A 72089-nucleotide genomic window follows, 5' to 3' on the forward strand; every position below is an offset into this window, starting at 1 on the left:
TCAAGCCAGTCAGGGCAAAGCTGAGCGAGTTATGGCAATTCTACTGAAAGGATATATGTCAAAGTTTCAGGCCAATCAGAGCAAAATTGAGGGAATTACAGCAACTTTTCCGAGAAGATTTGACAGTTTTGTTGTTTTCCAACCGATTTTCATGGTTTTTGCATATTTAGAAAGGCTGACGCTTCCACAATTACCTGCCGAAATTTCAGGCCAATCAGGGCAAAGCTGAACGAGTGATGACAATTCTACTGAAGGGATATATGTCAAAGTTTCAGGCCAATCAGAGCAAAATTGAGGGAGTTACAGAAACTTTTCCGAGGAGATTTGACAGTTTTGTTGTTTTCCAACCGATTTTCATGGTTTTTGCATATTTAGAAACGCTGACGCTTCCACAATTACCTGCCGGAATTTCAGGCCAATCAGGGCAAAGCTGAACGAGTGATGACAATTCTACTGAAGGGATATATGTCAAAGTTTCAGGCCAATCAGAGCAAAATTGAGGGAGTTACAGCAACTTTTCCGAGGAGATTTGACAGTTTTGTTGTTTTCCAACCGATTTTAATGGTTTTTGCATATTTAGAAAGGCTGACGCTTCCACAATTACCTGCCGAAATTTCAGGCCAATCAGGGCAAAGCTGAGCGAGTTATGACAATTCTACTGAAAGGATATATGTCAAAGTTTCAGGCCAATCAGAGCAAAATTGAGGGAGTTACAGCAACTTTTCCGAGGAGATTTGACAGTTTTGTTGTTTTCCAACCGATTTTAATGGTTTTTGCATATTTAGAAAGGCTGACGCTTCCACAATTACCTGCCGAAATTTCAGGCCAATCAGGGCAAAGCTGAACGAGTTATGACAATTCTACTGAAGGGATATATGTCAAAGTTTCAGGCCAATCAGAGCAAAATTGAGGGAGTTACAGCAACTTTTCCGAGGAGATTTGACAGTTTTGTTGTTTTCCAACCGATTTTAATGGTTTTTGCATATTTAGAAAGGCTGACGCTTCCACAATTACCTGCCGAAATTTCAGGCCAATCAGGGCAAAGCTGAACGAGTTATGACAATTCTACTGAAGGGATATATGTCAAAGTTTCAGGCCAATCAGAGCAAAATTGAGGGAGTTACAGCAACTTTTCCGAGGAGATTTGACAGTTTTGTTGTTTTCCAACCGATTTTCATGGTTATTGCATATTTAGAAACGCTGACGCTTCCACAATTACCTCCCGAAATTTCAAGCCAGTCAGGGCAAAGCTGAACGAGTTATGACAATTCTACTGAAGGGATATATGTCAAAGTTTCAGGCCAATCAGAGCAAAATTGAGGGAGTTACAGCAACTTTTCCGAGAAGATTTGACAGTTTTGTTGTTTTCCAACCGATTTTCAGGCAAAGCTGAACGAGTTATGACAATTCTACTGAAGGGATATATGTCAAAGTTTCAGGCCAATCAGAGCAAAATTGAGGGAGTTACAGCAACTTTTCCGAGGAGATTTGACAGTTTTGTTGTTTTCCAACCGATTTTCATGGTTATTGCATATTTAGAAACGCTGACGCTTCCACAATTACCTCCCGAAATTTCAAGCCAGTCAGGGCAAAGCTGAACGAGTTATGACAATTCTACTGAAGGGATATATGTCAAAGTTTCAGGCCAATCAGAGCAAAATTGAGGGAGTTACAGCAACTTTTCCGAGAAGATTTGACAGTTTTGTTGTTTTCCAACCGATTTTCATGGTTTTTGCATATTTAGAAAGGCTGACGCTTCCACAATTACCTGCCGAAATTTCAGGCCAATCAGGGGAAAGCTGAGCGAGTTATGACAATTCTACTGAAAGGATATATGTCAAAGTTTCAGGCCAATCAGAGCAAAATTGAGGGAGTTACAGCAACTTTTCCGAGAAGATTTGACAGTTTTGTTGTTTTCCAACCGATTTTCATGGTTTTTGCATATTTAGAAACGCTGACGATTCCACAATTACCTGCCGAAATTTCAGGCCAATCAGGGCAAAGCTGAACGAGTTATGACAATTCTACTGAAGGGATATATGTCAAAGTTTCAGGCCAATCAGAGCAAAATTGAGGGAGTTACAGCAACTTTTCCGAGGAGATTTGACAGTTTTGTTGTTTTCCAACCGATTTTCATGGTTTTTGCATATTTAGAAAGGCTGACGCTTCCACAATTACCTGCCGAAATTTCAAGCCAGTCAGCGCAAAGCTGAGCGATTTATGGCAATTCTACTGAAGGGATATATGTCAAAGTTTCAGGCCAATCAGAGCAAAATTGAGGGAGTTACAGCAACTTTTCCGAGGAGATTTGACAGTTTTGTTGTTTTCCAACCGATTTTCATGATTTTTGCATATTTGGAAACGCTGACGCTTCCACAATTACCTGCCGAAATTTCAAGCCAGTCAGCGCAAAGCTGAGCGATTTATGGCAATTCTACTGAACGGATATATGTCAAAGTTTCAGGCCAATCAGAGCAAAATTGAGGGAGTTACAGCAACTTTTCCGAGGAGATTTGACAGTTTTGTTGTTTTCCAACCGATTTTCATGATTTTTGCATATTTAGAAACGCTGACGCTTCCACAATTACCTGCCGAAATTTCAAGCCAGTCAGCGCAAAGCTGAGCGATTTATGGCAATTCTACTGAACGGATATATGTCAAAGTTTCAGGCCAATCAGAGCAAAATTGAGGGAGTTACAGCAACTTTTCCGAGGAGATTTGACAGTTTTGTTGTTTTCCAACCGATTTTCATGGTTTTTGCATATTTAGAAACGCTGACGCTTCCACAATTACCTGCCGAAATTTCAGGTCAATCAGGGCAAACCTGAACGAGTTATGACAATTCTACTGAAAGGATATATGTCAAAGTTTCAGGCCAATCAGAGCGAAATTGAGGGAGTTACAGCAACTTTTCCGAGAAGATTTGACAGTTTTGTTGTTTTCCAACCGATTTTCATGGTTTTTGCATATTTAGAAACGCTGACGCTTCCACAATTACCTGCCGAAATTTCAAGCCAGTCAAGGCAAAGCTGAGCGAGTTATGACAATTCTACTGAAAGGATATATGTCAAAGTTTCAGGCCAATCAGAGCAAAATTGAGGGAGTTACAGCAACTTTTCCGAGGAGATTTGACAGTTTTGTTGTTTTCCAACCGATTTTCATGATTTTTGCATATTTAGAAAGGCTGACGCTTCCACAATTACCTGCCGAAATTTCAAGCCAGTCAGGGCAAAGCTGAACGAGTTATGACAATTCTGCTGAAGGGATATATGTCAAAGTTTCAGGCCAATCAGAGCAAAATTGAGGCAGTTACAGCAACTTTTCCGAGAAGATTTGACAGTTTTGTTGTTTTCCAACCGATTTTCATGGTTTTTGCATATTTAGAAACGCTGACGCTTCCACAATTACCTGCCGAAATTTCAAGCCAGTCAGGGCAAAGCTGAGCGAGTTATGACAATTCTACAGAAAGGATATATGTCAAAGTTTCAGGCCAATCAGAGCAAAATTGAGGGAGTTACAGCAACTTTTCCGAGGAGATTTGACAGTTTTGTTGTTTTCCAACCGATTTTCATGATTTTTGCATATTTAGAAAGGCTGACGCTTCCACAATTACCTGCCGAAATTTCAAGCCAGTCAGGGCAAAGCTGAACGAGTTATGACAATTCTGCTGAAGGGATATATGTCAAAGTTTCAGGCCAATCAGAGCAAAATTGAGGGAGTTACAGCAACTTTTCCGAGAAGATTTGACAGTTTTGTTGTTTTCCAACCGATTTTAATGGTTTTTGCATATTTAGAAAGGCTGACGCTTCCACAATTACCTGCCGAAATTTCAGGCCAATCAGGGCAAAGCTGAACGAGTTATGACAATTCTACTGAAAGGATATATGTCAAAGTTTCAGGCCAATCAGAGCGAAATTGAGGGAGTTACAGCAACTTTTCCGAGAAGATTTGACAGTTTTGTTGTTTTCCAACCGATTTTCATGGTTTTTGCATATTTAGAAACGCTGACGCTTCCACAATTACCTGCCGAAATTTCAAGCCAGTCAGGGCAAAGCTGAGCGAGTTATGACAATTCTACTGAAAGGATATATGTCAAAGTTTCAGGCCAATCAGAGCAAAATTGAGGGAGTTACAGCAACTTTTCCGAGGAGATTTGACAGTTTTGTTGTTTTCCAACCGATTTTAATGGTTTTTGCATATTTAGAAAGGCTGACGCTTCCACAATTACCTGCCGAAATTTCAGGCCAATCAGGGCAAAGCTGAACGAGTTATGACAATTCTACTGAAAGGATATATGTCAAAGTTTCAGGCCAATCAGAGCGAAATTGAGGGAGTTACAGCAACTTTTCCGAGAAGATTTGACAGTTTTGTTGTTTTCCAACCGATTTTCATGGTTTTTGCATATTTAGAAACGCTGACGCTTCCACAATTACCTGCCGAAATTTCAAGCCAGTCAGGGCAAAGCTGAGCGAGTTATGACAATTCTACTGAAAGGATATATGTCAAAGTTTCAGGCCAATCAGAGCAAAATTGAGGGAGTTACAGCAACTTTTCCGAGGAGATTTGACAGTTTTGTTGTTTTCCAACCGATTTTCATGGTTTTTGCATATTTAGAAAGGCTGACGCTTCCACAATTACCTGCCGAAATTTCAAGCCAGTCAGGGCAAAGCTGAACGAGTTATGACAATTCTGCTGAAGGGATATATGTCAAAGTTTCAGGCCAATCAGAGCAAAATTGAGGGAGTTACAGCAACTTTTCCGAGAAGATTTGACAGTTTTGTTGTTTTCCAACCGATTTTCATGGTTTTTGCATATTTAGAAACGCTGACGCTTCCACAATTACCTGCCGAAATTTCAGGTCAATCAGGGCAAAGCTGAACGAGTTATGGCAATTCTACTGAACGGATATATGTCAAAGTTTCAGGCCAATCAGAGCAAAATTGAGGGAGTTACAGCAACTTTTCCGAGGAGATTTGACAGTTTTGTTGTTTTCCAACCGATTTTCATGGTTTTTGCATATTTAGAAACGCTGACGCTTCCACAATTACCTGCCGAAATTTCAGGTCAATCAGGGCAAAGCTGAACGAGTTATGACAATTCTACTGAAAGGATATATGTCAAAGTTTCAGGCCAATCAGAGCGAAATTGAGGGAGTTACAGCAACTTTTCCGAGAAGATTTGACAGTTTTGTTGTTTTCCAACCGATTTTCATGGTTTTTGCATATTTAGAAACGCTGACGCTTCCACAATTACCTGCCGAAATTTCAAGCCAGTCAGGGCAAAGCTGAGCGAGTTATGACAATTCTACTGAAAGGATATATGTCAAAGTTTCAGGCCAATCAGAGCAAAATTGAGGGAGTTACAGCAACTTTTCCGAGGAGATTTGACAGTTTTGTTGTTTTCCAACCGATTTTCATGATTTTTGCATATTTAGAAAGGCTGACGCTTCCACAATTACCTGCCGAAATTTCAAGCCAGTCAGGGCAAAGCTGAACGAGTTATGACAATTCTGCTGAAGGGATATATGTCAAAGTTTCAGGCCAATCAGAGCAAAATTGAGGGAGTTACAGCAACTTTTCCGAGGAGATTTGACAGTTTTGTTGTTTTCCAACCGATTTTCATGATTTTTGCATATTTAGAAACGCTGACGCTTCCACAATTACCTGCCGAAATTTCAGGTCAATCAGGGCAAAGCTGAACGAGTTATGACAATTCTACTGAAAGGATATATGTCAAAGTTTCAGGCCAATCAGAGCGAAATTGAGGGAGTTACAGCAACTTTTCCGAGAAGATTTGACAGTTTTGTTGTTTTCCAACCGATTTTCATGGTTTTTGCATATTTAGAAACGCTGACGCTTCCACAATTACCTGCCGAAATTTCAAGCCAGTCAGGGCAAAGCTGAGCGAGTTATGACAATTCTACTGAAAGGATATATGTCAAAGTTTCAGGCCAATCAGAGCAAAATTGAGGGAGTTACAGCAACTTTTCCGAGGAGATTTGACAGTTTTGTTGTTTTCCAACCGATTTTCATGATTTTTGCATATTTAGAAAGGCTGACGCTTCCACAATTACCTGCCGAAATTTCAGGCCAATCAGGGCAAAGCTGAACGAGTTATGACAATTCTGCTGAAGGGATATATGTCAAAGTTTCAGGCCAATCAGAGCAAAATTGAGGGAGTTACAGCAACTTTTCCGAGGAGATTTGACAGTTTTGTTGTTTTCCAACCGATTTTCATGGTTTTTGCATATTTAGAAAGGCTGACGCTTCCACAATTACCTGCCGAAATTTCAAGCCAGTCAGGGCAAAGCTGAGCGAGTTATGACAATTCTACTGAAAGGATATATGTCAAAGTTTCAGGCCAATCAGAGCGAAATTGAGGGAGTTACAGCAACTTTTCCGAGAAGATTTGACAGTTTTGTTGTTTTCCAACCGATTTTCATGGTTTTTGCATATTTAGAAACGCTGACGCTTCCACAATTACCTGCCGAAATTTCAAGCCAGTCAGGGCAAAGCTGAGCGAGTTATGACAATTCTACTGAAAGGATATATGTCAAAGTTTCAGGCCAATCAGAGCAAAATTGAGGGAGTTACAGCAACTTTTCCGAGGAGATTTGACAGTTTTGTTGTTTTCCAACCGATTTTCATGATTTTTGCATATTTAGAAACGCTGACGCTTCCACAATTACCTGCCGAAATTTCAGGTCAATCAGGGCAAAGCTGAACGAGTTATGACAATTCTACTGAAAGGATATATGTCAAAGTTTCAGGCCAATCAGAGCGAAATTGAGGGAGTTACAGCAACTTTTCCGAGAAGATTTGACAGTTTTGTTGTTTTCCAACCGATTTTCATGGTTTTTGCATATTTAGAAACGCTGACGCTTCCACAATTACCTGCCGAAATTTCAAGCCAGTCAGGGCAAAGCTGAGCGAGTTATGACAATTCTACTGAAAGGATATATGTCAAAGTTTCAGGCCAATCAGAGCAAAATTGAGGGAGTTACAGCAACTTTTCCGAGGAGATTTGACAGTTTTGTTGTTTTCCAACCGATTTTCATGATTTTTGCATATTTAGAAAGGCTGACGCTTCCACAATTACCTGCCGAAATTTCAGGCCAATCAGGGCAAAGCTGAACGAGTTATGACAATTCTGCTGAAGGGATATATGTCAAAGTTTCAGGCCAATCAGAGCAAAATTGAGGGAGTTACAGCAACTTTTCCGAGGAGATTTGACAGTTTTGTTGTTTTCCAACCGATTTTCATGGTTTTTGCATATTTAGAAACGCTGACGCTTCCACAATTACCTGCCGAAATTTCAAGCCAGTCAGGGCAAAGCTGAGCGAGTTATGACAATTCTACTGAAAGGATATATGTCAAAGTTTCAGGCCAATCAGAGCAAAATTGAGGGAGTTACAGCAACTTTTCCGAGAAGATTTGACAGTTTTGTTGTTTTCCAACCGATTTTCATGGTTTTTGCATATTTAGAAAGGCTGACGCTTCCACAATTACCTGCCGAAATTTCAGGCCAATCAGGGCAAAGCTGAACGAGTTATGACAATTCTGCTGAAGGGATATATGTCAAAGTTTCAGGCCAATCAGAGCAAAATTGAGGGAGTTACAGCAACTTTTCCGAGGAGATTTGACAGTTTTGTTGTTTTCCAACCGATTTTCATGATTTTTGCATATTTAGAAACGCTGACGCTTCCACAATTACCTGCCGAAATTTCAGGTCAATCAGGGCAAAGCTGAACGAGTTATGACAATTCTACTGAAAGGATATATGTCAAAGTTTCAGGCCAATCAGAGCGAAATTGAGGGAGTTACAGCAACTTTTCCGAGGAGATTTGACAGTTTTGTTGTTTTCCAACCGATTTTCATGGTTTTTGCATATTTAGAAACGCTGACGCTTCCACAATTACCTGCCGAAATTTCAAGCCAGTCAGGGCAAAGCTGAGCGAGTTATGACAATTCTACTGAAAGGATATATGTCAAAGTTTCAGGCCAATCAGAGCAAAATTGAGGGAGTTACAGCAACTTTTCCGAGGAGATTTGACAGTTTTGTTGTTTTCCAACCGATTTTCATGGTTTTTGCATATTTAGAAAGGCTGACGCTTCCACAATTACCTGCCGAAATTTCAGGTCAATCAGGGCAAAGCTGAACGAGTTATGACAATTCTACTGAAGGGATATATGTCAAAGTTTCAGGCCAATCAGAGCAAAATTGAGGGAGTTACAGCAACTTTTCCGAGGAGATTTGACAGTTTTGTTGTTTTCCAACCGATTTTCATGGTTTTTGCATATTTAGAAACGCTGACGCTTCCACAATTACCTGCCGAAATTTCAGGCCAATCAGGGCAAAGCTGAACGAGTTATGACAATTCTACTGAAGGGATATATGTCAAAGTTTCAGGCCAATCAGAGCAAAAGTGGGTTGATACCCTCAACCCAAAATTAAAAATAAAGTAGGAATCAATCTTCTTTCAAAAAATAAATAAAACATAAATAAATTTATTCTACCAAAAGTTAAAACTAAACATAATAATAAAATTAATACATTAATTAAAAAAAAGTTTTCATAGTTACTATATTTATTAATAGATTCACTAGAAGTAATTATAAGAGTACAAATTCAAAAACTTAATAGAATTAATCCATATGAAATAATATCAAACCCCAAAAAATAAGAAATATTTACAAAATAATTTATACAATAATTCATTAAAATAAAAACAAAACTTACCAAAAATAGTAAATTTTGAACCGTTCAAAATGAATTTATAATAAAACAAAAAGGTATAATAAAAATTATTATAAAAATTAAGTTTAACATTGCAATACATTAAATGACTGAAAATAATCATTTCCATGAGTTCGAATTATAGACACTAAAATTGAAAGACCCAAAGCCCCTTCACAAACACTAAAAGTTAAAAATATTATACTAAAATATCTTCTAAAATCTATTAAATTTAAATAAATAAATAATAAAAAAAATAAACTTAAAACAATATACTCTAATCTTAAAAGCATAGACAATAAATGTTTACGATTAAAAACGAAGACAAATACTCCTATTAAAATTAAAAAACAAGGTAATCCCCAATATAATAATATTAACATTAGTTTTAATAGTTTAACAAAAACATTGGTCTTGTAAATCAAAAATAAGAATTAATCTTTTAAAACTTCAAGAGAAAAGAAATAACTTTATCATTAATCCCCAAAATTAATATTTTAAATAAACTACCTCCTGATATTATACAATTAACTTTATATTCAACAACATTGATTTCTAGTCTTATTTTTATTCAAATAAATCATCCATTAGCAATTTGATTAATATTATTAATTCAAACATTACAAATTTGTCTCCTAACTGGATTAATGGCTAAAAGATTCTGATTCTCATATGTATTATTTTTAATTTTCCTAGGAGGAGTATTAGTATTATTCATTTACGCTACATCCCTAGCATCAAATGAAATATTTACACTTTCAATGAAAACAGCTTATTCATTTCTATTAATTTTCATTTTATTTATAAGTACTAGATGATTTATAGATAAATTATATATTTCATCCTTCATTCAAAATAATGAAATACAAACTATAATTAATTTAAATATATTCACAGAAGAAAATTCTCTAAATCTTCATAAATTATACAATTACCCAACAAATTTAATTACTATTTTATTAATAAACTACTTATTAATTACATTGATTGCAGTAGTAAAAATTACTAAATTATTCTACGGACCCCTTCGATTAATAAATTAAACTAATGAACAAACCTTTACGAACCCAACACCCATTATTCAAAATTGCAAATAATGCTCTAGTAGATCTTCCAGCTCCAATTAATATTTCAGCCTGATGAAACTTCGGATCACTATTAGGATTATGTTTAATTATCCAAATTCTAACAGGACTTTTCTTAGCTATACATTACACAGCAGATATTAATTTAGCTTTCAACAGTGTTAATCATATTTGTCGAGATGTAAATTATGGTTGATTATTACGAACTTTACATGCTAATGGTGCATCATTTTTCTTCATTTGTATTTATCTACATATTGGTCGAGGAATCTATTACGGTTCATATTTATTTACACCTACATGACTAGTAGGAGTCCTAATTCTATTTTTAGTTATAGCAACAGCATTCATAGGTTATGTTTTACCCTGAGGACAAATATCCTTCTGAGGAGCCACAGTTATTACAAATCTATTATCTGCAATTCCTTACTTAGGAATTGATTTAGTTCAATGAGTTTGAGGAGGATTCGCAGTAGATAATGCCACTCTTACGCGATTCTTTACATTTCATTTTATTTTACCATTTATTGTATTAGCAATAACATTAATTCATCTATTATTTTTACATCAAACAGGATCTAATAACCCAATTGGATTAAATTCTAATATTGATAAAATTCCATTCCATCCATATTTTACATACAAAGATATTGTAGGATTTATTATTATAATTATAGCACTTCTATTATTAACTTTAATTAACCCTTATTTATTAGAAGATCCCGATAATTTCATTCCTGCTAATCCTCTAGTAACACCAGTACACATTCAACCTGAATGATATTTTCTATTTGCATATGCAATTTTACGTTCTATTCCTAATAAATTAGGAGGAGTTATTGCATTAGTTTTATCAATTGCAATCCTAGCAATTTTACCATGTTATCATTTAAGAAACTTCCGAGGAATCCAATTTTATCCTGTAAATAAAATTCTATTTTGAATTATAGTAGTTACTGTAATTCTATTAACATGAATTGGAGCACGACCTGTAGAAGACCCTTATGTACTAGTTGGACAAATTTTAACAGTAGTTTACTTCTTATATTACATTATTAATCCACTAATTAATAAATGATGAGATAATTTAATTAACTAGTTAATGAGCTTGAACAAGCATATGTTTTGAAAACATAATATAGGAACAAAAATTTCCTATTAACTTTACTAAAATCAATTAACAATATATAATATATTAAAAATAATTTAACTCCAATAAAAAATAATAAATAATTTAAAGAAAAAGGTAAAAAACACTTTCAAGCTAAATATATTAATTTATCATAACGAAACCGAGGTAAAGTTCCACGAACTCAAATGAAAACAAATGAAATAAAAACCAATTTCAAATAAAACACTAAATTAAACAAATCACAACCAAAAAAAATTACACAAAATAATATACTTATAAATAAAATTCTAGCATATTCAGCCATAAAAATTAAAGCAAATCCACCACTTCTATATTCAATATTAAACCCTGAAACTAATTCAGACTCACCTTCAGCAAAATCAAAAGGTGTTCGATTAGTTTCAGCTAGACAAATACAAAATCAAACAAGTCTAACTGGAAATATAATAACAACAAATCAAATATAATTTTGATAATAAAAAAAATCTAAAATATTATAACTTCCAATTAAAAAAACAAAAGATAATAAAACTAAAGCCATTCTAATTTCATAAGAAATAGTTTGAGCAACAGCTCGCAACCCACCTAATAGAGCATAATTAGAATTAGATGATCAACCAGCTACTATAACAGCATAAACTCCTAATCTAGTACAACACAAAAAAAATAAAATACCTAAATTAAAAGAAAATAATTTTACAAATAAAGGAATACATAATCAAACAATTAAAGAAATAAATAAAGAAAAAATAGGAGAAAAATAATAAGAAATATAATTTGATAAAAGAGGATAGGTTTGTTCCTTAGTAAATAACTTAATTGCATCACAAAAAGGTTGAGGAATCCCTATTAAACCAACCTTATTAGGACCCTTACGAATCTGAATATACCCTAATACTTTACGTTCCAAAAGAGTTAAAAAAGCTACTCTTACTAAAACACAAATCACCAAAATTAATCTACCAACAAAAGACAAAATCATTTCCATAAAAATCAAGTACTATTTGTAATATAAACTACATAAATAAATTCTAAATTTATTGCACTAATCTGCCAAAATAGTTTATTTATATTAATAATATTCTATTATTTAAAATATAATTATTTTAATATTTGGTCCTTTCGTACTAAAATATTACAATTTATTAAAGATAGAAACCAACCTGGCTTACGCCGGTCTGAACTCAGATCATGTAAGGATTTAAAAGTCGAACAGACTTAATTTTTGAACGGCTACACCCAAAATTATACCTTAATCCAACATCGAGGTCGCAAACTTTTTTGTCGATATGAACTCTCAAAAAAAATTACGCTGTTATCCCTAAAGTAACTTAATCTTATAATCAATATTAATGGATCAATAATTCATAAATTAATGATTTTAAAAAATTAAAAGTTCATTAAATTTTAATATCACCCCAACAAAATAATTAATATAAAAAAAATAAAATAAATCAAAAAAATTTAGTTTATATTAAATATAAAGATTTATAGGGTCTTCTCGTCTTTTAATAAAATTTTAGCTTTTTAACTAAAATATAAAATTCTATTATAAATTTATATGAAACAGCTTATACTTCGTCCAACCGTTCATACCAGCCTCCAATTAAAAGACTAATGATTATGCTACCTTTGCACAGTCAAAATACTGCGGCCATTTAAAATTATTCAGTGGGCAGGTCAGACTTTAAAATCAATTCAAAAAGACATGTTTTTGTTAAACAGGCGAGTATAAATAAAATTTGCCGAGTTCTTTATATAAACTTTTCAGTATAAAATATTTTAACAATATAATTAAATATACTAATTTGATCATTATTACTTTTTATTTTAAAATTAATAAAAAAATTTTTATAAATTCAATGAAAACAAAATTAAATAATATAAATTATAAAATAATTTATAACAAACTTATAAATGATTGCTAAATTCTATGCATACATTTTAAATAAATTATTCAATGATTTTTAATATTTTATTTTAAAGCTTATCCCTTAAAATATTCAAATTAATAAATTTTTAAATTAAAAAAATAAATTAAAAATTAAAAATTTGTAAATTAAATTTATTTCTAAAAAAACTAGATACCTTTATAAACGAATAACATTTCATTTCTAATAATTTATTTAAAATAATTTTGATACATTAACTTTAATAAATTATTAACTCTTATAAAATCGAGATTAATAAATAATTATTAATTATTAAATCAACCCTGATACACAAGGTACAATAAACTAAATTTTCTTTTTAATTAAAAATTTTTCAATTTATTTCAATATTCTTTCACAATACATAATAAACTATTATTAAAATTATTTTTTCACTAAAACTTACTAAAACATTATTTTTTATAATTATTTTTAATAAATTATATTAATAATAAAAAAAATTAATAAATAAATATTAAAATTCAATTTATATTGATTTGCACAAAAATCTTTTCAATGTAAATGAAATACTTTACTTAATAAGCTTTAAATTGTCATTCTAGAGGCACCTTCCGGTACATCTACTATGTTACGACTTATCTTATCTTAATAGTAAGAGCGACGGGCGATATGTACATATTTTAGAGCTAAAATCAAATCTTTAATCTTTAAAATTTTACTATCAAATCCACTTTCAAAAAAAAATTTCAAATTTAAATCCATTTAAATAAATTTATTGTAACCCATCTCTACTTAAACATAAGCTACACCTTGATCTGATATAAATTTTAATAAAAATTATTGAAAATTATTACTCTAATAAGATATTCTAATAACGACGGTATATAAACTGAAAAACAAATTTAAGTTAGGTACATCGTGGATTATCAATTACAGGACAGGTTCCTCTGAATAGACTAAAATACCGCCAAATTTTTTAAGTTTCAAGAACATAACTATTACTACCTTAGTATTTATTAATTACATTTTAAATAATAGGGTATCTAATCCTAGTTTATTTATAAAATTTACAAGCTTCAATTAAAATTTAATAAAAATAAATAATTTTAAAATTTCACCTAATAAAATTATACATATTTTATTTATATAAAATTTAACTTTTACCAAAAATATTTTATTTGTATTATTTGTATAACCGCGGCTGCTGGCACAAATTTAGCCAATACTATATAAAATTACTAATTCCAAATTTCTTTGATTTATAAAATTAATTACTGAGAATAAAAAATAAATTAATTATTATTAAAATAAATAAAATTTCACACAAAAATTTACATATAAAATAAATCAATAACAAAAACATAAGCCAAAATAAAACTTTAATAATTAAATAAATTAAAAAACATTAAAAAAAATTTAGTTTAATCTATTTATTTAATAACATAAATTAGTTATTTATTTTAATAAATATTAAATAAATTTAACTAAAATATTTATTTAATAAATTCTTAATTATTAACAAAAATAAGTAAAAAAAAAATAAAATTAGTTTTGTTATAAAATAAATCTAAATTAGTAATTCCTCCTTGATAGTAAAAAGACCCCTAATCAAATTTACCGTTTCTCATTAAAAAAAATTCAATGAAAACAGCTTATTTCATTTCAAATGTTTTCATTGAATTTAACTACTTATATAAAATCAACACAATAAATATAAATTATTAATTAATTAACTTAATAATAACTAAAATTAATTAAAAAATTTAGTTTAATCTATTTATTTAATAAATTCTTAATTACAACTATTTGTATATAAAATATTTAAACTAAATTTACAATTTAATAAAACATTTTAGTATTTCCTCCTTAAAAGTAAAAGACCCCTAATCAAATTTACTATTTTTCATTAAAAAAATTCAATGAAAACAGCTTATTTCATTTCAAATAAGTTCATTGAATTTAATAAATTAATAAAACTTAAATAATACAAATAAATTAATAGAACTAATGAGTATAAAATAATTATATTTAATTTAGATTATTTAGCATAAAAAATTTAGTTTAAATAACAAAATAAAATTAAATTTATAATTAAGAATTTATTAAATAAATAGATTAAACTAAATTTTTTTTTTTTTTTTCGTTTTCATATTTATTAAATTTTAATATTTATTGATAAATAATCCTCTTATTTTTTAATTTTAAAAAATTTTTTTTTCTAAATAATGTATTTTATAATAATAAGACATATACTAAGTTAGATCAATAAATATCTATATGTATGTAAATATTTAATTAATTAATAGATGCCTATTAATTTTGTTAAAAAACCCCTTTAAATTAGAAAATGCAGAATTGTATATTACATTTATAGGCACATACTTTGATCTAACGTTAGGCATTTGTATAAATTAATAATAAAAATTAAATTTTTTGTATTCATCTATATATTTATATATGAGTTGTGATTTTAACTCTCGGAGATGTCTATATTGGAATTTTTAATTATCTAGATAAATAAAATATTATAATAATTAATTTACTATATTTAATTATTATAATAAAATAAGTAAATTTAATTAAATTTATCCCGTTTTTAATAAATCAACTATTAAAAAAAAAAAAAAAAAAAAAAAATTCAATGAAAACAGCTTATTTCATTTCAAATAAGTTATTTTCCTTTAATGAATTGCCTGACAAAAAGGGTTACCTTGATAGGGTAAATTATGTAATAACTTTTACATTCATTATATTTAATAGAATTAAACTATTTCTAAAAGTATCAAAAACTTTTGTGCATCATACACCAAAATATAAAACAATTATTAATAAAAATAATAATAAAATAAATCACAAATAGTTTAATCTATTTATTTAATAAAAAGATAAGCTAATTAAGCTACTGGGTTCATACCCCATTTATAAAGGTTTTAATCCTTTTCTTTTTAATTTTCAATAATTCTGCCAAAATTATATTTTTTTTTATTTTAATAGTAGGAACATTAATTACAGTATCATCTAATTCTTGATTAAGAGCTTGAATAGGTTTAGAAATTAATTTATTATCTTTTATCCCCCTAATAAGAGATAACAACTTAATATCAACAGAAGCCTCTCTTAAGTATTTTTTAACTCAAGCAATAGCATCTGCTGTTTTATTATTTGCTATTATCATAATATACCTTAATAATTTCCCTATACTACATTCAAATTCAATATATAATGATATAATTATCTATTCTTCTCTTTTATTAAAAAGTGGAGCACCCCCTTTCCATTTTTGATTCCCTAACGTTATAGAGGGATTATCATGAATAAACGCTTTAGTATTAATAACATGACAAAAAATTGCCCCAATTATATTAATTTCATATATCACAATTCAACAAAATAATTTTATTTTTTCAATTATTGTTCTATCAACAATTATTGGATCAATAGGAGGATTAAATCAAACATCTTTACGAAAATTAATAGCATTTTCATCAATTAATCATCTAGGATGAATATTAGCTGCAATACAAATTAGTGAATCAATATGAATAATTTATTTTTGTTTTTATACATTTTTATCCTTTAGTTTAACATTTATCTTCAATAATTTTAAAATATATCATATTAATCAATTATTTAATTCATTTTTTAACTCAAAAATTTTAAAATTTATGTTATTTCTAAATTTACTATCTTTAGGTGGTCTTCCACCATTTATTGGGTTTCTACCAAAATGATTAGTTATTCAATTATTAGTTTTAAATAATCAATATACTCTTATAACAATTATAACAGTAATAACTCTAATCACATTATTTTTTTATTTACGCTTATGTTTCGCTGCTTTCATATTAAACTATAATGAAAATAATTGAACAAATTATATACAAGTCAACAAAATTTCATTTAAATGCATAATAATTTTATCTTTTATTTCCACATTTAGATTAATTTTAGTATCTATTATCTACCTAACTTTATAATATCCTTATAAGCTAAATCAAAAATTTAATACTTTATAAAAGTTTTAGTTTATTATAAAATAAAGAAAGGCTTTAAGTTAAGTAAACTAATAACCTTCAAAGCTATAAATATAAGTTAAATCTTTTAAGCCTTAGTAATATTATATTTATACTCCTTTAGAATTGCAGTCTAATGTCATTATTGACTATAAAGCTCTAAATTTAAAATTTAGTTTTAGTTTAATCTATTTATTTAATAAATTCTTAATTATAAATTTAATTTTATTTTGTTATTTAAACTAAATTTATTATAATTAAATTTTTGATTAAAAAGAATTTATTCTTATAAATAGATTTACAATCTATCGCCTAATCTTCAGCCATTTAATCTATTTATTTCTTATTTAATTATTAAAGAATATTTTAATTGTCTTAATCGCAACAATGATTATTCTCAACAAATCATAAAGATATTGGAACATTATATTTTATTTTTGGAGCATGAGCTGGAATAGTAGGAACATCTCTTAGAATTCTAATTCGAACTGAATTAGGACATCCAGGAGCCTTAATTGGAGATGATCAAATTTATAATGTAATTGTAACAGCTCACGCATTTGTGATAATTTTTTTTATAGTAATACCTATTATAATTGGAGGATTTGGAAATTGATTAGTACCTTTGATATTAGGAGCACCTGATATAGCATTCCCACGAATAAATAATATAAGATTTTGATTATTACCTCCTTCTCTTACATTATTACTAGTAAGTAGTATAGTAGAAAACGGAGCTGGTACAGGATGAACTGTTTATCCTCCATTATCATCTCTAATCGCTCATGGAGGAGCTTCAGTAGATTTAGCTATTTTTTCATTACATTTAGCTGGAATTTCATCAATTCTAGGAGCAGTAAATTTTATTACAACAGTAATTAATATACGATCTACTGGTATAACATTTGATCGAATACCTTTATTTGTATGAGCTGTAGTATTAACAGCACTATTATTACTTTTATCTTTACCAGTACTAGCTGGTGCAATTACTATATTATTAACTGACCGAAATTTAAATACATCTTTTTTTGATCCTGCTGGAGGAGGAGATCCAATTTTATATCAACATTTATTTTGATTTTTTGGCCACCCAGAAGTTTATATTCTAATTTTACCTGGATTTGGAATAATTTCTCATATTATTAGTCAAGAATCAGGTAAAAAGGAAACATTTGGTTCTTTAGGAATAATTTATGCAATAATAGCAATTGGACTATTAGGATTTATTGTATGAGCTCATCACATGTTTACTGTTGGAATAGACGTAGATACACGAGCATATTTCACATCAGCTACTATAATCATTGCAGTACCAACAGGAATTAAAATTTTCAGTTGATTAGCTACACTACATGGAACTCAATTAAATTACTCACCAGCAATATTATGAGCTCTAGGATTTGTGTTTCTATTTACAGTAGGAGGATTAACTGGAGTAATACTTGCTAATTCATCTGTAGATATTATTTTACATGATACTTATTATGTAGTAGCACACTTTCATTATGTATTATCTATAGGAGCAGTATTCGCAATTATAGCTGGATTTATTCACTGATACCCTCTACTTACTGGATTAAATATAAATCCTAGATGATTAAAAAGTCAATTTATTATTATATTTATCGGAGTAAATTTGACATTCTTTCCCCAACATTTTTTAGGACTAGCAGGTATACCCCGACGATATTCAGATTATCCAGATGCATATACAACATGAAATATTATCTCAACTATTGGATCTTCTATTTCACTATTAGGAATTTTATTTTTCTTATTTATTATTTGAGAAAGCATAATTTCCCAACGACAAGTTATTTACCCTATACAACTAAGTTCATCAATTGAATGACTTCAGAATACCCCTCCTGCTGAACATAGTTATTCTGAATTGCCACTTTTAACTAATTTCTAATATGGCAGATTAGTGCAATGGATTTAAGCTCCATATATAAAGTATTTCACTTTTATTAGAATCATAAATATAAAATAATTATTTATTTATTTAATAAATTCTTAATTATAAATATATGTATATAATAATATAATACACATATTTATACATAATGACAACATGAGCAGCCCTTGGCCTTCAAGATAGTGCCTCTCCCTTAATAGAACAATTATCATTTTTTCACGATCACACCCTTATAATTTTAGTAATAATCACAACTTTAGTAGGTTATTTAATATTTATATTATTTTTTAATTCCTATACAAATCGAAATCTACTTCATGGACAAACTATTGAAGTAATTTGAACAATTTTGCCAGCTATTATTCTATTATTTATTGCTTTTCCTTCTTTACGACTTTTATATCTAATTGACGAAATTAATGAACCTTCAGTAACTCTAAAAGCTATTGGACACCAATGATACTGAAGTTATGAATATTCAGATTTTATAAATGTAGAATTTGATGCATATATAATCCCAACAAATGAATTAACAGTAGATAGATTCCGATTACTAGATGTAGATAATCGTGTTATTTTACCAATAAATTCACAAATTCGTATTTTAGTAACAGCCGCAGATGTAATCCACTCATGAACAGTACCCACTCTTGGAGTAAAGGTAGATGGAACTCCTGGACGATTAAATCAAATTAATTTTTTAATAAATCGACCAGGATTATTCTACGGTCAATGTTCTGAAATTTGTGGTGCTAATCATAGTTTTATACCTATTGTCATTGAAAGTATTCCTGTTAACCATTTTATTAAATGAATTACAAATAGAGTAAATTCATCATTAGATGACTGAAAGCAAGTACTGGTCTCTTAAACCACTCAATAGTAAATTAGCACTTACTTCTAATGATTTATAAATTATACTTAATAATAATAATAAAAAAAATTAGTTAAATATATAACATTAGTTTGTCAAACTAAAATTATTAAACTTATTAATATTTTTTAATCCCACAAATAGCCCCAATTGGTTGATTAAGTTTATTTATTATTTTTTCTATCACATTTATACTTTTTAGAATAATAAATTATTACTCTATAATCCCTCAATCCCCTAAATCTGATTCAACTAAAAAATCTTCAACTCAACCTCTTAATTGAAAATGATAACAAATTTATTCTCAGTTTTTGACCCCACCTCAAGTATTTTTAATTTATCTCTTAATTGAATAAGAACTCTTCTAGGATTAATAGTAATCCCTTCAACATATTGATTAATACCCTCACGATATCATATTTTCTGAAATTCAATTTTATTAACTTTACATAAAGAATTTAAAACTTTATTAGGATCTACAGGACATTCAGGGTCAACTTTTATTTTCGTTTCTTTATTTTCACTAATTTTATTTAATAATTTTATAGGATTATTCCCTTATATTTTCACAAGTACAAGTCATTTAACATTAACTTTAACATTAGCTTTACCTTTATGATTATGTTTTATAATTTATGGTTGAATTAATCATACCCAACATATATTTGCACATTTATGTAGTTCCTCAAGGAACGCCAGCAATTTTAATACCATGTATGTATGCAGTACGATTAGCAGCTAATATAATTGCAGGTCACTTACTATTAACTCTTCTAGGAAATACAGGTCCATCACTTTCATATACTATTATTTCGCTATTAATTATTGCTCAAATTGCTTTATTAGTACTTGAATCAGCTGTAGCAATTATTCAATCCTATGTATTTGCAGTATTAAGTACTTTATACTCTAGAGAAGTAAATTAATTTTAAATAATGTCAACACACGCTAATCACCCATTCCATTTAGTAGATTATAGTCCATGACCTTTAACAGGAGCTATTGGAGCAATAACATCAGTTTCAGGTTTAGTTAAATGATTCCATCAATATGATATTTCATTATTCTTATTAGGTAATATTATTACTATTTTAACTGTCTATCAATGATGACGAGATGTTTCTCGTGAAGGAACTTTCCAAGGATTACACACCCTACCTGTAACATTAGGCCTACGATGAGGAATAATTTTATTTATTTTATCAGAAGTTTTATTTTTTGTATCATTTTTTTGAGCTTTTTTTCATAGTAGATTATCTCCAACAATTGAATTAGGAGCTTCATGACCACCAGCCGGAATTAAACCTTTCAACCCATTTCAAATTCCTTTATTAAATACAGCTATCTTATTAGCCTCAGGAGTAACTGTAACATGAGCCCATCATAGTTTAATAAAAGGTAATCATTCTCAAGCTACACAAGGGTTATTCTTCACAGTATTATTAGGAGTATATTTTACTATTTTACAAGCATATGAATACATTGAAGCACCATTCACAATTGCTGACTCAGTTTACGGATCTACGTTTTTTATAGCTACAGGATTTCATGGAATCCATGTATTAATTGGAACAACTTTCTTATTAATCTGTTTAATCCGACATTTAAATAATCATTTTTCAAAAACACATCATTTCGGTTTTGAAGCAGCTGCTTGATACTGACATTTCGTTGATATTGTTTGATTATTTTTATATATTTCAATTTATTGATGAGGAGGATAATAAAGTAATATAATTAATATTTACAATATCTATATAATATATAAAGTATATTTGACTTCCAATCATAAAGTCTACTAATTAGTAGTATAGATAATTTTTTCAATTATTATTATAGCTCTAATCCTAATAACAATTACAAGTATTGTAATAATTTTAGCTTCTATTTTATCAAAAAAAAGTATAGCAGATCGTGAAAAATGTTCCCCATTTGAATGTGGGTTTGACCCAAAATCATCATCACGTCTTCCATTCTCTATACGATTCTTCCTAATTACAATTATTTTTTTAATTTTTGATGTAGAAATTGCATTAATTTTACCAATAATTTTAATTATTAATTTATCAAATATTATAATATGAACAATTACATCAATTATTTTTATTATAATCTTAATTATTGGTTTATATCACGAATGAAACCAAGGTATATTAAATTGATCTAACTAACATTATAAATAATATAAATAAAATAGGATTGTAGTTAATTATAACATTTGATTTGCATTCAAAAAGTATTGAATTTTCAATCTATCTTATTAAATCTATTTATTTAATAAATTCTTAATTATAAATTTAATAAATAGAAATGAATATGAAGCGATTTATTGCAATTAGTTTCGACCTAATTTTAGGTAATTTACTACCCTTATTCTAAAATTCACAATTTAGTTTAATCTATTTATTTAATAAATTCTTAATTATAAATTTAATTGAAGCCAAAAAGAGGCATATCACTGTTAATGATAGAACTGAAAATTAGTTTCCAATTAAGGAAGTAAGATGTTCAAGAAAAAGCTGCTAACTTTTATCTTTTAATGGTTAAATTCCACTTATACTTCTATTTATATAGTTTAACAAAAACATTACATTTTCATTGTAAAATTAAAAATATTTTTTTTTATAAATTACTAAATTTTATTACTTAAATTAATTTAAAAACTAATAATAAATTATTTATAATAATCCATTAATTATAAATAAATAAAAATTCAATGAAAACAGCTTATTTCATTTCAAATAAGTTATTTTATTTATATAATTTACTAAAAATTATTCACTACATTCAAGAATTTAACAATTACCCTAACATCTTCAGTGTTATACTCTACAATTTGAGCTACTTGAATAAAATAAAAAAAATAATCTAAAAAGAAAAGTAATTCATAAAACAAATAATAACAGATAAATTTTTAAATTATTATTATGTAAAAAATAAACTAATTGAGAATATTCTATCAACTTATTATACAAATTCTGTCCTCCTATAAATTCAGACCATCCTTGATCAAAAGATTTATAAACAATTCTTCCTAAAACTAAAGGAGGATTAATTACACCATAAGTAGAAATATAAGGTATAAATCATATTGAACCAGAAAAATAACTTACTAAATAATTATTTAAAGATTTATTAAAATAAAATAAAGATACATTTGAAATTAAATATCCTAATAACCCACCACCAATACAAACAAATAAAGTTAATAATTTCAAATAAATTGGTAAACAAATTATATAAGGAGTAGGAAAAATTAATCATCTAAGTATACTACCACCAATAATACTTATAATTAATAATCCTCTTATACCACGTAATATAATTCATCCTTCATCTCTTAGTATATTCAAAGAACCGCAATTCAATTCACCAGTTATAGAATAATAAACCAACCGAAAAGAATAACATACAGTTAGTCCAGTAGAAAAAAAATAAAGAAAAAAAGAAAATATATTAATATAACTCAAGGACACAATTTCTAAAATTAAATCCTTAGAATAAAATCCAGCTAAAAAAGGTATACCACATAAAGCTAAATTAGCAACATTAAAACAACCAGAAGTTAAAGGTATATAAATTCCTAATCCACCTATCAAACGAATATCTTGTGAATTATTTATATTATGAATAATAGCTCCAGCACATATAAATAGTAATGCTTTAAATAAAGCATGACTCAATAAATGAAAAAAAGCCAATTTATAAAACCCTATTGATAAAATTCTTATCATTAAACCCAACTGACTCAAAGTAGATAAAGCAATATTTTTTTTAAATCAAATTCAAAATTAGCTCCTAATCCAGCTATAAATATAGTTAAACCAGATAGTAAAAGTAAAACTTGACCTATTCAAGAATTGTATAATAAAATATTAAACCGAATTAATAAATAAATTCCAGCAGTAACAAGAGTAGAAGAATGAACTAATGCAGAAACAGGAGTAGGAGCTGCTATTGCAGCAGGTAATCAAGATGAAAAAGGAATTTGTGCTCTTTTAGTTATAGCAGCTAATATAATTAAGCTACCAATAATTTCTATTTCAATTCTATTCTTTATTGTTTCCAAATAAAAAATATAATTTCAACTTCCATAATTTAATATTCAAGCAATAGCTAATAAAAAGGCAACATCTCCAATTCGATTAGACAAAGCAGTTAATATACCAGCATTATAAGATTTTACATTTTGAAAATAAATTACTAAACAATAAGAAACTAACCCCAATCCATCTCATCCTAATAAAATTCTAATTAAATTAGGACTAATAATTAATAACATTATAGACAAAACAAATATAAGAACTAGTATAATAAAACGATTAATATTTACACCTCCCCCTATATATTCCTTTCTATAATAAATAACTAAAGAAGAAATTAACAAAACAAAAGATATAAATAATAAACTCATTCAATCAAATAAAAAAGTTATAACAATTCTACAAGAATTAAATCTAACTACTTCTCATTCAACAAATATACAAAAATACTTAATTAACATTAACAATCTAAATAAAAAAAAATTAGTTCTAAATAAAATTAAAACCAAAAATCTAATTCTACAAATAGATAAATACTTTCTCACGATTTAAAATGATTAAAAATCATATCATTGACACCACAAATCAATATTTTAAATAAACTATTTAAATAAAATTAAAGTCAAATTATACAAATATCGCTCTTCAAAATCAACAAATTTAAAGGAAATCAATGCAAAAATAATAAATAATATTCCCGAATTTTACCACCTCTAAACGAATAAACTCCAGAAAATAATTTACCATGTTGACTATAAGCATATAAATATAAAGTATAAGCAGCTCTAAAAAAAGATAATAAGGATAAAGAAATTATTGTTAATCAAGATCAACTAACAATTCTATTTAATAAACAAATTTCACCTAATAAATTCAAAGAAGGAGGTGCAGCTATATTACAAGCTCTCAACAAAAATCATCATAATGTTATAGAGGGTATAAAATTTAATAAACCCTTATTAATTAATAAACTTCGACTACCTAACCGTTCATATGTAATATTAACTAAACAAAAAAGTCCTGAAGAACAAAGTCCATGAGCAATTATTAATGTATAAGAACCACAAAATCCTAAATATCTTAAAGTTATAAGACCCCCTAAAACAATTCCTATATGAGCGACAGAAGAATAAGCAATTAAAGCCTTTAAATCAGTTTGACGTAAACAAACTAAACTAATTAAAACACCCCCAATTAATCTAATTCTAATTCAAATATAATTATATTTAATACCACTTACTTGTAAAAAAGAAAAAACTCGCAATAACCCATATCCACCTAACTTTAATATAACTCCAGCTAAAATTATTGAACCAGAAACAGGTGCTTCTACATGAGCTTTTGGTAATCATAATTGAACCAAAAATATAGGTATTTTAACTAAAAAAGCTAAAATTAAAGATAAATATAATAAATCATAACAATTAATATAATTTATCAAAAGATAATAATTCAATGTTATTAAAGTATTATATAAATAAAAAATTCCTACTAATGTAGGTAAAGAAACTAAGAAAGGCTGACGCTTTCACAATTACCTCCCGAAATTTCAAGCCAGTCAGGGCAAAGCTGAACGAGTTATGACAATTCTACTGAAAGGATATATGTCAAAGTTTCAGGCCAATCAGAGCAAAATTGAGGGAGTTACAGCAACTTTTCCGAGAAGATTTGACAGTTTTGTTGTTTTCCAACCGATTTTCATGGTTTTTGCATATTTAGAAAGGCTGACGCTTCCACAATTACCTGCCGAAATTTCAGGCCAATCAGGGCAAAGCTGAACGAGTTATGACAATTCTACTGAAAGGATATATGTCAAAGTTTCAGGCCAATCAGAGCAAAATTGAGGGAGTTACAGCAACTTTTCCGAGAAGATTTGACAGTTTTGTTGTTTTCCAACCGATTTTCATGATTTTTGCATATTTAGAAACGCTGACGCTTCCACAATTACCTGCCGAAATTTCAGGTCAATCAGGGCAAAGCTGAACGAGTTATGACAATTCTACTGAAAGGATATATGTCAAAGTTTCAGGCCAATCAGAGCAAAATTGAGGGAGTTACAGCAACTTTTCCGAGAAGATTTGACAGTTTTGTTGTTTTCCAACCGATTTTCATGGTTTTTGCATATTTAGAAAGGCTGACGCTTCCACAATTACCTGCCGAAATTTCAGGCCAATCAGGGCAAAGCTGAACGAGTTATGACAATTCTACTGAAGGGATATATGTCAAAGTTTCAGGCCAATCAGAGCAAAATTGAGGGAGTTACAGCAACTTTTCCGAGGAGATTTGACAGTTTTGTTGTTTTCCAACCGATTTTCATGGTTTTTGCATATTTAGAAACGCTGACGCTTCCACAATTACCTGCCGAAATTTCAGGCCAATCAGGGCAAAGCTGAACGAGTTATGACAATTCTACTGAAAGGATATATGTCAAAGTTTCAGGCCAATCAGAGCAAAATTGAGGGAGTTACAGCAACTTTTCCGAGGAGATTTGACAGTTTTGTTGTTTTCCAACCGATTTTCATGATTTTTGCATATTTAGAAACGCTGACGCTTCCACAATTACCTGCCGAAATTTCAGGTCAATCAGGGCAAAGCTGAACGAGTTATGACAATTCTACTGAAAGGATATATGTCAAAGTTTCAGGCCAATCAGAGCAAAATTGAGGGAGTTACAGCAACTTTTCCGAGAAGATTTGACAGTTTTGTTGTTTTCCAACCGATTTTCATGGTTTTTGCATATTTAGAAAGGCTGACGCTTCCACAATTACCTGCCGAAATTTCAGGCCAATCAGGGCAAAGCTGAACGAGTTATGACAATTCTACTGAAGGGATATATGTCAAAGTTTCAGGCCAATCAGAGCAAAATTGAGGGAGTTACAGCAACTTTTCCGAGGAGATTTGACAGTTTTGTTGTTTTCCAACCGATTTTCATGATTTTTGCATATTTAGAAACGCTGACGCTTCCACAATTACCTGCCGAAATTTCAGGTCAATCAGGGCAAAGCTGAACGAGTTATGACAATTCTACTGAAAGGATATATGTCAAAGTTTCAGGCCAATCAGAGCAAAATTGAGGGAGTTACAGCAACTTTTCCGAGAAGATTTGACAGTTTTGTTGTTTTCCAACCGATTTTCATGGTTTTTACATATTTAGAAAGGCTGACGCTTCCACAATTACCTGCCGAAATTTCAGGCCAATCAGGGCAAAGCTGAACGAGTTATGACAATTCTACTGAAGGGATATATGTCAAAGTTTCAGGCCAATCAGAGCAAAATTGAGGGAGTTACAGCAACTTTTCCGAGGAGATTTGACAGTTTTGTTGTTTTCCAACCGATTTTCATGGTTTTTGCATATTTAGAAACGCTGACGCTTCCACAATTACCTGCCGAAATTTCAGGCCAATCAGGGCAAAGCTGAACGAGTTATGACAATTCTACTGAAAGGATATATGTCAAAGTTTCAGGCCAATCAGAGCAAAATTGAGGGAGTTACAGCAACTTTTCCGAGGAGATTTGACAGTTTTGTTGTTTTCCAACCGATTTTCATGATTTTTGCATATTTAGAAACGCTGACGCTTCCACAATTACCTGCCGAAATTTCAGGTCAATCAGGGCAAAGCTGAACGAGTTATGACAATTCTACTGAAAGGATATATGTCAAAGTTTCAGGCCAATCAGAGCAAAATTGAGGGAGTTACAGCAACTTTTCCGAGAAGATTTGACAGTTTTGTTGTTTTCCAACCGATTTTCATGGTTTTTGCATATTTAGAAAGGCTGACGCTTCCACAATTACCTGCCGAAATTTCAGGCCAATCAGGGCAAAGCTGAACGAGTTATGACAATTCTACTGAAGGGATATATGTCAAAGTTTCAGGCCAATCAGAGCAAAATTGAGGGAGTTACAGCAACTTTTCCGAGGAGATTTGACAGTTTTGTTGTTTTCCAACCGATTTTCATGATTTTTGCATATTTAGAAACGCTGACGCTTCCACAATTACCTGCCGAAATTTCAGGTCAATCAGGGCAAAGCTGAACGAGTTATGACAATTCTACTGAAAGGATATATGTCAAAGTTTCAGGCCAATCAGAGCAAAATTGAGGGAGTTACAGCAACTTTTCCGAGAAGATTTGACAGTTTTGTTGTTTTCCAACCGATTTTCATGGTTTTTGCATATTTAGAAAGGCTGACGCTTCCACAATTACCTGCCGAAATTTCAGGCCAATCAGGGCAAAGCTGAACGAGTTATGACAATTCTACTGAAGGGATATATGTCAAAGTTTCAGGCCAATCAGAGCAAAATTGAGGGAGTTACAGCAACTTTTCCGAGGAGATTTGACAGTTTTGTTGTTTTCCAACCGATTTTCATGGTTTTTGCATATTTAGAAACGCTGACGCTTCCACAATTACCTGCCGAAATTTCAGGCCAATCAGGGCAAAGCTGAACGAGTTATGACAATTCTACTGAAGGGATATATGTCGAAGTTTCAGGCCAATCAGAGCAAAATTGAGGGAGTTACAGCAACTTTTCCGAGGAGATTTGACAGTTTTGTTGTTTTCCAACCGATTTTCATGGTTTTTGCATATTTAGAAACGCTGACGCTTCCACAATTACCTGCCGAAATTTCAGGTCAATCAGGGCAAAGCTGAACGAGTTATGACAATTCTACTGAAGGGATATATGTCAAAGTTTCAGGCCAATCAGAGCAAAATTGAGGGAGTTACAGCAACTTTTCCGAGAAGATTTGACAGTTTTGTTGTTTTCCAACTGATTTTCATGGTTTTTGCATATTTAGAAACGCTGACGTTTCCACAATTACCTCCCGAAATTTCAAGCCAGTCAGGGCAAAGCTGAGCGAGTTATGACAATTCTACTGAAAGGATATATGTCAAAGTTTCAGGCCAATCAGAGCAAAATTGAGGGAGTTACAGCAACTTTTCCGAGGAGATTTGACAGTTTTGTTGTTTTCCAACCGATTTTCATGGTTTTTGCATATTTAGAAACGCTGACGCTTCCACAATTACCTGCCGAAATTTCAGGTCAATCAGGGCAAAGCTGAACGAGTTATGACAATTCTACTGAAAGGATATATGTCAAAGTTTCAGGCCAATCAGAGCAAAATTGAGGGAGTTACAGCAACTTTTCCGAGGAGATTTGACAGTTTTGTTGTTTTCCAACCGATTTTCATGGTTTTTGCATATTTAGAAACGCTGACGCTTCCACAATTACCTGCCGAAATTTCAGGCCAATCAGGGCAAAGCTGAACGAGTTATGACAATTCTACTGAAAGGATATATGTCAAAGTTTCAGGCCAATCAGAGCAAAATTGAGGGAGTTACAGCAACTTTTCCGAGAAGATTTGACAGTTTTGTTGTTTTCCAACCGATTTTCATGGTTTTTGCATATTTAGAAAGGCTGACGCTTCCACAATTACCTGCCGAAATTTCAGGCCAATCAGGGCAAAGCTGAACGAGTTATGACAATTCTACTGAAGGGATATATGTCAAAGTTTCAGGCCAATCAGAGCAAAATTGAGGGAGTTACAGCAACTTTTCCGAGGAGATTTGACAGTTTTGTTGTTTTCCAACAGATTTTCATGGTTTTTGCATATTTAGAAACGCTGACGCTTCCACAATTACCTGCCGAAATTCCAGGCCAATCAGGGCAAAGCTGAGCGAGTTATGACAATTCTACTGAAAGGATATATGTCAAAGTTTCAGGCCAATCAGAGCAAAATTGAGGGAGTTACAGCAACTTTTCCGAGGAGATTTGACAGTTTTGTTGTTTTCCAACCGATTTTCATGGTTTTTGCATATTTAGAAACGCTGACGCTTCCACAATTACCTGCCGAAATCTCAGGCCAATCAGGGCAAAGCTGAACGAGTTATGACAATTCTACTGAAGGGATATATGTCAAAGTTTCAGGCCAATCAGAGCAAAATTGAGGGAGTTACAGCAACTTTTCCGAGGAGATTTGACAGTTTTGTTGTTTTCCAACCGATTTTCATGGTTTTTGCATATTTAGAAAGGCTGACGCTTCCACAATTACCTGCCGAAATTTCAGGCCAATCAGGGCAAAGCTGAACGAGTTATGACAATTCTACTGAAGGGATATATGTCAAAGTTTCAGGCCAATCAGAGCAAAATTGAGGGAGTTACAGCAACTTTTCCGAGAAGATTTGACAGTTTTGTTGTTTTCCAACTGATTTTCATGGTTTTTGCATATTTAGAAACGCTGACGTTTCCACAATTACCTCCCGAAATTTCAAGCCAGTCAGGGCAAAGCTGAGCGAGTTATGACAATTCTACTGAAAGGATATATGTCAAAGTTTCAGGCCAATCAGAGCAAAATTGAGGGAGTTACAGCAACTTTTCCGAGGAGATTTGACAGTTTTGTTGTTTTCCAACCGATTTTCATGGTTTTTGCATATTTAGAAACGCTGACGCTTCCACAATTACCTGCCGAAATTTCAGGCCAATCAGGGCAAAGCTGAACGAGTTATGACAATTCTACCGAAGGGATATATGTCAAAGTTTCAGGCCAATCAGAGCAAAATTGAGGGAGTTACAGCAACTTTTCCGAGAAGATTTGACAGTTTTGTTGTTTTCCAACCGATTTTCATGGTTTTTGCATATTTAGAAAGGCTGACGCTTCCACAACTACCTGCCGAAATTTCAGGCCAATCAGGGGAAAGCTGAGCGAGTTATGACAATTCTACTGAAAGGATATATGTCAAAGTTTCAGGCCAATCAGAGCAAAATTGAGGGAGTTACAGCAACTTTTCCGAGGAGATTTGACAGTTTTGTTGTTTTCCAACCGATTTTCATGGTTTTTGCATATTTAGAAAGGCTGACGCTTCCACAATTACCTGCCGAAATTTCAGGCCAATCAGGGCAAAGCTGAACGAGTTATGACAATTCTACTGAAGGGATATATGTCAAAGTTTCAGGCCAATCAGAGCAAAATTGAGGGAGTTACAGCAACTTTTCCGAGGAGATTTGACAGTTTTGTTGTTTTCCAACCGATTTTCATGGTTTTTGCATATTTAGAAAGGCTGACGCTTCCACAATTACCTGCCGAAATTTCAAGCCACTCAGGGCAAAGCTGAGCGAGTTATGACAATTCTACTGAAGGGATATATGTCAAAGTTTCAGGCCAATCAGAGCAAAATTGAGGGAGTTACAGCAACTTTTCCGAGAAGATTTGACAGTTTTGTTGTTTTCCAACTGATTTTCATGGTTTTTGCATATTTAGAAACGCTGACGCTTCCACAATTACCTCCCGAAATTTCAAGCCAGTCAGGGCAAAGCTGAGCGAGTTATGACAATTCTACTGAAAGGATATATGTCAAAGTTTCAGGCCAATCAGAGCAAAATTGAGGGAGTTACAGCAACTTTTCCGAGAAGATTTGACAGTTTTGTTGTTTTCCAACCGATTTTCATGGTTTTTGCATATTTGGAAAGGCTGACGCTTCCACAATTACCTGCCGAAATTTCAGGCCAATCAGGGCAAAGCTGAACGAGTTATGACAATTCTGCTGAAGGGATATATGTCAAAGTTTCAGGCCAATCAGAGCAAAATTGAGGGAGTTACAGCAACTTTTCCGAGGAGATTTGACAGTTTTGTTGTTTTCCAACCGATTTTCCAGGTTTTAGCATATTTAGAAACGCTGACGCTTCCACAATTACCTGCCGAAATTTCAGGCCAATCAGGGCAAAGCTGAGCGAGTTATGACAATTCTACTGAAAGGATATATGTCAAAGTTTCAGGCCAATCAGAGCAAAATTGAGGGAGTTACAGCAACTTTTCCGAGGAGATTTGACAGTTTTGTTGTTTTCCAACCGATTTTCATGGTTTTTGCATATTTAGAAACGCTGACGCTTCCACAATTACCTGCCGGAATTTCAGGCCAATCAGGGCAAAGCTGAACGAGTTATGACAATTCTACTGAAAGGATATATGTCAAAGTTTCAGGCCAATCAGAGCAAAATTGAGGGAGTTACAGCAACTTTTCCGAGAAGATTTGACAGTTTTGTTGTTTTCCAACCGATTTTCATGGTTTTTGCATATTTAGAAAGGCTGACGCTTCCACAATTACCTGCCGAAATTTCAGGCCAATCAGGGCAAAGCTGAACGAGTTATGACAATTCTACTGAAGGGATATATGTCAAAGTTTCAGGCCAATCAGAGCAAAATTGAGGGAGTTACAGCAACTTTTCCGAGGAGATTTGACAGTTTTGTTGTTTTCCAACCGATTTTCATGGTTTTTGCATATTTAGAAACGCTGACGCTTCCACAATTACCTGCCGAAATTTCAGGCCAATCAGGGCAAAGCTGAACGAGTTATGACAATTCTACTGAAAGGATATATGTCAAAGTTTCAGGCCAATCAGAGCAAAATTGAGGGAGTTACAGCAACTTTTCCGAGGAGATTTGACAGTTTTGTTGTTTTCCAACCGATTTTCATGGTTTTTGCATATTTAGAAAGGCTGACGCTTCCACAATTACCTGCCGAAATTTCAGGCCAATCAGGGCAAAGCTGAACGAGTTATGACAATTCTACTGAAGGGATATATGTCAAAGTTTCAGGCCAATCAGAGCAAAATTGAGGGAGTTACAGCAACTTTTCCGAGGAGATTTGACAGTTTTGTTGTTTTCCAACCGATTTTCATGGTTTTTGCATATTTAGAAAGGCTGACGCTTCCACAATTACCTGCCGAAATTTCAGGCCAATCAGGGCAAAGCTGAACGAGTTATGACAATTCTACCGAAGGGATATATGTCAAAGTTTCAGGCCAATCAGAGCAAAATTGAGGGAGTTACAGCAACTTTTCCGAGAAGATTTGACAGTTTTGTTGTTTTCCAACCGATTTTCATGGTTTTTGCATATTTAGAAAGGCTGACGCTTCCACAATTACCTGCCGAAATTTCAGGCCAATCAGGGGAAAGCTGAGCGAGTTATGACAATTCTACTGAAAGGATATATGTCAAAGTTTCAGGCCAATCAGAGCAAAATTGAGGGAGTTACAGCAACTTTTCCGAGGAGATTTGACAGTTTTGTTGTTTTCCAACCGATTTTCATGGTTTTTGCATATTTAGAAACGCTGACGCTTCCACAATTACCTGCCGAAATTTCAGGCCAATCAGGGCAAAGCTGAACGAGTTATGACAATTCTACTCAAGGGATATATGTCGAAGTTTCAGGCCAATCAGAGCAAAATTGAGGGAGTTACAGCAACTTTTCCGAGGAGATTTGACAGTTTTGTTGTTTTCCAACCGATTTTCATGGTTTTTGCATATTTAGAAACGCTGACGCTTCCACAATTACCTGCCGAAATTTCAGGTCAATCAGGGCAAAGCTGAACGAGTTATGACAATTCTACTGAAGGGATATATGTCAAAGTTTCAGGCCAATCAGAGCAAAATTGAGGGAGTTACAGCAACTTTTCCGAGGAGATTTGACAGTTTTGTTGTTTTCCAACCGATTTTCATGGTTTTTGCATATTTAGAAACGCTGACGCTTCCACAATTACCTGCCGAAATTTCAGGCCAATCAGGGCAAAGCTGAACGAGTTATGACAATTCTACTGAAAGGATATATGTCAAAGTTTCAGGCCAATCAGAGCAAAATTGAGGGAGTTACAGCAACTTTTCCGAGAAGATTTGACAGTTTTGTTGTTTTCCAACCGATTTTCATGGTTTTTGCATATTTAGAAAGGCTGACGCTTCCACAATTACCTGCCGAAATTTCAGGCCAATCAGGGCAAAGCTGAACGAGTTATGACAATTCTACTGAAGGGATATATGTCAAAGTTTCAGGCCAATCAGAGCAAAATTGAGGGAGTTACAGCAACTTTTCCGAGGAGATTTGACAGTTTTGTTGTTTTCCAACCGATTTTCATGGTTTTTGCATATTTAGAAACGCTGACGCTTCCACAATTACCTGCCGAAATTCCAGGCCAATCAGGGCAAAGCTGAGCGAGTTATGACAATTCTACTGAAAGGATATATGTCAAAGTTTCAGGCCAATCAGAGCAAAATTGAGGGAGTTACAGCAACTTTTCCGAGGAGATTTGACAGTTTTGTTGTTTTCCAACCGATTTTCATGGTTTTTGCATATTTAGAAACGCTGACGCTTCCACAATTACCTGCCGAAATCTCAGGCCAATCAGGGCAAAGCTGAACGAGTTATGACAATTCTACTGAAGGGATATATGTCAAAGTTTCAGGCCAATCAGAGCAAAATTGAGGGAGTTACAGCAACTTTTCCGAGGAGATTTGACAGTTTTGTTGTTTTCCAACCGAGTTTCATGGTTTTTGCATATTTAGAAAGGCTGACGCTTCCACAATTACCTGCCGAAATTTCAAGCCAATCAGGGCAAAGCTGAACGAGTTATGACAATTCTACTGAAGGGATATATGTCAAAGTTTCAGGCCAATCAGAGCAAAATTGAGAGAGTTACAGCAACTTTGCCGAGGAGATTTTACAGTTTTGTTGTTTTCCAACCGATTTTCATGGTTTTTGCATATTTAGAAAGGCTGACGCTTCCACAATTACCTGCCGAAATTTCAGGCCAATCAGGGCAAAGCTGAACGAGTTATGACAATTCTACTGAAGGGATATATGTCAAAGTTTCAGGCCAATCAGAGCAAAATTGAGGGAGTTACAGCAACTTTTCCGAGGAGATTTGACAGTTTTGTTGTTTTCCAACCGATTTTCATGGTTTTTGCATATTTAGAAAGGCTGACGCTTCCACAATTACCTGCCGAAATTTCAGGCCAATCAGGGCAAAGCTGAACGAGTTATGACAATTCTACTGAAGGGATATATGTCAAAGTTTCAGGCCAATCAGAGCAAAATTGAGGGAGTTACAGCAACTTTTCCGAGAAGATTTGACAGTTTTGTTGTTTTCCAACTGATTTTCATGGTTTTTGCATATTTAGAAACGCTGACGCTTCCACAATTACCTGCCGAAATTTCAGGCCAATCAGGGCAAAGCTGAACGAGTTATGACAATTCTACCGAAGGGATATATGTCAAAGTTTCAGGCCAATCAGAGCAAAATTGAGGGAGTTACAGCAACTTTTCCGAGAAGATTTGACAGTTTTGTTGTTTTCCAACCGATTTTCATGGTTTTGCATATTTAGAAAGGCTGACGCTTCCACAATTACCTGCCGAAATTTCAGGCCAATCAGGGGAAAGCTGAGCGAGTTATGACAATTCTACTGAAAGGATATATGTCAAAGTTTCAGGCCAATCAGAGCAAAATTGAGGGAGTTACAGCAACTTTTCCGAGGAGATTTGACAGTTTTGTTGTTTTCCAACCGATTTTCATGGTTTTTGCATATTTAGAAAGGCTGACGCTTCCACAATTACCTGCCGAAATTTCAGGCCAATCAGGGCAAAGCTGAACGAGTTATGACAATTCTACTGAAGGGATATATGTCAAAGTTTCAGGCCAATCAGAGCAAAATTGAGGGAGTTACAGCAACTTTTCCGAGGAGATTTGACAGTTTTGTTGTTTTCCAACCGATTTTCATGGTTTTTGCATATTTAGAAAGGCTGACGCTTCCACAATTACCTGCCGAAATTTCAAGCCACTCAGGGCAAAGCTGAGCGAGTTATGACAATTCTACTGAAGGGATATATGTCAAAGTTTCAGGCCAATCAGAGCAAAATTGAGGGAGTTACAGCAACTTTTCCGAGAAGATTTGACAGTTTTGTTGTTTTCCAACTGATTTTCATGGTTTTTGCATATTTAGAAACGCTGACGCTTCCACAATTACCTCCCGAAATTTCAAGCCAGTCAGGGCAAAGCTGAGCGAGTTATGACAATTCTACTGAAAGGATATATGTCAAAGTTTCAGGCCAATCAGAGCAAAATTGAGGGAGTTACAGCAACTTTTCCGAGAAGATTTGACAGTTTTGTTGTTTTCCAACCGATTTTCATGGTTTTTGCATATTTGGAAAGGCTGACGCTTCCACAATTACCTGCCGAAATTTCGGGCCACTCAGCGCAAAGCTGAACGAGTTATGACAATTCTACTGAAGGGATATATGTCAAAGTTTCAGGCCAATCAGAGCAAAATTGAGGGAGTTACAGCAACTTTTCCGAGGAGATTTGACAGTTTTGTTGTTTTCCAACCGATTTTCATGGTTTTTGCATATTTAGAAAGGCTGACGCTTCCACAATTACCTGCCGAAATTTCAAGCCACTCAGGGCAAAGCTGAGCGAGTTATGACAATTCTACTGAAGGGATATATGTCAAAGTTTCAGGCCAATCAGAGCAAAATTGAGGGAGTTACAGCAACTTTTCCGAGAAGATTTGACAGTTTTGTTGTTTTCCAACTGATTTTCATGGTTTTTGCATATTTAGAAACGCTGACGCTTCCACAATTACCTCCCGAAATTTCAAGCCAGTCAGGGCAAAGCTGAGCGAGTTATGACAATTCTACTGAAAGGATATATGATTATGACAATTCTACTGAAAGGATATATGTCAAAGTTTCAAGCCAGTCAGCGCAAAGCTGAACGAGTTATGACAATTCTACTGAAGGGATATATGTCAAAGTTTCAGGCCAATCAGAGCAAAATTGAGGGAGTTACAGCAACTTTTCCGAGAAGATTTGACAGTTTTGTTGTTTTCCAACCGATTTTCATGGTTTTTGCATATTTAGAAACGCTGACGCTTCCACAATTACCTGCCGAAATCTCAGGCCAATCAGGGCAAAGCTGAACGAGTTATGACAATTCTACTGAAGGGATATATGTCAAAGTTTCAGGCCAATCAGAGCAAAATTGAGGGAGTTACAGCAACTTTTCCGAGGAGATTTGACAGTTTTGTTGTTTTCCAACCGAGTTTCATGGTTTTTGCATATTTAGAAAGGCTGACGCTTCCACAATTACCTGCCGAAATTTCAAGCCAATCAGGGCAAAGCTGAACGAGTTATGACAATTCTACTGAAGGGATATATGTCAAAGTTTCAGGCCAATCAGAGCAAAATTGAGAGAGTTACAGCAACTTTTCCGAGGAGATTTTACAGTTTTGTTGTTTTCCAACCGATTTTCATGGTTTTTGCATATTTAGAAAGGCTGACGCTTCCACAATTACCTGCCGAAATTTCAGGCCAATCAGGGCAAAGCTGAACGAGTTATGACAATTCTACTGAAGGGATATATGTCAAAGTTTCAGGCCAATCAGAGCAAAATTGAGGGAGTTACAGCAACTTTTCCGAGGAGATTTGACAGTTTTGTTGTTTTCCAACCGATTTTCATGGTTTTTGCATATTTAGAAAGGCTGACGCTTCCACAATTACCTGCCGAAATTTCAGGCCAATCAGGGCAAAGCTGAACGAGTTATGACAATTCTACTGAAGGGATATATGTCAAAGTTTCAGGCCAATCAGAGCAAAATTGAGGGAGTTACAGCAACTTTTCCGAGAAGATTTGACAGTTTTGTTGTTTTCCAACCGATTTTCATGGTTTTTGCATATTTAGAAAGGCTGACGCTTCCACAATTACCTGCCGAAATTTCAGGCCAATCAGGGGAAAGCTGAGCGAGTTATGACAATTCTACTGAAAGGATATATGTCAAAGTTTCAGGCCAATCAGAGCAAAATTGAGGGAGTTACAGCAACTTTTCCGAGGAGATTTGACAGTTTTGTTGTTTTCCAACCGATTTTCATGGTTTTTGCATATTTAGAAAGGCTGACGCTTCCACAATTACCTGCCGAAATTTCAGGCCAATCAGGGCAAAGCTGAACGAGTTATGACAATTCTACTGAAGGGATATATGTCGAAGTTTCAGGCCAATCAGAGCAAAATTGAGGGAGTTACAGCAACTTTTCCGAGGAGATTTGACAGTTTTGTTGTTTTCCAACCGATTTTCATGGTTTTTGCATATTTAGAAACGCTGACGCTTCCACAATTACCTGCCGAAATTTCAGGTCAATCAGGGCAAAGCTGAACGAGTTATGACAATTCTACTGAAGGGATATATGTCAAAGTTTCAGGCCAATCAGAGCAAAATTGAGGGAGTTACAGCAACTTTTCCGAGGAGATTTGACAGTTTTGTTGTTTTCCAACCGATTTTCATGGTTTTTGCATATTTAGAAACGCTGCCGCTTCCACAATTACCTGCCGAAATTTCAGGCCAATCAGGGCAAAGCTGAACGAGTTATGACAATTCTACTGAAAGGATATATGTCAAAGTTTCAGGCCAATCAGAGCAAAATTGAGGGAGTTACAGCAACTTTTCCGAGAAGATTTGACAGTTTTGTTGTTTTCCAACCGATTTTCATGGTTTTTGCATATTTAGAAAGGCTGACGCTTCCACAATTACCTGCCGAAATTTCAGGCCAATCAGGGCAAAGCTGAACGAGTTATGACAATTCTACTGAAGGGATATATGTCAAAGTTTCAGGCCAATCAGAGCAAAATTGAGGGAGTTACAGCAACTTTTCCGAGGAGATTTGACAGTTTTGTTGTTTTCCAACCGATTTTCATGGTTTTTGCATATTTAGAAACGCTGACGCTTCCACAATTACCTGCCGAAATTCCAGGCCAATCAGGGCAAAGCTGAGCGAGTTATGACAATTCTACTGAAAGGATATATGTCAAAGTTTCAGGCCAATCAGAGCAAAATTGAGGGAGTTACAGCAACTTTTCCGAGGAGATTTGACAGTTTTGTTGTTTTCCAACCGATTTTCATGGTTTTTGCATATTTAGAAACGCTGACGCTTCCACAATTACCTGCCGAAATCTCAGGCCAATCAGGGCAAAGCTGAACGAGTTATGACAATTCTACTGAAGGGATATATGTCAAAGTTTCAGGCCAATCAGAGCAAAATTGAGGGAGTTACAGCAACTTTTCCGAGGAGATTTGACAGTTTTGTTGTTTTCCAACCGAGTTTCATGGTTTTTGCATATTTAGAAAGGCTGACGCTTCCACAATTACCTGCCGAAATTTCAAGCCAATCAGGGCAAAGCTGAACGAGTTATGACAATTCTACTGAAGGGATATATGTCAAAGTTTCAGGCCAATCAGAGCAAAATTGAGGGAGTTACAGCAACTTTTCCGAGGAGATTTGACAGTTTTGTTGTTTTCCAACCGATTTTCATGGTTTTTGCATATTTAGAAAGGCTGACGCTTCCACAATTACCTGCCGAAATTTCAGGCCAATCAGGGCAAAGCTGAACGAGTTATGACAATTCTACTGAAGGGATATATGTCAAAGTTTCAGGCCAATCAGAGCAAAATTGAGGGAGTTACAGCAACTTTTCCGAGAAGATTTGACAGTTTTGTTGTTTTCCAACTGATTTTCATGGTTTTTGCATATTTAGAAACGCTGACGTTTCCACAATTACCTCCCGAAATTTCAAGCCAGTCAGGGCAAAGCTGAGCGAGTTATGACAATTCTACTGAAAGGATATATGTCAAAGTTTCAGGCCAATCAGAGCAAAATTGAGGGAGTTACAGCAACTTTTCCGAGGAGATTTGACAGTTTTGTTGTTTTCCAACCGATTTTCATGGTTTTTGCATATTTAGAAACGCTGACGCTTCCACAATTACCTGCCGAAATTTCAGGCCAATCAGGGCAAAGCTGAACGAGTTATGACAATTCTACCGAAGGGATATATGTCAAAGTTTCAGGCCAATCAGAGCAAAATTGAGGGAGTTACAGCAACTTTTCCGAGGAGATTTGACAGTTTTGTTGTTTTCCAACCGATTTTCATGGTTTTTGCATATTTAGAAAGGCTGACGCTTCCACAATTACCTGCCGAAATTTCAGGCCAATCAGGGCAAAGCTGAACGAGTTATGACAATTCTACTGAAGGGATATATGTCAAAGTTTCAGGCCAATCAGAGCAAAATTGAGGGAGTTACAGCAACTTTTCCGAGGAGATTTGACAGTTTTGTTGTTTTCCAACCGATTTTCATGGTTTTTGCATATTTAGAAAGGCTGACGCTTCCACAATTACCTGCCGAAATTTCAGGCCAATCAGGGCAAAGCTGAACGAGTTATGACAATTCTACTGAAGGGATATATGTCAAAGTTTCAGGCCAATCAGAGCAAAATTGAGGGAGTTACAGCAACTTTTCCGAGGAGATTTGACAGTTTTGTTGTTTTCCAACCGATTTTCATGGTTTTTGCATATTTAGAAAGGCTGACGCTTCCACAATTACCTGCCGAAATTTCAAGCCACTCAGGGCAAAGCTGAGCGAGTTATGACAATTCTACTGAAGGGATATATGTCAAAGTTTCAGGCCAATCAGAGCAAAATTGAGGGAGTTACAGCAACTTTTCCGAGAAGATTTGACAGTTTTGTTGTTTTCCAACTGATTTTCATGGTTTTTGCATATTTAGAAACGCTGACGCTTCCACAATTACCTCCCGAAATTTCAAGCCAGTCAGGGCAAAGCTGAGCGAGTTATGACAATTCTACTGAAAGGATATATGTCAAAGTTTCAGGCCAATCAGAGCAAAATTGAGGGAGTTACAGCAACTTTTCCGAGGAGATTTGACAGTTTTGTTGTTTTCCAACCGATTTTCATGGTTTTTGCATATTTAGAAAGGCTGACGCTTCCACAATTACCTGCCGAAATTTCAAGCCACTCAGGGCAAAGCTGAGCGAGTTATGACAATTCTACTGAAGGGATATATGTCAAAGTTTCAGGCCAATCAGAGCAAAATTGAGGGAGTTACAGCAACTTTTCCGAGAAGATTTGACAGTTTTGTTGTTTTCCAACTGATTTTCATGGTTTTTGCATATTTAGAAACGCTGACGCTTCCACAATTACCTCCCGAAATTTCAAGCCAGTCAGGGCAAAGCTGAGCGAGTTATGACAATTCTACTGAAAGGATATATGATTATGACAATTCTACTGAAAGGATATATGTCAAAGTTTCAAGCCAGTCAGCGCAAAGCTGAACGAGTTATGACAATTCTACTGAAGGGATATATGTCAAAGTTTCAGGCCAATCAGAGCAAAATTGAGGGAGTTACAGCAACTTTTCCGAGAAGATTTGACAGTTTTGTTGTTTTCCAACCGATTTTCATGGTTTTTGCATATTTGGAAAGGCTGACGCTTCCACAATTACCTGCCGAAATTTCGGGCCACTCAGCGCAAAGCTGAACGAGTTATGACAATTCTACTGAAGGGATATATGTCAAAGTTTCAGGCCAATCAGAGCAAAATTGAGGGAGTTACAGCAACTTTTCCGAGAAGATTTGACAGTTTTGTTGTTTTCCAACCGATTTTCATGGTTTTTGCATATTTAGAAAGGCTGACGCTTCCACAATTACCTGCCGAAATTTCAGGGGCCAATCAGGGCAAAGCTGAACGAGTGATGACAATTCTACTGAAGGGATGTATGTCAAAGTTTCAGGCCAATCAGAGCAAAATTGAGGGAGTTACAGCAACTTTTCCGAGGAGATTTGACAGTTTTGTTGTTTTCCAACCGATTTTTAAATCCTTGCTAAAAAACATGGCATATAAACTTTTTAATTTTTTTCATTAGGGGAAAATGGGGAGTTGTGAGACACAGGGAGTTGTGAGACATTGTTACCTTTCGGCATTATTCATTTGTTTACATTCGATTTTAAGTGTCAACAAGTGTTCTCGATGCGATCTCACTTTTCAGCTAGCATTGGTCATGTTTACACGCATTCGACGCGTCTCTCCAGTTACTGTGTTTTGGAATGTCTCGGTTTTTTTCATCATTTGTTTTGCGATACATTCGATCAGTTGTTATAGCAAATTGCAAATGTCAATATATACAAATTAGTAACTGTCCTATTAGCTTTGAATTTACACATTCACTTGGGCATGAACGTTCGATGTGTTTATGACTACGCGGCCATTTATAAAAAAAAAACGATTTGGGGAGTTGTGAGACACCGTTTTTTTCGACGTTTTAACGCATCTTTCATAAGTACCTCGCAATATTCATGCATTGTTTGTATATATATCATCTGCAAGGGTGCAATGCCGAAAAAGTTAAGCAGAAACAACTCCATTCATTGCAATGTATGCGATCGAGCTGTGCACCTAAAGTGTGCCAATTTACGAACTGGTTATTATACATGTTCTCACTGCGAATCATCAGATTGATGGCATTGCATTTTTTATACACTTTTTTATAACAATTGTCTTTTCTTTTTTATTTTTCATCTTAATAAAGAACTAACAACTAAAATAAGTCATTTTTATTGATTTAAACCATGGTGTCTCACAACTCCCCACATTTTTGTATTTTGTATTATATTTTATATTATTATATACAATTTTAATTTTAAGGAAAATTGTAGTTTTGTTAAATAGGCCATACCAATAGCTTCCAGTATTCATTGACTAAAGATTCCATCGTTGACATATGCAGAATATTAAGATTTTGAGTAATATGGGTCCAAAAACAAAACCCGTCTCACAACTCCCCATTCTCCCCTATTATAAAAGTTAATCACTCACTTTAAAAACTCTTTTGAAATTCACAACAATATTTTCTGCGCTACTCTTGCTGTTTATTCAACATAACTTCGCTAAATGATCTACAAATGATATTTTTTTTTGCTCAAATTTTGAGTAGATACATCATTTATAATAAACAGACAAAAACAAAACGAACGCTTTCCGTAAGCTGTTAAACTGCCGAAGTTGCTCACAGGCAACGTTGCGGTCGAAAGGGTTAAGTTGCGTATGTCTTTTTAGTGAAGATATTTTCGGTTACTTTCCGGCTTCTTTAGAGTGTGCATCTGCAAGTTCGTTATGTTTTTTACTAGCATGGCCAGGTATACACATGAAATTGTGTTTCTATGCCGCTTCGGCTATAAGTGCAAAACAGTACTGACACCTTCATAAGTTTTTACTGCAAACATTGTGCCGGGTGTCTGATTTTGACCAATAGATGTAGATGATTCCCCACTCTGACTTAAAAGACTTTATAGCGTCGTTAAATAATGAAAATATTGGTCACTGATCGTTTTCGACTTTTGATGCTTGTAGAGACTGCCACCTTAATTAGCTGTGGTGTTGAGTTACTACATATATCGAGTTGATTAATAAATGACATGCATTTCATGATTGCTGATGGCTTTGTTGTGCTTCCCCTGCATCAAATAGGAGTTTGTATTTACATTGAAGGATTTTATGAGCAAATATCATTGTGTTGTGTGTTGTTCTGTGGAGGATGTCTGGTAGGCCTGCTTCGGTCAACACTGTTTTAGTTGGAGATGCGGCGGAGGAAAGGCGCGGCTACCATTAGGTAATTAGGTAGGTTAGGACTACGATAACTAATGATGTAGCAACTGTGAACAGGGTTCAACAACAAAAGTGCACAGAATCTATACTAAATACTAATACTTGTACATATTTTGAAATCAAATCCTTTTTTCATTTTTCTGTTCAAAAACCTGGAAAGCGGCTAAATAGATTTTATTCAAATGGTCTTAGATAAAAAAAATTTGAAAATTTTAGGGGGCGTGACACCCGTATAACTAACTTTAATTTTCCTACAGCATATCTCTGGAAGTATTGGTGGTAGGATACTGACATTTGTTATGTTTGATATGTTATCAATTCTATAATAATTGAGGAAAATAATGGTTACTTGGAAAGAAGGCATAGCATTTCCCATAAAATCTGAAATTTTGTTCAACTAAACACTAACAATTGCAAGGTGTGTGAATACGACCAGCAAAACCAGTAGAGAATTCGCAATGTTGAAGCAACAAAAGTCTCTCTTCTACGTTACTGGAACGTTACCGAATTTATGTATGACCAAGCACTGTCATTTCAGCAGCATTTCCCAAACAGCTATGGGGAATTTTTATACTGCAACAGCAACAACAACAACAACAACAGAAAGTAGCACTGAGATTGAGATATTTCTCAAAATCTTTTTTCTGACACCTGCATTCATAATAACAACAGCGTGGCATATTGTTAAGTTTTTACTATATTTGTTTTTACCTTTTGTTGGACAACTTTTTTACAACCTTCAGTTGGGCACTCGCGGCGACCCTTTTTCGTCCTGTTAGAGACTCCTTGTTAAAAATATATCTCCATTAATCCTAAGATGCTTGAATTAGCGCGAGTTGTACTTTAGCGCAGTGTTCATAAAATGTAAGGCCAAAGTCAATTTTATATACCATCAGTGCTTTCACAATGTTCGATAAAGTTGAAATATGGATATGGCAATGTTTTTACGTAAGGTATTTTAGCCTATGAATGCCTGGTTTCACTTTCGATTGCATTCGAATTTTTTGACATAACGCTAATCTGGGTATCTGGTCACAGCGACATTGCGGGAAACTGCGAAGCGGACGAGCTGACCAGACAAGGGACTTGTGAGGTAGTTTCCCCGTAAAAGGAAAGTATCTCCTTGGCAGTCTGCGCCCTACTTCTGAAACGACGGGCTTCGCGTCAACTCAGCGAGCGCTGGACAAGTATCCAAACCTATAAGGCCGCGAAATTCTTCCGGTCACGTGTGGATCGAAAGCGTTCGAGGATGATAAAACCTGAGGATGACAAAATCTCAGCTCTCAAGCCTCGTGGCTGTCCTTATGGAGCACTACCCGCGAGGTATGCATGCCGTGAGACTTGGAATTACTTCAAGTCCGTTTTGCGTCAGCTGTATGGAGGATGAGGTGATATCATTTAAAAACCTTCTCTTTGGCTCTAGCGCTCTCGCGGGACCAAGATTTGGTTCTCACTTCTTTCTTACGCCTGCACAAGTTAACTGAGGACCAAATTTTGCTCAGAATTCAACATTCGAAAGACTTCATTAGAGAGGCGAGAAAAGGCGAGAACTTCCTTTACAACATTGTAACTGGTGATGAAACGTGGTGTTTCCAACATAAACCTGAAACTAAGCAGCAAAGTGACGAATGGAAGGCCCCAGACGAGCCATCAGCCAAAAAATCGCGTTTGGAGAAGTCTAAAATCAAGTCGATGCTCATTTGTTTTTACGATTCCAAGGGAATCGTCCACAAGGAGTTCGTGCCAATGGGTCAAACCGTCAATACAATTTTCTATATTGGCGTTTTGAACCATTTCTTGCTTCGCATTTGTCGGATTCGTCGAATTCGGTCTGAACACCACGAAGGAAATTATTGCATGATAATATACCATCTCATCGATCCATTCTTGTGACTGATTTTTTGCCTAAACATCTCATTTTAACCATCAATCACTCACCGTATTCGCCTGATATATCCTCTACCTATTCGCCCATTTCCCATTTTCTGGGCAACCACTATAACCTAACTTAAGCTATAGATCTGCTTTTGACACTTGAAAGTTAAGATCTTATTTCTTAAGATCTTTTTTATGCGGCTTTGCAAAATGCATTCATTAATGAATTAGGCTTATATGATCTTCCTTTGAGTCGTCAAAGAGGCTATTCCAGTTCTCCACAGGACAGGTCATCTTACTGCTCAATAGTCGCCGCACTTTACAGAATTTCTTAACCCATTGACTCTCGTACATACAAGTAAAGCTGAGCCCGGAAATGAAGCGCAAGACCACAATTCAAGCTCTTACATTCGAATTTCAGGTTGGGCATACATTCATAACAGGTTTTTTGAGCGCATAGCATATTTGTTTTCCGAAACATTTTTGAAGTGAAACTTCTTTTGTCTCGAAGGATGAAACGCTGTGAGGAGTAAAACCATAGCGTTTCATCGATATGTGACGCTACGCCAGCGCCATCTGTTAAAAGCGTGGCGTGGATGAAACGCTGTGAGGAGTAAAACTACGCTAAACTACGTAAAACTCACGCTATGCCAGCGCCATCTGTTAAAAGACTGGCGTGGCGTGTCGTCTTATCGAATGTAATTTGTAAATATGACATTTGATTGATGGCCGCCGTAGCCGAGTGGGTTGGTGCGTGATCACCATTCGGAATTCACAGAGAGGTCGTTGGTTCGAATCTCGGTGAAAGCAAAATTAATGAAAACATTTTTCTAATAGCGGTCGCCCCTCGGCAGGCAATGGCAAACCTCCGAGTGTATTTCTGCCATGAAAAAAATCTGCTCATAAACATATCATAAAACAAATTGAAATAAATGTATAAAAAAAAAAAAAAAAAAAAATTTTCTTGTGATTCGAACCAAGGATTTCGGATCGGAAGCCCACATTGCTAGCCGCTGGGCTATCGCGCTGTGCTGTCGCCGCAAAATAATGTATCATAAATCTGTTTACCATACCAAAGACCATACACTTTGCGAACGCATTTCGGTGGAAACAGTTGACAGTTATCCCAAACACAATATTATTAGTAACGCGAGACGCGTCATAGAGTGTGTGTGTAGTTTTGAGCAAATCTTACAAACATATTTTGTTTTGTTGATTGATTTCTGTTAAATATGGCATCAAATCAACAAAAACGGAAACCGAAAACAGGTGCTGAACGGCAACGTGAGTATTTGGAGCGTAAAAAATTAAGAGCTACTGTTGAACACCGTGACAGTGAATCCTCCGGTTGTACGATAAGTGATAATTTGTAGTACCAACAACAAGATGCGGAACTACCATTGATGCAGTATTTCATCGATACCTTGATAGATTAGAATGTAGATCATTTTTTACGTATTTCATTTACCATAAAGCCCTTGTTTCATTTTTGGAAAACGAATCCAATAATGATAATGACAATGCCGAGAACCAAATGTAATTGAGTACAATAAATTCATTTCTTTTTATATTAAAATAAATAAATAATTCTGTTTAATAAAATTCCATTCCATGCTTTCCATGACTTCTGCATGCATTATATTGAAATAATAGTTAAATTATTGATTTGTTGATAAAAGAAGTTTCACTTCAATCGTGCGGGTTCCGTGAACTACCACACACTTTCTTTTTTTTTATTTATTTATTTTTTGCCAACCAGTTGCGTTTCAGTTACGCATCAGAATGCGAGTGTTTTTCACGATTTTATTTAAAACAGTTGGTGCGCCCAACGGAAGTTTCCAGCGCCAGCGCCAACAGCAGCGGACATGTGACATTCAACAGCCGGCGGCGACGGAAAAGGAAGTGGAAGTGCACAATAAACAAGGGCAAATTATTGCGCATGTGAATGTAAATATGTAGCTGTGAGTATCCCGCACAGTTCAGGAATACACGTACACACATTTGGGGTAGTGAAATTGTGGCAGCGAGTGGTTGGGTGTGTACTGAGTAAATAATCTTCATAGCCCGCATTTTGATGGTGGTGAGGGCAAGTGGTTTCCACGTCTGTATGTTTGTACACTGGGTATCTTTTTAAGGCTATAGTCTCCAAATTGGGGGGAAATATCTTCGCAGTTTGGGGCACTGCGCCGTGATTAAATGCTTTATAAAAAAAGGGAACACCGAGACCAATTTTTGTTTGTCTAAATAGGATCAGTTCTTGAGAATTTGTCATACTCATACAAAAAAAAAAACAATAAATAATTGGTCCTTGTACTTCTGTGAGGTGTTTTTCCGAACTCCTTGTCCTATTTGTGGTGTGCATCTTGATGGTATTCCACAAATGGAGGGGCCAATAGGTTGAAGCCAACTCCGAACGGTAAATATTTTTTATGAGGTGCCCTTTCATAGCAGAAATATACTCGGAGGCTTGCCATTCACTGCCGAGAGGCGACCTCTATTAGACAACACTTTTTCTTTCTTTTCGAATCTACGCGGCCGAGTGTAAGTGCAATGATGAAATAATAGGCTTTGCTATTTCAACAAGGAAGGAAATCATCGCCATAAACTTTTTTCATCAATTCAAATGTTTCGGTAAACGTTTTACCGATTTTAAAACAAAATTTGATATTAGCTCTTTGTTCGATACTCATTTTTGTACCGATAACACAAACATACTGACACTTTAGATGCAATAACTTCGCCTCCACTGAACCGAATATCTCCAAGCTTTCACTGGAAGTCAGATAGGGTACATCCCAAACATTTTTATGACGCCAGTCCTGGGAAGACGAAACTCATAGTGACAACCGAAAAAAATCTACGAAAAATCGAGAAATTATATTAGTATTGGTCGATCAATGAACTGAGGTATGGCAGATAGCAGAAGAACTACAGAATAGCAATGAATGATTTGGAGTGATTTAATAGGAACATTTGTACATGAAAGAGATTATTTCGCATTGGGGAAAATTCATGACACTTGACCAGCAGCGACAATTGAAGAGTTGCAAAGATTTTTTAGAGTTGTGCTAGAGCGCCTTGAATGAACTTTGCGACCACATTGTGGCCGTTGATGAAATCTGGACTCGTGATTATGATCAGCTGTCTAAGCAAGATTCGTTGCAGTGAGAAAGGTCATCAAAGAAATACAAAGTGGAAAAGCGGTCTACGACTAGAGAATTTTATTAATTGATTACTTGTCTTAAGGGACTACAATGGTCTGGGTGGGCCATGTGAGTCAGTGTTACAGGGGAGGCATTTTAAATTGACCCGCGTAGTGTCGAATCAACAAAAAACCAAATTGACCAAGTACTCCAAAGTTCATATCTAACCCCCAGTAAGTTTTTTCCTGTTTTTCAAATGTATGCAAGGAGTCGTTGTTGTTTGAGTAGCTGTGGTTCCTGATCCAAATCTTTTGTAAGATGCACACAGTGGCTTTTGCAAGCGAATCAACTACGGCGAGCTCTTAGTTATTTTGATTGTATTAGTTTAAATAACCAAACAAATTTATATTTATTTCCTTTGTTAATAAATGCTTGAAATATAAACGTAATAATAACAACAATTAGAAAAAAAATTGTAAAATTTATAATTATATTTTTTTGTAAAAAATTTGTTTTCAATACAATTTTTTTTTTCAATTTTCTTTCATTAAAATTTTGTTTTTTAATTTCTTAAAAAATGGCTCCAAAATTTTTGCCACAAAAATGTATAAAGCAAAAATTAAATAAAGGATGGTTAATTTTTAAGGGCCGGTGTTGATTTTAAATAAAATACATTTTTTTTAAATATTATCACTTCTCATTATTTTGATAATACTAGTATGGCTCAATTACATATGAAACAAAATATTGGTCAAATGGCCGCCGCGGCCTCGGCGGTACACCTCCATCCGATGGTCCAAATTTTCGATGACGCTGAGGCATAATTGAGGTTCTACGCCGTTAATGTGCCGAATTATCTCATCCTTTAGCTCTTGAATTGTTGCTGGCTTATCGACGTACATCTTTTCTTTCAAATTAGCCCAAAGAAAGAAGTCGAACGGTGTCGTTGACGTTTAGGTGTGGTTCACTTTCAAAATCGGCACTTGAAATTTAACCACCCTTTATGTTGCATGAACTAAAGAAATTGCGCCAAATTATTGTTATTATAATTATTCTTAGCGTCTGACGCTGTTTTAATACAATATTCTTTCGCATGTTTCGTGACGGAGTTTTTAATATTTCCATTTTCTTTAACTACTTTGTTGTATCTGTTAATCTTTCCATGTGCTCTCCTGCTTTCCAGTACCCTGTGAGAACCGTGATCAATCTTGTTATTCGATCTTTGATGCGCTATAGTCAAGCCATGTCTTCCTTCACCTTGCAGAGCTTTATTAGATCTTCGATCGTCTACTCGCAATGTTGTAATAGTGAGTCTCTGGTCCCACCTTAAACCAGCTGAAGAGAACATATCCACTGGCTCCGCTTCGTACGAGTTTAAGGAGGATTTTAGACTAGTAAACTCATCCGCCTTCCATTTTTCCGTGGCTTGGAACCCATACTAGAGTGATATCGAATCAGTGACTGACAGTGTTGTCAAAAAAAAAAAAGAAAAAGTATTCAACCAATCTGAAATTCTAATATGGTCACACCATCAATGGCTATCGCCCGTACTAGAATCATATTATTATTTGAATTATTTCGTATTTTTTTATTAAAAAACTGAAAAAAAACAATTTTTAGATGGTCGAATTCGAAACCGCGCCATTTTGTCAATTTTTTTTTTTTTTTTTTTTTTTGTATTCTACGATATGAAGTGTTACCTATTCAAAACACCATAACTTTTTTGTGTGAAATTAGTTTTTATTGATTTCAAAGTCAAAATTGTTCAAAAATGATTACAATTTTAACATATATTCACTTTAGCCCACCTTTTGTCTTGACTATAGCCTTCAAACGGTCAAAAAATGAGAAGCATGCTGCACGAATGTGATCTTGAGGTATAATCGCTTTCTTCAGCGCATCCATACCGGCATATTTCTTAGTCCTCACCTTGCTCTCCAAATGGACCAGCTGGAATAGTCCACCGGCTTTGCGTATGGCGAATTCCAAAGCCATTGTGTGTACGTTATGAAGTTCGGAACGTTGTTTTTTAGCTATTCTTAGTTCACACGAGTTTTATAAGGCGGTGCCGAGTCCTGTTGGAACGTCCATGGTCTACGACCGAAATGTTTGCATGTCCACGGCACTAAAGCAGCTTCTAAAACATTTTCCCGATAATAAGTCGCATTCACTTTGACACCAGGCTCGATAAAAACGATTGGAGAGCGTCCATCAGCGGTCACTGTGGCCCAAACCATCACTTGCGCTGGAAACACGATCGTTTTGAGTGTTTATGAACTGCTCAATTGGGAAATTTTTTTCATCAGAAAACACAATATTCGCCATGTTCGTGCAAGCGCAACAACTCTTTTGCTCTTTCTTTTTTGCTGGGGTAAAAGATCGTGTGCTTTTTGGATCTTATAAGCCTTGACCAAACATTTTATTCAGTTTGAGGTGACTGAGCTCACGAACAATCGCTGATAGTGATTTTCCAGGCAAATATAATGCAATCACACTATTATGTTCGAATTCCATCACAGAAAAAAAAATTCAACAAAACTGAGACGTAAATGCTATTGATGGCTTATAAACAATATATTGAACTGTCATCAGAACAATTTTGAAGTTGATGTCATAAGCTGTTTTACAGATACAAGTAGTGTGAAGTTGAACCTTATTATCGTTCACCCTGTAGTATGGAACATAGCTACAGTCAGTCGGATTAATAATTTTTTTAGTTTTTGTATTTCAGATAATTAGAAGAGACAAAATTGACAACACTGCTCGACAGCACTCGCTTTTTCCAACCATCAAAAAGCAACTATTGAGACATTCAACTTTAGCCGGGACCATCAGAGTATCGAATCATATCTTGACTGTCCTTGCCCTATGTCTATGGGCAAACCGATGCCCTGGGTAAACTAAAATTACACGAACAGAAAACTCAAAGTCCCCTGGTCGCGACAATATTGATGGATGCACAATTAAAAATCTTCCGAAGGAATGTTTATTTTTAGTGTTACTTTTCAATAGCAGTTTTAGACTGAGCTATTTTCCAACTCAGTGAAAATTCAGCATATTCGCACTGAGTTAGAAAATAAAAACGACAGCCAAGCCAAACAAGCCTTAAAATGAGTTACCCTCAATGGGCCGATTAGCCTGCTGACAATATTCTTAAAAATATTCGAAGGAATATTTCTTCGAAGATTACTACCAGCACTGGAAACTCAATAAATCATTACTGATCATCAGTTTGGTTTCAGGCAGATGCACGGCACGTCGGAGAAATATCACCGGGTTGTTAAAACCATAATTGAATGTTTGAAGGAGAAAAAGTATTGTTCCACAATATTTTTGGGCATACATCAAGCGTTTCACAAAGTCTGGCACTCCGATCTGTTACACAAGGTGAAGTTCAAAATGGACAAGACTGAGCTAAAATAGAAACGACAGGAGTTTTGTTCTGATAACTTCGACTTTATTTATTCAAAATATTTTGCACGATCTTAAAGCTTTTTGAAAGAGTGTTTCAGGTGATTGACCAGAATGTCTTTCGGGATGTCGGTATAAGCCTTTTGGATGGCCTCTATGGACGCAAAACGTTTTCCTTTCATGGCCAAATGCAATTCTCCGAATAGGTAGAGGACATATCAGGCGAATATGGTGAGTGATTGATGTTTAAAATGCGATTTTTAGTCAAAAAATCAGTCACAAGAGTGAATCGATGAGATGGTATTCATGGCGAATTCGACAAATGCGATGCAACAAACGCTTCAAAACGCCAAGATGGGAAATTGTATTGATGGTTTGGCCCGTTGGCACGAACTCCTTGTGGGCAATTCCTTTGGAATAGTAAACACAAATGAGCATCGACTCAGCTTTGATTTCTCCAAACGCGATTTTTTGGGTGATGGCTCGTCTGGGGCTCTGGCGCCTTTAATTCGTCACTGTGACGCTTAATTTCAGGTTCATGTTGGAAACACCACGTTTCATCACCAGTTGCAATGTTGTAAAAGAAGTTCTCGTCTTTTCTCGCCTCTTTATGAGGTCTTTCGAATGTTGAATTTTTGGGCAATTTTTGGTCCTTAGGTAACTTGTGCGGAATGAAACGTGCACAGACCTTTTGTTAGCCCAAATGATCAGTTAAAATGCGATAAATCGATGTGTTGGAGACATCCAACTCCGATTCCATGAATTTCAATGATTCCGATTATATCAATTTTGATGGAGTTTTCGGTGATTACTGATTTTGGGCAGCCCGTGTGCTCATTCTCATTTATGTCCTCACAAACATCTCTGAAACGTGTGAACCACTCATGAACTCTGGTACGAGATAGACCATGAACTCATGAACTCTGGCACGAGATCACTATAATCTTTTTTCATCAATTCAAATGTTTCGATAAACGTTTTATTTATTTTAAAAACAAATTTTGGTATTAGCCCTTTATTCGAAACTCATTTTTGTACCAATGACACAAACATACTGACACTTTAGACGCAATAACTTCGCTTCCCCTAAACCGAATCTCGCCAAGCTTTCACTGGAAGTCAGTGAGGAATGTAGCTTCCAACATACTAGCTCATTAAAAAGATGGCGCCATCAAAAACATTTGTATGACGCCAGTTGTGTTTATTTTGGACTAAAACTAAAAAAAGATACTATCGACTCCTTCTTCAGATCATATATAAGCCAGAAGAATTTTTATGTTGATATAAAAGTACAGGGGCAATTTTCACCACTGACTTGTCAATCCTAGAGAATAATAGCTTAACTGTTGCCACCTATGCGGATGACACTTCCATTCTTTCTTTCATCTTCTCACTCGGCTAATGAAACTTCTAAAATTGTGCAAACGCAGCTAGACGTACAGGCAACCCTGTATCTTTTGACAGAGACGTCAGATCGCTTAATGACATACCGCGTTGGAAGCGTCAGTCCAAGCAGATTTTTACCATGGAACAGTACATGCCACGCGAGTGCACCCAAATTGTTGAAATTTACATTCAACAAAAGAAGTCAATTGTGAAAACTGAACGTGCGTATAAAAAATTAAATAATGTGAAGAGTGCGCCTTCTAAGAACACCATTAAACGTTCGTACGAAAGGTTTTCGACTGGTGATGCTCTTTCTAATCCAAAGAGGCAAAATCAAAACCGACCGAGGCGATCGGATGAGAATATTGCTCTTGTACGGGCCAGTGTTGAGACGTCGCCAAGGACATCCCAAAATCGCCGTTCTCAGCAGTTGGACATTGCTCGGACCACTTTACAACGAACTATCCGCATTGATTTGCATTTATTGCCGTATAAGATTCAATTGACTGCGGACAAGCTTCGTCGATTAGAATGGGCCCAAAGAGTCATCGAAATCCGACGGGTCCGTCGAATATGGTATTAGAAACTTGGCTTCAAAAATGGGGCATGTTGGTAAATTTCAAAATCTGTTCATATCACGTTCCCATTGAGAAGAGAAATCTTGCCCAGTGTCACTCTTAACCACACTATTATTCCAAAATCCAGTAGCGCTCCGTATCTCGGACTACAATTAGATAGAAGACTAAAATGGCGACAACACATCACAGCTAAAAGATTTCAATTGTAAACAAAAACTCGTAAAATTTACTGGCTGCTTAGTACGAACTCTAAGCAAAGTCTTAAGATCAAAGTTATTCTTTAAAAAACTATGTTAAAACCTGTTTGGTCGTATGGCATTCAAATCTAATGGGCATTTAAATGATGTCACTTTTCGCACATAAGTATTTATAATTGTTCATCGCCGTATTTTGAATAAAAGTAGTAAAACCTGAAAGAATTAAAATTTTTACTTGTTTTATTTTTAAATGATCCTTTGTAACTCTTATTCACATCTACTTGTAAGCTGTTAAGCTCAAATAAGTTTGCTAAAAGAAAGCAGTTTTTTGCGCAATCTCATGAGCTCACTTTAAAAGTCAAAACGGTTTCGCCCAAACTCACTTACTTGCTGGTTATCCACCCACTTCATGCAAATGCGAGTTACATACCTCCTGGCCAAACAAAGAAAAAAACGAACAATCGCTCCACCTGACTGCTTACAGACATTCCCTCACAAACCGCTGGAGAGTGCAATAATTCTGCCATTATGTTTAATTACTCGTTTCCTGGCCAATTCGTCATAGTCAACAGTGGCACTTGTACAGATTTTCCTTTTATGCTTCCTTATTCGTATTTGCAAGTTTCTTTTTTTTTTGGTTTTTTTTTCGTAGAGCGAATAGTGAAACTCACGTGATTTGCGTGTTTAGCTGCAAACAAAGTGACACTTTAAATAGCTAACAGTACACCATAAATGCGCATGTGTATGTGTGTACGTGTTTCGCAGTGCGCTTGAGAGTGAGTGGGAAAGTATGAGGTGATTAAAGCATAGGAGGGCGACTTTAAATGAAATGTCAACGAAAATTCATTACTGTGCAACGCCCCGGTGAGCGCAATGTAATAAATTATTTATGTAGCTGTGTGGATTTGAGGGGAGTGGTCGAGAGAGTGGGAGAAAAGTGTGTGAATAGTTAAAAATGAACATTCGTGATATGAGTAAGTGTATATGTGTGTGTAGGTTAAGGTGGAACTATAAAATAGGTGCATGCATACATACACAAATACATAAATACATACAAGCACAAAAGTTCAAATGTATAAATTAAATGTTTCGCTCATATATGCATAGCTGTGATTTACATTTGTTCAACTGTCACGAGATATTTTAATTAAATCAATTTTTTTATTTATTTCTTTTCACTTTGTGTGTGCGTGTACGGTTTCTTTTTCGTTTTTTCTGTTTTTTTGGTTCTTAGCGTTTTTTTTAAATCGTAAATGGCACTTAACGGAATGGATTACTATTTTTTTTACAATTTATAGATGTGGCTAATATTTTCATCAGTTGCTTTTAATATTAAATTGGGTGTAGCAAAAAGTTCTCCTTGCTTTATATCGACCATGAAACTAACAGAGTTATAATTTTTGTATGCAGTTGGTTAGTTCTGCCTTTTGCTGCCACGTCACTGTTTGCAGTTATGGCTTCAAGGTTTTACGAGACTTCGTTTATCTAGGAACCAGCATTAACACCGATAATAATGTCGGGCTTGAAGTCCAACGGAGAATATCTCTTGTCAACAAGTGCTACTTTGGGCTAAATAGGCAATTGAGTATTGAAGTTCTCTGTCGGCGAACAAAATTAACACTCTACAAAGCCCGTCGTAACGCATGGCGCAAAAGCTTAGACGGTGACAGCATCCGATTAGGCGTCCCTTGGAGTGTTTAAGAAAAAAATGATGACTATCGAAGGAGATTGAACAATAAGATGCATGAACAATACGGTGCGAATAAAGATCCAGTGGCTTCGTTGGCTGGGTCATGTCGAATATCATAGTGGATGGAACGATGAGCTGTATGAGCCTTACGACGATAAAGATAGAAACGCTCCGGCTCTGAAAGTATTCTGTGCGGTACCAGCTGGTGGTAGCAGAGGAAGAGGAAGACCTCCTTTGCGTTGGAAGGATCAGGTGAAGAAGGATTTGGCTTCACTTGGTGTGTCCAACTGGCGCCGATTAGCACAAGAAAGAAACGATTGGCGACAACTGTAAGTAAAAGTTCTGAGCTATTTTTCGTTTTATTTTCAGGATTTAGTTCCAAGACAAGACAATAAACACTAACATGCCGAACCGATTCAAAGATTTTCATGATTCTATCAACATTTTTGACGATTGACCCACGAGAACATACTCGCTGGAATCACCACTTTGCCCCTGCATAATTTTTTTTCAACTTTGAAAGTCTACTTTCGATATAGCCATCAGAGCCCTCGTCCACTTTCTTCCTGTTTCCCGTAGTGCTTTTTTGACTCAATAAAACAGAAAAAAATCACAGGATGCCATATTAGGTGAATTCTATGGCTGATAGATGGTATTCGTTTTGTTTTGGGTCAAAAATTCACGATTACTGATGGTACTCTGGGACGGTGCGTTGATGAGGATGCAAAATCCACGAGTTGTTCTTCCACAAATCCCTTCTTTTTCGGCGAATTGCTTCCCGTAAACGTTTCATAACGCGCAATTAATAGTTCTTATTAACTGTTTGACCTACTAGCGAAAATTCGTGACATACAATACCTTTGTAATCCATTAATCAATAAAAACCCGTGAGCATTGCTTTAATTTTTGGCTGAAGATCACGTGTTTTTTGGTCTTGGTTTATTCGGAGCTCTCCACTCACTCGACTCGATGTCTGGTTTGCGTGTCGTATTCATAAGCCCACGTCTCATCTCCAGTGATGATGCGTTTGATGAATGTTGAAATGGATTCAGCCTTGGAAATTATGTCTCCAGCGATATCAACACGGTCCCTTTATAGCATGAAACACAGATCCAACTTTGCAGCAACACGGCGCTTGCCCAAATCATTTACTCCAATTTCCCGAATGGATCCATAAGCAATGTCGGAGTCTTCTGGCTGCCCTCTTTTCTTTCATTTTATTGATATTTTCATCGGCTTTCAATGTCGACGGCCTGCCACTGCGTTCATCATTCTGGATGGACTCACGAGCTCTTCTAAAACATTCATGGCACTCGTACCATAAATGGCTGTCAGCTGTGTTTTTGGAGCATCAATATCGAAGCAGTTTCCTAACATTTCTAAGGTTTTTGCAGCATTGGCTCCATTTTTAACGCAAAACTTTTTGCAAACTCCTTGGTGGCAATTTGTATATATTTTTGTAAAGTGTAATAAATTGAGAAAACGTGGAAAGCTAGAGCTACTCGGTAGGTAGGTAGGTAAAATTCAAGTAGCACTTACGTGCCGTTTTGATACCATAATGTGGACCACTACCTGTGAAAGGATTGCGGGAGGAGAGAAAACCGTCTACAGCCATCCAGTGCTGTTGACGTAGCGGAGGAGAGAAAAGGGATCTAGCCTGGAGAATTTCATCAAGTCATCCCCAAAGGGCACGCTAAGGAATCTCAAGCGCCTAGCCGCCAGAGCCGGACATTTGCAGAGAAAGTGTTCCACAATAGGGGTTGTACGGAATTCCAAGCTTCTCCGTATGAGTACCGATCACCCAGTGACCGTGAAACCTACAATGAATGAATGGCGGGGGACTCCCATCACCTTAAGCCTTCTGTTTCTATCGTAATGGGCCCAAAGTGTTTTTGAAATAGCACACGATGACACAGACTTCCATCAGTCTTGCGCTTTTCTTAGAAGGAAATTGTGTAGTTTCCCTTTAACAACGGATAAAGGGACACCGATGTCTGATAGGGGGACAGCTGAAACCGGTTCTGTCGACCCCTACGTGGCAAACTCGTCGGCAATTTCATTTCCCTCTATATTCCTGTGCCCAGGAACCCAGATAAGCGAGATGTTTCCTACTCGATCGAGATGTTTGAGTTCCTCCTTACAGGAGTTCAGCAGAAGAGAGCTGCAATACGGCGACGACAGTGCCTTGATCGCAGCTTGGCTATCGGAAAAAATATTAATGTCTCCCACCCAACAGCGATCTTGAAGCATTTTGCATGCCTGCAGGATCGCGAGGACCTCTGCTTGAGCAGTTTAAAGGAGACCGAAATGCTGGCTGATTTAGAGAAAACCCGCGCTCCCACTCTAGATTCCATTTTGGATCCGTCAGTGAAAACAGAGGTACCTTTATCCGTGCTGACTCTCCCCTCCTTCCAGTCTTGCCTGCTCGGAAAGACAGCCCTAGCTAAACCCTCAAAACACAATTTGCGGATGGAGAGATCAGTGCGAACAACAGAGAAGGAAGAGATCTGCTTCAATATGCTAATATGTCCTACAGGAAATTGTCTCCAGAGGCCAGGCTCCTTCAACCTGATAACGCTCTGAGCAGCAATGGATTTAACCTGCAGATCCACAGGAAATAAGTGCAGAATAACGTTGAGCGCAGCAGTGGGACATGTTCTACAAGCACCAGTGATGCCCACACATGCAGTTCTCTGCACTCTCTCTAGTTTAGTGGTGTTGTAGCCCCTCTGAAGAGCTACCTTCCAAACTAGGCAACCGTATGTTAAAATTGGAAGAACCACTACGTTGTACATCCAAAGTACGACACGTGGCTTGAGATCCCATTTTTTGCCGAACATAGATTTACAGGCGTAGAAGGCAATACTAGCCTTCTTAAGTCGATTTTTTTTGAGCAGCTTCCAGAGGAGCTTGGGGTCAAGTATTACACCAAGATACCTGACTTCCGATGCGAGTGCAAGGCACTGCTTGTTTAATTTTAGAAGCTTAAATGGCGGAAGCTTGTATGATGAAATTTTGGTGAGAATGTTCACCATAGATGTGATAACCTAACAATAAAAATAAACAGAACTCAAACCATTTCACTTAGAGAGTCACCTGGCGTCTTTTGAGGGAACTTTTTGATCAAGATGGTATGTACTTTAGGGTGCTCCCATGCTTTGCACACCTCTCGAAATATGCTTCACTGAACACAGCCAGCGCAAAACATTCACAACATTTCACCTCACCTAATATGGCTGCAAATATATGTGCCTCCATATTTGGTATACCCGTACCACCCGCATAGTTATTAAATATTTGTCGTGCCTTACTTGCAAGCACTATTTCGTGCATCAATTGTTAGTTACCATTTAGTCATTCAACCAGTCAGTCATTCAGTGAGTGGAGCGTTGCATGTCAGCTGTTTTGTATGTTTGAGCGTTGACATGGAAAAAGTGCAGCGGAAGATTGTGCTAATTTGTGAAATGTTTTACATATGTACACATTAGTTATGCATTCGTATGCGCATTGTAGATTATTTGTGTACACGTCGCAGTGCATTCTCGACTGGTTGCTTCCATAATTGGGAGGAATCCACATTGCAATGATTTGCTTTCACACGCAAACCATTTGTGGTGACAGTAATTCGTTGTTGGCATATTTGCTGTTACATATTATTTAATATTCGTTGACCCTTTAGCAAAATTGAGCGTAACTTTGTAGTAATCAATTCTATGTTTACTTAGAAGGCACTTAACTCCTCTTCAGAACTCTGTTGGGCTCAAATATGTCAAGCATTTTCAACGTGAAGGAGTTGACTCAAATAGCTGATTTACTATTTATTTATTTGTTTATATTTGAGGATTGTTGACTACAGACATAGTTGTCCGTGATTCTTCTAACCTTTGCTCGTTTGATGACATTTGATGAAGCTTGCAAGCCTACATCTCTCTGTACTGATGGGGGGAGTCTTAATCGAAGATTACGTGAATGCAACTCATGCGGTGAGACTCAACATAACTTCAAGTACCTTTTGCTGGAGCTGTTGGGCGGATGCTCAGGTAGACATTTCTCAGCCTCGGCTGTTCTGATTTCCGTAGCTAAGATTCAGACATCCAAGTTTGAATATAAACCATTTATAGGCTTTGCATTAACATGCGATGTTTTTCTATCCGCTAGTCATAATCTTTATTTATATGGGTTTCAGTTATTTAGAAATTTAAGATGAGTAGGTGATTGGCCTTCTGCATGTGAGCCTGGGACCGGGGTTGCCTGCCATGCCACCAGGCTGGCAAAGCCGAAGGAATTTCTTCCTCGCTGATGGAAAGGTTATACCGTCTTGACTCGGTCAACAGAGCCTCATTAGCAATAAAAGGGGGTACCAAGTCCAGGTGAAGGTTGTGATTTGGAAAGGCTGTGTATACGCATCACTTCTCAATTAAATCTCCCTTATCATGCGGATATTCTCGCCTAAAACCATAAGTAACACTGACCTGTAGGCTATTACTAGACAAATACCCTTCCTCCTCTAGGTTCGACATCGCAAATGGAAGTGGGTCGGTCATACACTGGGGAAGCCGCTGGACTACAACACAAGAGCTGGGTTAGATTGGAATTCCCAAGGGAGTCGTAGACGTGGGTGACTAGCTAACGCTTTACTATTGGCACGTGGCACAACTTAACATAATAAAAAACAGTAACAAATAGCATAGTAGAACATAACTAAACATAACATAGCCGAACATAACAGTGCGTAGATAAACATAACAGAACATAGCATAACATGACAATAAATTTTAGTAAACATAGAAACAAATTTTGTTCCTTTTATTTCTTTAGAAAAACACAACTTAGCGCAACAAACAACAATAATGGGTAGCAAAACATAGCATAATCTTGCGAGTCGGCTCTGCGCGAGTGCGTTAGCATAATCGGAAAAGGGCTGGAAACAAGAGAGTACACTCTTTGTGTGTTTGTGGACATTGAAGGAGCTTTCCACAATGCTACCTTTGACTCTATGTGCTCTTCTATCAGAAATCACGGAGTGAAAGAAATCATTGTCAGATGGATCCATTCTATGCTATCCAAAAGACTGCTTACCATGGATAGAGAAAGCGATGAAGGAGTCAGGGTTGAGGTTAAGAAGGGTTGCCCATAAGGCGGTGTACTCTCTACTTTGGTGCTTCGTGGTGAACTCTCTTCTTAATGATCTGCAGGAAATTGGACACATCCAAGCCTACGCAGACGGTGTATGCTTATTAATCTCCGGATGATCACTTGAAGTTATATGCAATAAAATGCAGGTAGCTCTAAATAAGATTGAGTATTGTTGCGAATTGCATGGTCTTTCGGTGAATCCTACAAAAAGTAATATACCTTAGTGCTTTTCACTAGGAAACGCATTATGGAAGACCTGTTACTAGCCACATTGAAAGGGGTAACACTGCAACTGTCTTCTGAGGTTAAATATTTGGGAGTAATCCTAGATAGTAAGCTTACCTGGAAGAAGCATATCGAACAGAAGATCTCTCAAACACTAAAAGTCTTCTGGCAGTGTAAGAGAACCTTTGGCAAGATTTGGGGTCTAAGACCGGCGATAGTACACTGGCTGTACATCACCCTGATTAGACCCATTATTACATACGGGCTCTGTAGTCTGGTGGGAAGCCACAATGGTTAATTCCACAGTAAAACCCCTAAACAGGCTACAGAGAAGTGTGTACTAGGGTATCATAGGTGCCATCTGGTGACATCTGGTGATGCCGTTAATGTCATTCTGAACTTACAACCTCTAGATCTTCAAATTAGAAAGGAAGCAATGAAGGCGGCGTACAGGCTCAAGTTAAACGGAGTCTGGGGAAATAAAGTAAGCACTGGCCACTGTCAGATATACCACCAGTTGTCGGAGCGGTGCACACTGTTCTTGATGCCGGTGGACAATCGGGTGCCTGTCGTTAGCTTCGGTAGAAGTACGATGTTTTTACCCCAGATAGAGATCAATGGTTAAGTCCAGAGAACCCATTAACGGGATATCAGCACACTTTGTACACCGACGGATCCAAAATTAGTGATGGAAGCGGGTCTGGATGGTACTTAGACGAAGGCACTAAGTACTCCTATGCCACAGGACAGATGGCCACGGTATTCCTTACGGAAGTCTATGCCAGGAAGTCTTGTGGCGTATTGGGTAATTGAGAAAAAGTGGCGGGGCAACAGTATTGGAATTTGTAGTGACAGTCAAGCTGCACTGTGAGCTCTTGCTAACCTACCCTGCTCTTCGAAATTAGTCTCTGAATGTAAAACAAAACTGAACAGTGTTGCAAAATACAACGAAGTTTGTCTTATTTGGGTGCCCGGGCATTGTGGTATTGCAGGGAACGAGTTAGCTGATAAATTGGCAAATGAAGGCTCTGCAAGCATGCCAGTAGGCCCTGAACTCTTTCTAGGTGTCAATTCCGCATCGACTCAACTATTTATGGACGACTTCATGGGGTCTACCTACAGAGATCGTTGGTCTGAGTTGAACTCGTGCATAGTAGCCAAATGCTTTGTGAAAGAACCAAACAGGAAAACAGCGACCTTTCTCCTAACACTCAGCAGAAAGGACCTGAGAGTACTCGTGGGTGTAATCACAGGGCACAACCTCTGTGGTCAGCATATGGCTACCATGGGGGTCGTAGTCAGGCTGATGTGCCTGTCCTGTCTTGAGAATGACGACACTGCAGAGCATTTTCTCTGTAGCTGTCTTGCATTTGCCAGAATCAGACTTAGGATATTGGGTTGCGATACACTGAGTATGGACAAACTTCATACTCTTCGTCTTGCAGATCTCTTAATATGCATCAATGAAATCAAGAGATTTGTGGAAGAGTGACCTCAAGCTAATTTATCCGTTTTTACCATTCATCTTTTATGTTTCCTATCTCTATTCCTTCTACTGATTTCTATCCGGGTGTAGTACAATGGTCTACTGACTGAGTGCTTGGACTTGTCCAACCCTCCACAAATCTAATCTAATCTAATCTAAAAGCATAGCATAGCAGAAAATAACTACGCATAAATGAACACAGCATAACATGGCATACAATTCTTGTAAATATAACAAACGCTTTGTTCACTTCATTTCTTAAAAAAAACATAACCTTGCATAATTTTTTTTTTATTGAAACGCATTTAATAATTATTCATTTACATTTCATATCATTACACCTAATCTTAAAAACTATCAAGTAATATTTTTTTAACGATAAATTTAGAAATTCAAACTATGTTGTTAACCACTTTTCCCTTTTAGACGTCTTGTGTATTGCTCTTCATCATTTAAAATAAAAGCTTCGGAGTTGAGATGATTTAGCAGCCGTGTTGAATGCTTCACTGCCATGATGGTTATTGCGTCAGACACAGTTGATATTTTAAGGTCCTTGTGTAGGTTGATATTCCTCACATACCAGGGTGCATTAACAATATTTCTTAAAATTTTATTTTGTATGCGTCGAACTACATCGATATGACTTTTGATTGCACACCCCCAAAGTTGGATGCCATATATCCAAACCGGCTTTGACATTTGGTTATATTGTAAATAAGCAGTTTGTTGCTTGTTGAAAGTTTGGAATGTTTTCCAATAAGCCATTTAATTTTTTGGTATTTCATATTTAACTCTTTTGTTTTTATTTTTATGTGTTCTTTCCATTTCAGCTTTGTGTCAAGTGTCATTCCCAAATATTTTGCAGTGTTTGCATATGGTACTAATTTGCCGGAAATTTCTAGAGGTGTATAGTTAACGTTTTTATTTGTAAAATTTATATGTGTTGATTTGCTTTCATTGAGTTTAATTCTCCATTTGTTGGTCCACTCAACAATTGCATTTACCGACAATTGCAGTTTCGCGGTTGATTCTGTTTCATCTTCACCAGTTGCTAAAATACAGGTATCATCTGCTAATATAGCTAGTGTGCACTTTGCTGGTATGGGTATATCTGCTATATACTTGTACAACAAGTACAAAGTTGGACCAAGTACACTCCCTTGGGGTGCTCCGGCACAAATTTTTTTCATTGAAGAATACTCTTGACCAATTTTAACTCTGTAGTAACGATTATTAATATATGACTCAATCATCTTGGTAAATTGTGGTGGAAGCAAGGTCTTTAATTTGTAAATTAATCCTTCGTGCCAAACTTTATCAAACGCCTGTGCGACATCTAAGGGCTTAGGAATCATTATTATCTCTGATACTTTCCATTGTGAAGGGAAGTACTTTAGTTTTAAGCAAGCGTTCATTATACGTATGTAGGAATTTTCTTAAAGCTTTTGGTGAGAGGTTTTTTAAAACTTCAGATGTGATAAGATCAAAGCCAGGCGATTTCTTAAGCTTTACTTTTTTTTATTTCATTAAGCAATTCTCCGGTTGTAATCGGTTGGATGCACGTTGAATCCTGAACAGTTGAAAGATCATTAAAAGGGTTAGTACCTTCAATTGGCTGAACAATTTTTTCTAAGTGCAAGGCAAACGCCTCTGCCTTCTCAAAATCATTTTTTGCCCAAATACCATTACACAACCTTACAGGTGGATTGTGGCAGATAGGTCGTTTCACATGAGCTGTCATTTTCCATAGGGAGTAATCATTTAATTTTGTATTCTTGAACTCTATAATCTTGTTGGTAAGAAGTTTTGTAAGAAAATTGAGCTTAGTTTTGTATTCGGGAAACCGTAATATTTGCCACTTTTTCCTTATTTTTCTTTTCTCGTGTAAGATTTTTAAAATCTCAGCTGGATACGATTGGCCTCAATATTTCTCTTGAATTACTGGTGTGCTCATCCATGTAGCATTTTGTATTTGCGCCGAAAAGTCTTCAAGTTCATTATCAATGTCTTCAGAACTCTTTATTATGCTTTTTACGTCTATTTTTTCATCGATAATATTTTTGAAGTAGTCCCAGTCAGTAAGTTTATTTGAAAGGGAGATATTGTGTGTAATTTTTTGTAATTCCCCTCCAATGGTGAGAAAATGGGTGAATGGTCTGAGTTTAGTTCGACTCCATCTTCAATAAACATTAGGTTCATCGGAATATGTTTTGTAACAAAGAAATCGATTAAATCGGGTGTTTTAGATGGGTCTGTTGGCCAATATGTTGGATTACCCGTAGAGATAATATCACAGCCTAGTTGTTGGGAGGAATTCAATAACTCGCGGCCTTTACTTGTTGTTAAAGGGGAGCCCCCGTTTACATGTTTTGCGTTGAAATCTCCTCCAATCACAAATCTTCCTTTATGTTTATTTAAACAAATTTTGTATTGATCGGTGAATTATATATGGATGTTATGGGCAAACTTGTATCGTTTAGTTTAATGTTGATTGCTGCTGCTTGGAATTCAGCAGTACTAATCTTTTCTTCCTCATAATGTTCTAAATGGCCAAAATGGCACTGCCTCCTCTAGCATTATTTAGAGGATGATTAGAACAATACATAAAATATAAGACAAATGTCGATTTCTCTGTTTTCAAGAATAAGTTCAAGTTCCTCCTTTTTCTTCATGATTCCATTTGCATTCCAGGTCACTAACATAACTCAACATAACCAAAAATAATACTGGACAGCAAGGCACAGCATAACAGAGCATAACTGAACATATCATAGCATAGCTTAACATAACAGAGCATAACTGAACATAACATAACATGGACTAAAATTATATCAAATACCAGCGTAACAAAAATTTTGTTTTCGTTCATCACAAAAAAGATTGTCTTTCAAGAAATCAACACACTCCCAGCAGACGTTCCTCTTCAAAAACCGCCATGTCGAAAATTCAGGAAACGACGCACTATGGAATAAAGTTCTTTTTGGAGGAGATGCCTTTTAGCATTAACAGTTTTTAACAATTTTATAGTCTATATTATTTTATAGCTTCACGCGAAATGCAATGCAGGCATGGTTACGTTGTGTTTACTACATCAATCCTCATTCACTTGCACAACTTCGCATTCTAATATCCTAATCGAAGTTGCTCACTTAGCATGAATTTGCATTTGCTCACACTTCATATGGCGTAACTCATTTGTTCTGAGTCACATCTGCATATACATACATATATATGTATTTGTGCGTCTAGTAGTTGCTACGATGCATCAAATTTTCAATACGTCTACTTCGCTATGAATATTTTGCGTTGCAGCTGCATTCTTCTTGGCGGGCAAATATTTACCCACTTACGCATGCAAATAGCACAAAATTTTGCTTTCATCAAAATTACCAATATAAAGTTTTACTTTGCATAACTTATGCACAAACATATTACTGTTATTTAAGTGTGAGTAAATTTTATATAGATTTTACGTTTGAGTAAGTGGGAGTATTACTTACTGTTAAAATGCTGCATCTATCAAAAATGGCTGCTGTTTCATGGAGTTTACTTACAATGAAAATAATCAAATTTTTGTTGTTGAATTTGGTTTGTAAATGATTCGAGCAGAAGTGCTTGCAGCTGAATTTGAATGTATTTTGCGTGCAATTAATTTTAGTAAATACTGGGTAGTCTAAAATGTACGCTAAAATATTATATTTGAATTATATTTAAATATTTTTTTAATTGCAAGCAATCGTTGCGAGACGGTGGTAAGCCTGCCAGAGTAGTTCTGCAATGAAAAAGTTGCTTTTAAAAAACATTCTACCATTTAGAGCCGGCACGAAATTGTAAAGCTCTCCATTTGGAGGACAACATATATTTAGTTGTATACCAGAGATTGGTGGAGTAGCTTGGCGCTGCACTTGACGAAGTTGAATGCTTGGAGCTGTAGGTACCATTGGCTGCCGAGAGGTGACTGCTATTGAAAAGAATTAGGGTCAATGGAATAGTAGTCATGCAAAAACCCATTCGGAATGTAAAGGGTGCTCAAATTGGAGCTAGATTTTCCAATAGGACTTTTTTGACAAATCACGCGTGACTACCGTCAAACTAATTATATCATTTCCTTCACTATTCATTGACATTTCATCCTCGAAAGACTTACGCCTCAGCAACATTTACAAATCGTAAAATTTTATTATGAAAATCGACGCTCTATGAAAAGTCTTCATCGCGCGCTCAGGCCGATTTCTGGTGTACATGGTGTACCGTACTTCCGAACGCACTATTCGGCAAACTATCAGCAAAATGAAGAATAATTTTACCTTTTCGGATGATACTTGACCGATTAGATCACGTACAGCCCAAAGTGAAGAGAATATTTCGGGTATAAATGAGAGTTTTACCGAAAACCTGGAAGAATCGATTCGCCGACGATCTCAACAACTTATGGTCTATCTTATGGCTTTACTTGGGCGATTTTACGAAAATATCTTGGTTTAAAAGCGTATAAAATATAGCTAGTCCAATATTTGAATCCGCCCGTTTTTCCAAAGCGTCATAATTTCAATCGTTGGGCGCTTGAAAAACTCGCCGAAGATCCGCATTTTGCGACCCGAATTTGGTTCATCGATAAGGCCCATTTTCAGTTTAATGGCTACGTCAATAAGCAAACTTGCTGTATTTGGACTAAAGAGCAGCCCGAAACCATTCAAGTGCAGTCTTTACATCCAATGAAAACAATTGTTTGGTGTGGCCTATGGACTGGAGGATTCAGTGGCCAAAGACGAGGCTGGCGCCAATACAACTGTGAATGGCGAACGCTTTCGAGCCATGATAAACCTCCTTTTCATACCTGAAATTGAGGGCCGTGAACTCCACAACATTTGGCCCCAACAAGGGTGCGGCAGGCGCTACTTGCCATATAGTCAGAAAGCTCTTAAAGCAATGGAACAATGGATTTACTGCGTCGTCGTTTCGGTGAGCAATTGACTTCTCGTCTCGTGTGATATCACGCCCTTATAAAGGGTGGTTAAATTGCAAGGACCGATGTTAATTGTAAACCAAACCTAAACGTCATGTTTTTTTTCTATATTTCATTTGACATTTTTCAATTCCAGACGAATTCAATTTGATACATTAGATAGATACATAATCGAGCAAATGCGTTAAAGATATTCAGGCTTATTATGAAAACGGGCGTTCAAATCAAAATCCATATCGCGCACTTCGTGAAGAAAATCATCTTCAGTGATGAGGCACATTTTCACCTCAATGGATTCGTCAATAAGCAGAATTGCCACATTTGAGTGAATGATATCCAAGACTGATTGCCGAAAAACCAATGCACCCACAAAGAGTGACTGTTTGGAGCGGTTTATGGGCCAGCGGCATCATTGGGTCGTATTTTTTCCAAAATAAGGCCGGTCAGGCAGTTACTGTGAATAGCAGGGGTGGGCAAATACTTTAAAGCGCGGGCCAAAATGAAATTTTCAAAATGTCTCCCGGGCCGGAGGACTATACCGCATATGCTTTGCACAAGCGGATGTTTTGGATGGAGTTTTTTCCCTGCCAATTTTTTTTTGACAAAAACACTAAGTATCATTTCAATTTGAATAAAATATGTCACGTAATTTTTAAAGAAATATTTTTATAAATAAATGCCTATTAGATAAACCAGTCAATGAAACATTTTATTTTGTTACTTATTTATGTCTTAATGATACAAATTATTTTATATTGACACATAGTTATTACAATTTAACATTTATATTGCATTTCGTAAATATAATAGTAAATAGAATTCAAAAAAGAAAAGAAAAACATCAAACGGTAAAATAAATATTTAAAGTTAATGCGAAACGTGAAATCTCGAATGTTCGTCTGACATTATTTCTTCAAAATTGGGTTCCAAATCACTTGCAGCAATCCTTAATACCGAGTGTAGATTTTCGTCAGTAATTTGTGATCGATATTTATTTTTCGTGGAAACCATTAAAGAAAAAGTTCTTTCACAAATATATATCGAACCAAATAAAACAAGGTATTTTTGAACATAGTTCAAAAAATGTTTGAAATGTTCATCATTCAAAGCGCCATAGAAAGCACTCAATTCGTTTGAGTGAAAATTTTGTTTTAGTAAAATATTTGATTGTAAGTCAATTAGTTCTAGTTGAATTTCAACAGGGGCTTCTTGCACATCGAAATTGAAAGGTTGGCTAATTAATGATAAAGGTTTTTCAATAGCTTTGAAATCTTGAAATCTTCTTTGGAATTCAGAATGCAGGTCTTGTGTTATTGTACTATATTTAAAAAAATCTGTATTTTTCAATGATTCTCATCTATGGCATTTGCCGTACTCACAGGCATTTCGAACTTAGAGCGATCTCCTTTGTGTTTGACGAAAAAACCGCCCTGAGAGCGATCGTCGCGAGCGACCCGTGTGAAACACACGAGGATTGTTTCAAGCTCACGACATCGTCCACACTAGTGTAGTTAGCCGACCGCCCATTTTATTAAGACTATTATATATACAGTACGCACACTAATAATGCTGATGTCAACAAAATCTCATAAAAGAGTTTAAAAAAATTTATGTGCGGAATTTTTCAATGGGCCGGATAAAATTAGCAAGAGGGCCGGATCCGGCCCGCGGGCCGGCTTTTGCCCACCCCTGGTGAATAGTGTTCGCTATCGTGAGATGATAACGAACCTTTTATAGCCCGAATTGGAAGATATGAATGTGGACGATATTGGTTTCAACATGACGGTGCCACTTGTCACACAGCTAACGAAACAATGGCTCTTTTGCGCGGAAAATTTGATGGCCGAATAATCTCACGCCGCGGCGATGTCAATTGGCCGCCAAGATCATGTGATTTGACACTGTTGGACTTCTTTCTTTGGGGTTATTTGAAAGAAAAGGTGTACGATAAGCCTGCAACAATTCAAGAGCTAAGGAATGAGATAATTCGGCACATTAACGGCATAGAACTTTAATTATGCCGCAGCGTCATCGAAAATTTGGACCATCGGATGGAGGTGTGCCGGCGAGGCCGCGGCGGCTATTTGGCCGATATTTTGTTCCGCACGTAATTGAGCTATATCAATATTATCATAATGAAGAGAAATGATAATAATTTCTTAAAAAAATTCTAGTTTATTCAAAATCAACACCGGCCCTTGAAACTTAACCACCCTTTATTTGTGGGGAGTATGCAAAGTCTAAATGCTTCGTGGATAAACCAGCTTCTATTGAGTACTAAAGTTATTCACGTGATACCGAACGAAGTCCTCCAGCGAGTCATACTTGGTGCTTCCGGATGGTCGAAATGCGGCGCAGTTGCGGCCAATGCTTCAAAGGGATAAGCTTTAAAAACTGAATGCCTAAATTGTTCCAGGCAAAAATACTAAAAATAGCCCAACCAATTTGATCTAATTTGCTCTAAATTGATCACCCTTTATGCAAATATATAGAACACTCCCGACCTACCACTAAATACACTCTTCGTGCACGCCTCTAACTCAATTTTAAAGCAAATTGTTAATAATAAACTGGTTCTGCCATTTAATTTTAATTTCGTTTTTTTTATACGCGCATTTTTTAAACTCATAATTCAACAGTTAAATTTATACTCCTGTCATATTAGTAATCTTATGAAAAGCCCGCAAATGTTTACCCAGACGTGGAGGTATGCAAGCAGTGGGTTATTTTACCGTTAGTTAGTATTGGTAGGTCAGTAGCCGGTAGCCGGTTGGCAATAATTTATTCCTTCACATTGCGTAAAAAGTATTAAAAGCTGCGAGGGGGTAGAAAATACCGTTGTTATTATTAAATAGACCGCTCCATAGCAGCCTATTTATTGCAATACCAATGGCTAAGATACCGGTGCGTATACATGGTTGTGTGCGTGTGTGCGTGAATGTTGTAGCGTGCAAATGAGCGCAGCTGTTTACATAATTTAATGGAGTAGAACAGTGACTCTACTTAGGATACATACACATACTTGCACACTTGTCCATACACACACAATATAAGAGCTGCGCCTGCTGAGTCAATATTAAGTAGAAGGTGAATTTCTATGGAACAGCTTCTGGAAATAATGGCCTAGTAGGACAGCAACAACATAAGTATGTCAAATTATTTGCACACCAATTAAACGATTGATTATGCAAGGTAGTTAAATATTTTTAGTAAATAAAAAATGGTTAGGCTAGGTTAGGTTAGGTGAGATGGACTGACGGGCAGCTGCTAAAAAGAGTTCACTCGTTGGTCACAGACGCCTATTGTGAGGCCCAGGTGAGATTTTACCGCTCCTCTCCCTAAAAAACTTTAAACCAATAGAACATTTCCCCAAATCCAATACACCTCGGCCGCGATGTTGTGAATAAACCCTTAAGATATGCGAAGAAGTTAATTTAACAGAGGTCGCCACTCGGCATTTCTGCCATGAAAAAGCTACCCATAAAAAATCATCTGCCGTTCGGAATCGGCTTAAAACTGTAGGCCTCTTCATGTGTACAAGGAGGAGCTCCACCAAACACCCAAAATGGGTGTATGCGCTAATATACATATTTTTCATTTATAACTTTCATTTCATAAAGAGGCAAAGCGAATGGGTTTGGTGGTGAACGAGGACAAAACGAAGTACCTCCTGTCTTCAAACAAACAGTCGGCGCACTCGCGTATCGGCACCCACGTCACTGTAGACAGTTATAATTTCGAGGTTGTAAAAGACTTCATTTATTTAGAAACCAGCATTAACACCGATAACAATCTCAGACTCTCAGCATGCCCGTCCTAACGTATGGCGCAGAAGCTTGGACGATGACAACACCCGATGAAGCGACGCTTGGAGTGTTCGAGAGAAAGATTCTGCGTAAGATTTTTGGACCTTTGCACGTTGGCAACGGCGAATATCGCAGACGATGGAACGATGAGCTGTATGAGCTTTACGACGACATAGACGTAGCGCAGCGAGTAAAGATCCAGCGGCTTCGTTGGCTGGGTTATGTCGTCCGAATGGATACAACCGCTCCGGCTTTGAAAGTATTCGATGCGGTACCAGCTGGTGGTAGCAGAGGAACAGGAAGGCCTCCTCTGCGTTGGAAAGATCAGGTGGAGAAGGACTTGGCTTCACTTCGTGTGTCCAATTGGCGCCGGTTAGCACGAGAAAGAAACGACTGGCGCGATTTGTTAAGCTCGGCCAAAATCGCGTAAGCGGTTATCGCGCCAATTAAGAAGAAGAAGAATTTTCATTAGTCACTCTGCTCGGGAGCATAGAGTCTCGACAAGACTCCTCCATCGTACACGGTTATTGCTTTTACGCCTTCCCATGCGATGTCATCATCTGCTAGCTTGCGCAACAACGACCTTATCCAAGTATTCTTTGGCCGTCCGCGACCTCACCTCCCTTGCGGGTTCTAGTCCGGTGCCATTCCCGTGATGTTATCTGGTGATTTCTAAGCGTGCGATCTATCCATCGTCACTTTTTGCGTTTGATTTGCCATATGATGTGTTCCTCATTCGTTGATCTCCACAGCGCGTCGCTGCTGATGATGTTCACCAAGAGTATTCTACAGATGATGCGGAGGCATTTCCTGACGAAGGATTATAGCTTCTGTGTGTAGGTGTTGGAGAACAACCATGTTTCGCTTTCGTACAACAGTACTGAGTACATACATAGGCTGAATATTCGTATTTTAGAGCTCCTGGAGATTTGCGAACTCGCCCATACAGGATGCATTCATTCGACCGCCATCTTGTCTTTGTTAAGCCTGCAGTTGTAATCTTCATCTTATCCGCCGTCTGCCGAGATAGTGAAGCCGAGCTAGCAGAAGCTTTCGACAAAATCCACCGGTCAACCGCCAATTTTTATGTGTCCTGTGATTGATTTTCGTAGCACTCGTCTTGGCGATGTTGATTTCCAGTCCGACAGTGCGTGCCAACGTGACTAGTCAGTCCGCCTTCGGTTGCGTATCAGTGTGTTTGTGAGAGAGAAGGCAGATGTCATCGGTTAAG

At 35.7% G+C, this 72089-nt stretch overlaps 6 pseudogenes; 4 read left to right on the forward strand and 2 right to left on the reverse strand.

The window, feature by feature from the left end:
- The first annotated feature begins 9182 nt into the window (after positions 1–9182).
- On the forward strand, positions 9183–10919 carry LOC129248941 (NADH-ubiquinone oxidoreductase chain 6-like; annotated as a pseudogene).
- On the forward strand, positions 9729–10919 carry LOC129247600 (cytochrome b-like; annotated as a pseudogene).
- Positions 10920–15122: 4203 nt separating this feature from the next.
- LOC129248942 (NADH-ubiquinone oxidoreductase chain 2-like) lies at positions 15123–16828 on the forward strand (annotated as a pseudogene).
- Positions 16829–17237: 409 nt separating this feature from the next.
- On the forward strand, positions 17238–18776 carry LOC129248943 (cytochrome c oxidase subunit 1-like; annotated as a pseudogene).
- Positions 18777–22503: 3727 nt separating this feature from the next.
- On the reverse strand, positions 22504–23623 carry LOC129248944 (NADH-ubiquinone oxidoreductase chain 5-like; annotated as a pseudogene).
- Positions 23624–24308: 685 nt separating this feature from the next.
- Positions 24309–25089, reverse strand: LOC129248106 (NADH-ubiquinone oxidoreductase chain 4-like; annotated as a pseudogene).
- Between the last annotated feature and the right edge of the window lie 47000 nt (positions 25090–72089).

The sequence above is a fragment of the Anastrepha obliqua genome, chromosome 5 (assembly GCF_027943255.1).
Source record: "Anastrepha obliqua isolate idAnaObli1 chromosome 5, idAnaObli1_1.0, whole genome shotgun sequence".
Lineage (NCBI taxonomy): Eukaryota > Metazoa > Arthropoda > Insecta > Diptera > Tephritidae > Anastrepha > Anastrepha obliqua.